This window comes from Vicia villosa, linkage group LG5 (genome assembly GCF_029867415.1).
Source record: "Vicia villosa cultivar HV-30 ecotype Madison, WI linkage group LG5, Vvil1.0, whole genome shotgun sequence".
Taxonomy (NCBI): Eukaryota; Viridiplantae; Streptophyta; class Magnoliopsida; order Fabales; family Fabaceae; genus Vicia; species Vicia villosa.
The window spans coordinates 86,953,185-87,016,935 of NC_081184.1; the positions used below are offsets into that span (position 1 = coordinate 86,953,185).

The 63,751-nt window shown below is 33.6% G+C and overlaps 4 protein-coding genes, 1 long non-coding RNA gene and 1 other non-coding gene across 6 annotated transcripts in view; 4 read left to right on the forward strand and 2 right to left on the reverse strand.

The window, feature by feature from the left end:
- LOC131601809 (serine/threonine-protein phosphatase BSL3) overlaps window positions 1-5,856 on the forward strand; it is an 18,248-nt gene extending 12,392 nt beyond the window's left edge. The window contains exons 12-21 of the mRNA XM_058873701.1: window positions 128-365; window positions 456-626; window positions 1,193-1,431; window positions 2,828-2,912; window positions 2,997-3,095; window positions 3,172-3,371; window positions 3,466-3,541; window positions 4,680-4,815; window positions 4,893-5,032; window positions 5,183-5,856. Of these exons, the coding sequence (XP_058729684.1) occupies window positions 128-365; window positions 456-626; window positions 1,193-1,431; window positions 2,828-2,912; window positions 2,997-3,095; window positions 3,172-3,371; window positions 3,466-3,541; window positions 4,680-4,815; window positions 4,893-5,032; window positions 5,183-5,266 (1,468 nt within the window). The 3' untranslated portion in view covers window positions 5,267-5,856. The remainder of the gene's footprint in view (window positions 1-127; window positions 366-455; window positions 627-1,192; window positions 1,432-2,827; window positions 2,913-2,996; window positions 3,096-3,171; window positions 3,372-3,465; window positions 3,542-4,679; window positions 4,816-4,892; window positions 5,033-5,182) is intronic.
- Window positions 5,857-26,308: 20,452 nt separating this feature from the next.
- LOC131606819 (outer envelope pore protein 16-2, chloroplastic-like) lies at window positions 26,309-27,061 on the forward strand. Its single transcript, XM_058878934.1, has 3 exons — window positions 26,309-26,582; window positions 26,695-26,775; window positions 26,873-27,061. The coding sequence occupies exons 1-3, from the start codon at window positions 26,393-26,395 to the stop codon at window positions 26,929-26,931; spliced, it is 330 nt and encodes a 109-aa protein (XP_058734917.1). The 5' UTR covers window positions 26,309-26,392; the 3' UTR covers window positions 26,932-27,061.
- Window positions 27,062-27,398: 337 nt separating this feature from the next.
- Window positions 27,399-28,207, forward strand: LOC131606820 (uncharacterized). The gene is made up of 3 exons (XR_009285061.1): window positions 27,399-27,551; window positions 27,737-27,916; window positions 28,025-28,207. It is a non-coding gene; the product is annotated as an uncharacterized LOC131606820 (long non-coding RNA).
- Window positions 28,208-33,072: 4,865 nt separating this feature from the next.
- Window positions 33,073-35,593, reverse strand: LOC131606821 (protein FAF-like, chloroplastic). Its single transcript, XM_058878935.1, has 2 exons — window positions 35,471-35,593; window positions 33,073-35,085 (listed from the first exon to the last, which is right to left on the reverse strand). The coding sequence occupies exon 2, from the start codon at window positions 35,057-35,059 to the stop codon at window positions 33,452-33,454; it is 1,608 nt and encodes a 535-aa protein (XP_058734918.1). The 5' UTR covers window positions 35,060-35,085; window positions 35,471-35,593; the 3' UTR covers window positions 33,073-33,451.
- Window positions 35,594-45,069: 9,476 nt separating this feature from the next.
- LOC131604956 (uncharacterized) lies at window positions 45,070-48,941 on the reverse strand. The gene is made up of 2 exons (XM_058877365.1): window positions 48,099-48,941; window positions 45,070-45,084 (listed from the first exon to the last, which is right to left on the reverse strand). Exons 1-2 carry the CDS (start codon window positions 48,939-48,941, stop codon window positions 45,070-45,072), a joined length of 858 nt encoding a protein of 285 aa, XP_058733348.1.
- A 1,120-nt stretch (window positions 48,942-50,061) lies between these two features.
- Window positions 50,062-50,168, forward strand: LOC131608322 (small nucleolar RNA R71). Its single transcript, XR_009285589.1, has one exon. It is a non-coding gene; the product is annotated as a small nucleolar RNA R71 (small nucleolar RNA).
- Window positions 50,169-63,751: the final 13,583 nt, after the last annotated feature.

Genomic DNA, 63,751 nt, shown 5'->3' on the forward strand with positions numbered 1-63,751 from the left:
GATTTTAAAAATGGAGTAGTGTAATTTAAGTATGTCTCAGCTGAAGGAAATATAATTTACCCTAGTTTTATTTTCTCATTAGGGGAATATTAAATTTTCACCTATTCATATGAAAAAAATTTAACAGGAGAACTAGCAAAGGAGTTGAATATCTGGTTGAAGCATCTGCTGCAGAAGCTGAAGCTATCAGTGCCACACTGGCTGCTGCCAAGGCGCGGCAAGAGAATGGAGAAGTTGAATCACCAGATCGGGATCGTGGGGCTGAGGCTACTCCTAGTGGGAAACAAATATCTTCCATGATTAAGCTTGAATCTGCAGGCCCAAATAGTATTGCTTCTGGTGGAGTTAGGCTGCATCACAGAGCTGTGAGTAGTGCATTTTGATTACTAAGGAAAAGATATACTGTCAAGTTTCACGATATATTCAAGTGCAATTTTTTCTGAAATTTTGCCCAGGTGGTTATTGCCGCAGAGACTGGTGGTGCATTAGGTGGCATGGTTAGGCAACTTTCGATTGATCAGTTTGAAAATGAAGGTAGACGGGTCAGTTATGGGACTCCAGAAAGTGCAACTGCTGCTAGAAAGTTATTAGATCGGCAGATGTCTATCAATAGTGTCCCAAAGAAGGTATATTGTCTCTATAACTAGTTATTATTGAGTGCAAAGTTTGCATGTAACTGATGGTGGGAAATGTTTTCAATTAGCTGTACCATTTTTGACACTGATTTCTATATTGTCACTTTGTTAAGTATTTCAGCCTCTCTAATAATGTGTATCAAGGTCAAATTCAACTAAATGATGTGAAAACACATGATTGGATGATCAAAATTAAACTCTTTTAGGAAAGTTATATACATTTCATTTAATAGTTCAGCAATGGATCAGATGCATTATTCTGATTGCTTTAAAACAACACAAATTATTTAATATCGACATTTTTTGCAATGGGTCAGGTGCAGAACATCTGATAAGTTATGTTCGTTAACTTTGTGTTGTCATTGTACTCCATCACATCCTTTCTGTTGATGATGGGTATAACCTGAGTGTCTTCTATTGAATCTTTTCCCATCCCATGTTGGGTTTTTCATGCCTATTTTGTTGAATCACTCATAATTATTTTATTGAACTCATCAAGCTTGGCTTCATTTTATGTTTAGCTTGTTTCTAATTAAGTTTCTTGACCTTCTATGTAGGTCATAGCACACCTCTTAAAGCCTCGTGGCTGGAAACCACCAGTTCGACGGCAGTTTTTCTTGGATTGCAATGAAATTGCAGATCTCTGTGATAGTGCAGAGAGGATATTTTCTAGCGAACCTACTGTCATACAGCTTAAGGCACCAATTAAAATATTTGGTGATTTACATGGGCAATTTGGGGATCTCATGCGCCTTTTTGATGAGTATGGTTCACCATCAACTGCCGGTGACATAGCGTAAGTTCCTTAGTTCCCATGGATGGATTTATAATTTTACGTGAGTAATGGATAGTTTTATATTTGAGAAATGGGTAGTTACTCATGGATGGATTGTTACCACTTTCTGTTTGAACATCTGTGAAGTCCCACTCTAGATTGAGATTACTGCATTAGTCTTAGAATTTCGGTTAATAACCCACCCTCAAAAGCTAGCTAATGAAGTGGGGACTGTCCAAGCCTTTGTAAGAACTACCAGTACTAAGCACATATCTCTACTAGATGTGGGATCTCAACACACCTCGTCATGACCCAGACCGAATATCTAGTGTGTTAGTATTTGTGTAATGGGCCAAGCCAAGTCAGCCCAGTGCTGTGCATGCTTGCTGTGTAAATCAGCAACGAATTCCTGTCCTTCAGTTAGCTGCTTAGTCAGCATTAGTTTGTTAGTGCTGTTGAAAATGCTAATAAATTCTAAAATCAACTGGAAGATCTTGCCTATATAAATACTTTCTACTGTGTAATAGTTCAGTAATGGAATTATCAAACTCACTATCGAAGTTTCTCTATTTCTTCCGTTTGATTCTACTTTCTCTTTCTCTCATTTTGAATCTGTTTCTGATATGGAGCATGAACAAATATGAGTGGCCCAATAACAGTTCAAGGATAGGCTTCAATATCATCTTACAATTTGGCCTAGGTGTAACTCAAAAAGATCTTAGAATTTGGGACAGGCCTAACTCCATCCCAAAGCATCTTAGAGTTAGGGCCTGGAAAGCTAGCTCAAAAGGAAAAGGATTGCCCAAACCTCTCTACAGACTACGTTTACCAAATTACCATATCACTAGTAAATGTGGGATCTCCCCAATTAGATTTTGTACACTTGGTGCATTGTTATAAGCTTATCTTTTAGCATCAGTTCTCGTGGTTTGTTATCCAGCATACATTTTGTAGATGTCTTTCAAGATCTATATTTAAGGCACCTTTTCTCGGATTGATTGACTTTTATACCTGATCTAAATGATTCTTGTCTTTGCATTGCAATCTACGAGGTATCACTTGCTATCAACAATATGCATAATACATTTATTCCATCATGGAATAGTAATATGATATAAATCCAATAATCCATTGCTTTTATAGATTTGTTTATTTTCCGATTTACATTGTGCTTTGATTTGGAATTTTAGTGACTGCATTGGATTGGGTAGCTTACTAGGTACTAGACTATATAGTTTGTTAGATTTAGTGCATACAACAGAAAGACCTTTCACATGTTGATCTGATAGTCAATAGATATAAATATATAATACAATAAGGATGACACATTTTTCTTCCCTCATAGCTAGCATGTGCATAATGGTAACAGTTTAGGCATCCAATTTTCTCATGCTAATTTTATGTTAATGACAACCAGATATATCGATTATCTATTCCTCGGAGATTATGTTGATAGGGGCCAACACAGCCTGGAAACTATAAGCCTTCTGCTTGCTTTGAAGGTACTACGAGTTTATAGGTTGTTTCTTTATCTTGCTTATCAAGTTTGATGGTCAGTTTGATGTATGATAATGTGGAATTTGCAGGTTGAGTATCCAAACAATGTTCACTTAATACGTGGAAATCATGAAGCTGCAGATATTAATGCCCTTTTTGGTTTTCGAATTGAGTGCATTGAGAGGATGGTAAGAAATTTCATACATGGGAAAACATTTTATATTACTTTTAGGTACTGAAGCAACATTGTAATTTTCTGTTCAGGGTGAGAGAGATGGAATTTGGACATGGCACCGGATAAACCGTCTGTTTAACTGGCTCCCTCTTGCCGCTCTAATTGAGAAAAAAATCATTTGCATGCACGGGGGTATTGGCCGTTCAATAAATCACTTGGAACAAATTGAGAATATTCAGCGTCCTATTACAATGGAAGCAGGATCGATTGTGCTGATGGATCTTTTGTGGTTAGTGCATTGCTATGTTTTTATGTTCTTATATGTTGATGACAATTTACTTTCTCGACCTTTTGAATAATGACACCATGAAATGGTTCTATAGGTCTGATCCTACAGAGAATGACAGCGTGGAAGGTCTGCGACCAAATGCTAGAGGTCCAGGGTTAGTTACTTTTGGGGTGAGTAATTTTTTACAAGCTTATTTTGTGAAATGGTTAATATTTTGTGTAGTAGTTGCTTTTGCCTGGATAATGATATAAATAGATACTACATATTTGATGATAGGTATATTGATGCTGATTAATACAATTTATTCGATTGAATTTAATGAACTAAGTATGCTTATGTATTAATTGTTTTATCATTCTAGAAATCCTATTGATTAATATACATACTGAGTTTTGAAGCTTCGTTTGCCACTTAAAATCAGCTGTACACTGATTTTTAGTCTTAACAAACTCTATAGAATTTTAGGGGGTCGGTGCTACGCAATGCTATTCGAGATTAACAACCTAGATATGGATGCATGTAAGAAAACAAAGCTGATTATTTCCATATATTAGTACTCCCTCCGTCACTATTATAAACAAATATTCCTTTTTTCAGGATCATTGAATAACTGATTTATCTAGTCTATATTTAAGACCAAATACATCAGTTATTCAATGAATCTGAGAATGAAGTATTTGCTTATAATACTAGTGACCATAGAGTAGATGTTAAGAGTCCCACATTGGAAACTTAAGGTCTGAAAAAGGGTTTATAAGTGGGAGGCATCCCTCACTTTACAAGCTGATTTTGTAGAAGCTAAGTTAGGTCCAAATTCGTAGAAGCTAAGTTAGGTCCAAATTCTAAGATGGTATTAGTATCAGAGCCTATCAAACATTTGGACCACCTGCAATTGGGTCTCTTTCTATCTTGGGGGCACTCTTGTGTTAAGAGTCCCACATTGGATGAGATAAAACATGAAAATAAGTTTATAAGTGGCAGACATTTCCCACTCTCAAGTCTGTTTTATTGGAGCTGAGTTCGGCCAAATCCAAATTTTAAGAATATTATATCTTCATGGAGCTATACTGCATTTGTGACTCATGTATTCCCCTTTCATTTACTGCCTGCTATAGTCAATGCCATTACTTGATATCCTCTAATTTGAAGTTTCCCTTTTATGATGCATGTAAATTTGGCTGTTAGTTACAGGCGTGCCTTGCTAGATATTGTTTTTACTTTCTTTAATATTTAAATTAGTGCTATATCAAAAGTATAATGTAATGGTATTGTGCCCTTTTAATTTGTAAATGGTGTTCTCTGTTGCAGCCTGACCGTGTAATGGAATTTTGCAATAACAATGATCTTCAGCTGATTGTTCGTGCACATGAATGTGTGATGGATGGTTTTGAGCGTTTTGCACAGGGACATTTAATCACCCTTTTCTCAGCTACAAATTACTGTGGTATTTGTTCATGGCTTGTATGTTGTACGCTTGCACTTCTCATTTTCCCTATTAAATTTTGGTTCTTATGGTTATAGGTACCGCAAATAATGCTGGAGCAATATTAGTTTTGGGGAGGGATCTTGTGGTGGTTCCTAAACTGATTCATCCATTACCACCTGCACTTTCTTCACCAGAAACATCACCAGAACGTCAGAATGAAGATACTTGGATGCAGGTACTCCAAATATTCTGCAGCTGGCACCCTCTTTGCCCTGCTTAAATTTGCTCCTATCAAATATACGTAGGCACATTTAAGTAAATTTTGAACTTTCTTTTAGCCCTTTATTTAATATAAATATATTTCTTTTGGGGTTAACATGTACAGGAGTTGAATGCAAACAGACCACCAACTCCAACTAGAGGTCGTCCTCCAGGAGCAAATGACCGTGGCTCGCTGGCTTGGATATAATGATAATTAAGAAAACCTCTAATTTTTATGCTGTAAGAGGTTGTGCTACCGCCTGAATTTCGGTGTTATGTACATAGCATGATGCCATTTATGAGTATGCGAGTTTCTGATCTTTAATACTGTGGAAAGCTAGAAGATATTCACAGTCCTGGTTCTCACCAGTCTACTCAGCATCCCTTTAGAAGATATACACACACGTTTGAGAAGCAAGGTCGGTGCCTCAAGGTCATACAAAACTAGAAGCTGCAGTCGGGGTTCCACTCACCCATTGTATATTGAGCCATAGGTGTAAAATCAAGGTCACGGTTGTGTCATGGATTGTCAGTGTTGGCTATTTTTACCATTGATTTTTAAATATTTTTTATCATCACCCCATGTTATCATTCTTTTTCAAAATCGCAAGGACAATGGGGTTATAATATTTTTTTCTTTCTTTTTGTGTTGGTGAGATATATATGAGAAATCTTCTTGGGGGTCCGTGTATCATAGGTGTTGCTTTGTGTTATTCTCAACTATGCATGCACAATTAATGGTGTGAATCAACATACTTCGATACAGAAATGTGAATTTTGATAAAAGTATTATGTATTTTTCCCTTGTGCAGCAAAGAGTTTCCGAGACTACGTTTTTTTTTTTTTTTTCTTTTTCCATATATTGTATTAGGGGTGACAAAACGGGCCATGGTCCGCCGCCCACCAAAATCTGCAGCTCGTCAAAATCAGTCTCGCCTATTCGTTCAGCTCGTTTCGTCTTAAGTCTGTTATTTTTTAGTTAATTTTAATAATTTTAATTCTTGATGATTTTATTTTATAAATTTATGTGTAAATGTGTAATTTTTTTAAGTAAAGTTTATTAAAAAATTGTTTTAAAAAATAAATGAAAAATTTAATTAAAAGGTAAAAGAAACTTATTAATCTATTAAAATAAAAAATATTAAAAAATAGGCGGGCAAGTCCGCTGTTTGCCAACCCGCCATTTTGGTGAGGCGGACATGATTTTTATGCTCATTTCATTTGGGGCGGGCTTGTTCGTCCCGTCCATTTTTTGGCGGACTTAAGGTCGGGTGGAGCGGACGACCTGTTTTGCCACTCTTAATTATATTCATATAGTCAAATAGAGTTGTAGATTAGATTTTATATTAAAAGTCTATCTTTCTTCCTTGTTGGTTTACCTATATATAGGATCTCTGATGCTTTAAATTCATTAGACTAGACTGATTGAGGGCCATTAAGATAATGTTTTTTTTGTTTGTATGAAGCCTATTGGGGATCAAGTCCCTCCTTCCCTTTTTGAGATCGACTAATTATGGTTATTAAAATATCTTGAATGCTGTCTGTATGAATGATTACTCCATATTAGATATGGGTCAATTTGCTCGACTTGGCCCATTAACTTGAACTAGTTTGATCTTGCTCTATCAAATGTCTTAAAAATAGAATAGACTTTGTTGAGTCTGAGTTTGGATCCAGTCTAATTTGTTGGAGTGTACATAATTTTATAAGCACGAGGCTAGTAAGGGCGAAGTGCTTTAGATGAGAGACCAGATTATATACAGTCCCTTAAGTACAAGCCTTATAAGGGCGATATGCTTTAGATGAGAGATCGAATTGTACATAGTCTTTCAAGCATGAAGTTCATAAGGACAAAATGTTTTAGATGAGTTATTGAATTGTACAATCCCTTAAGCATGAGGCTGTAAGGGTAATATGCATGTGATGACCTTTCGGGGTGGAGAATGAGTATTTATACTTTTATGAGTTTTTTTAAGGTTTTTTATTATTGTGCTCGATAAGATTTCAAAATCCTGTGCCAACGTATTCTTAGGTGCAATGAAAAAATCAGAGTCTCGTAGTTCGTGGTAGTAAATGTTTGCGGGTTGGTTGATTTTAGCAAAAGATTCTCAGATCGCATTCGAGTGGAAAAACATTGCTTACCACTCAGTCATGGAAGTAAGGAACGTTGAGTCTATTGCGTTAGAATGGATAAAACATGATCTGGATTCTTACAGATCGTGTTTTAATCACACTTAAGCAGACAATGTTGTTGGCTACTTGCACATGAGAAGAATTAAGCATTAATTTGAGCTTCACATCGAAATTAATAAAGTATCATTCATTTATGAAAAGTTTTCAGAGTCGCACTAATGTGAAAAAAGAGGTTTGATTGGTTAAGATTGATTTTTTGCGAGAGAGGAGTATTCGAAATGCAAGCTATACAACAAGTATCCAAATACTCGGGGAAAATGTAGGACATACATCCATCTCGTCCTTTTTTATCCCTTTTATTGCAAAAAGTGTTTGAATATAATCAAATTAAAGTCCATGGATGAAGGTGAACACTTGAACAACAAGCTATACAAAGGGCATCCTAGTACTTGGAACAAAGGGACATACATTCAATTATTCATTCTTCACCACTTAGGGCTCGTGGCATTCGATTGCATTTATTCCAGTTTTTGAGCGGAGACAAGTATCCAAGAGACAAGCTATACAACAAACACCCAAATACTAGAGGAAAAGGTAGAACATACGTCCATCTCATCCTTTTTCATTCGGTTTATTGTGAATTTTTTTTTGAGTGTTTTTTTTAATTGAGAAAGGAACATCAAGTTTAATTGAATAGACAAATGTTTTTTTAGTATTGATTCAATTAAATCAACTAATTAGAAACTAGGGGGATACCCGTGCGTTCGCACGGGCACTGATGTGTCTCGCACATATGTTTCCAAAATGTAAAATAAATACAAAAATAAGAAAAACAAAATTTAATAACTAAAAGAGTTTATTATTTAAAAAAAACATTTTTATTTATATTTGCATCATAAATATAAATTTTCAAAGTATAAGAATTTGTTTTCCCATATTTATTATATACATATTATTTTTATTTTGACATTGTTTAAAAATATTAGTAAGATAAATAATTGTAAAATAAAAATATTAGTAAGATAAATAATTGAAAAAGAACATATTTTTTCCGTGTTTGAATTTATACACTTTTTTATAAAAAATAGTTCAATTTTGACTTTATTTATAAAAGAATTTGAATCAATAATAATTTTTTTTATATATATTTTAATTTAAAAATCATTTCTTGAGTTCTAGTCAAATCTCAAATCTATTTTAAAAAATAATCAATTAAACCAAAAATGATTCGAAAAGTATAAGTATATAAAAACATTATAAATTTAGAATAATATATAAAAGGAAAAAAACTTGAAATTTGAGTTAAATATAATTTGAATACCATATAAACAGAGAACAGGAAGTTACCAAATAAATAAATAATATTGATTTAGTTATAGAGAGTCTTGTAGACAGCGGCGGAGCCCCCACCATGAATCAGGAGGTGCAAACTTTAAACGTAAGGAAGATGATTTGATATGATTCTAACATATTCATCCTGATACCAAACTTCATTCTATTAAATAATTTATTTTTTATATAAGTGTTTATATTTTATTGTATCTCTTATAATTTTAGAGGTCAAAATCTTTATTTTTAATGAAAACAAAAATTTAATTTAAAAATTGTAAAAATAGTTTGGATTTTAGTCTCATTTTAAATAGAATAGGAAATATGACATGCATTTAAGTAAAATATATACAATCAAATAAAATATTTCATAATTTTATAAGAAGGTATTTAATACGTTCATTTGTTGTTAAATATATTGCAATTACCGTTTTTAAACTTTTTAAGTTAAATAAATATTAGAGTGAAGACGCATTTTGGTCTCTCACAAATAATACACGAGTCAAATTAGTCCTTCACAATAAAATAGACCCAATTTAATCCCTTATAAAATTTAACCGGATCATATAAGTCCTGTTAATATTTTTTTCAAACCATTTTTTTTCTAGTTTTAAACCTTGACTGAATTGCCACGTTGGATTTTATTTTATTTTCATTTTTAAAATTTTTATTTTTAATTTCATTTTTAAACAATTATAAATTAATAATATAAAAAAGCCAAAATTGTTTCTTATAAGAAATTGAACTCATGCCCATGTGGTTAATCTTAAACAATTCTAAATTTAAAATCAAAAAAAAAATTTGTATCAATATGGTCTCGAACCTAAGTCTCTTCAGATTAAATGACAGTCAATTTAATAAAATAGAAATTGATTTGTCTATTTGTAAATGATAATCACCTTACTAACAATAGAAATTGATTTGTCTAGTTGTTATTGATAGTCACTTTACTAACCGTAGAAATTGATTTGTCTAGTTGTAAATGATAATCACTTTATTAACAATAGAAATTGATTTATCTAGTTGTAAATGATAGTCACTTTACTAACAATAGAAATTGATTTGTCTTGTTGTAAATAATAGTCACTTTACTAACAATAGAAATTGATTTTTTTAATTGTAAATGATAGTCACTTTATTAACGATATAAATTAATTTGTCTAGTTGTAAAGTGAAAATCATTTAACTTGATGGGACTTAGATTTGAGACCTCAAAGGTAAAAAAAAATTTGTATAAAATTTGTTAATATTAGTTGAAATCATGAAAATTATTTATTTAAAAATTACTTTATAAGAAATAATTTTGTTTTTTTTGATATTATTCATTAATAACTGTTTAAAAATGAAATTAAAAATAAAAATTAATTTAGTATTTAAAAAATAAAAAATAAAAAATTCAACGTGTCAGCTCAGTCATGGTTTAAAAGTATGAAAAGAACCGGTTTAAAAGTAGAAAAAAACCAATTTGAGAAAAATATTAGCAAAAGGACTAATATGATCCGATTAAATTTTGTAAGGGATTAAGTTGGATCAATTTTTTTGTGAGGACTAATTTGACTCGTGTAATATTTGTGAGGTACCAAAATGGGTCTTCACTCTAAATATTAATAATAAGACTTAAATGCAGTTTTGGCCCTCCAAATTTCTCAATTGCTTGATTTTGGTCCTCCATGTTTCAATTGCTTGATTTTGGTCCCCTAAGTTTTATAATTGCTTAATTTTAGCCCCCTAAGTTTCAATTGCTAGAGTTTGGTCCTTCAAGTTTGCCCCCTTTTGCATTTGATAGTCTCCTAATTAGGGGTGGAAAAACGGGCCGGGGCCCGCCGGGCCGCTCGCGCACCCGCCAAAAAATGGCGGGTTGGGTTGGGATTTTAGGCTCGCTGCTCGCCAAAGCCCGTCCCACCAAAACCCGCCGCCCGCCATACCAGCCCTGCCAAAGCCCGCCGCTCGCCAAAGCCCGCTCCTCTTCCAAAACTCACTCTTTTTTTAGTTAATTCTAGTAATTGCAATTCTTGATGGTTTATTTTATACATTTATTTATAAATATATGTAATATTTTTTAAGTAAATTTGTTAAAAAATTACTTTTATAAAAAATTGTTTTAAAAAATAAGTGAAAAGTTTAATTAAAAGGTAAAAAAAGCCTATTAATCTATTAAAAAAAATATAAATAAAAATAGGCGGGTAAGCCCGCCGCCCGCCAACCCGCCATCTTGGCGGGGCGGGCATGACTTTTATGCCCATTTTACTTGGCGAGCATGCTCGCCCCGCTCGTTTTTTGGCGGGCATAAGGCGGGGCGGGCGACCCGTTTTGCCACCCCTACTCCTAATGACATGTAGACTAAATTTTTTTATTTTTTAAAATTTTTTTCTTTACAATTCTATTTTTCTTCTCTTTTTAATAGTTAAGCTTTGAATGTAATATTTTGAAAATGTTAAATATTTCATTCAACTTAGAATATACGGACAAGCATGTAATGTCTCTTATAAAAAATTAAAATTTTATATGACTAATAAGATTGTTAGACTTTGGGACGTTATGCTTAACTATGAGGGAGTTATTGGCCAAAGAATTTGTTATTTTAATTAGGCAGTGGTCTATTTTATTGTCAAAATAATTTATCATTGCGCATAAGTTGAATGAAATATTTAAGATTTTTTAAATATTGCATTCAAAGTTTAACTATTTAAAAGAGAACAAAAATAAAATTGTAACTTATGAGACTATCAAATGCAAAATGAGACGAACTTGAGGGGTCAAAATCAAGCAATTGAAACTTAGGGGCTAAAATCAAGCAATTACAAAACTTGAGGGACCAAAATCAAGCAATTGAAACATGGAGAATCAAAATCAAACAGTTGAGAAATTTGGGGGGCCAAAACTGCTTTTAAGTCTAATAATAATAGTAACATTAATAATCAGTATTACAAAATCAGAGAAATTAGAAGATTGAATCTAAGTTAGACATATTTTTGCTTGTGCTGTTGTAATATATTTTGTTTGTAGAAAGACACAAAAGAGAATGGTTTTTCTCCTTCATTGGTTCCTCTCTCTCTCTCTCTCTCTCTCTCTCAAAAAAAGAAAATCTTCTTCCTATCTTAAACAAAAAACACAAAAAACACAACTTAAATCCTTGACTCTCATTTAAACAAATCAATCAAAAGGAATGATAGAAGAAAAAAGAATGAAAGATCAAAGGAAAGCTACTAGTAAAAGATTTGGAGAGGTAGGGAGGCGAGATTTTTGACGACTTGCAGCTGTCATGATGTGACAGTCGGCGACTGTTGCAGCGGGGGTGGCGGAATCGGTGGCGGAGAAAACATAAGGAATGGTCAGAAATCCTGGTTTTTCCAGAAAAACGTGAGAGATGGTAGTTAGAAAAGCTTTCTCTTTTCTCTTTTGTACTCTCTTCTTCTTTCTTTTTCTTTTTTTAATTTTGTGTTCTTGATGTTGGTGATTATGGTGTTTGATAAAATGGTGAAATAAGTGATGAAATGATGTTGATGAAGAAGAGGTTGTTGTGTATGATGTTGTTTGGTTGTTAAAAGTAGAAGATTTGTGATATTAATTTTGAATTGAAAGCACATACAAGTTTATTTCTTTTTCTTCATATTGAGAGATGAAAGAGAAGAGACTTGGTGGTTTGTGGATGAGAGAAATGAGGCTTATAGAGATTTGTGTTGGTATGACAGAAAGGATACATTGAAAATGAAAAAGTGCAGAGCAAAAGTTGTAAGAAAAGTGATATAAAGTTGACAGAAAAGTAATATTAATTGTAGAAAAGTTGTTTTGAAAAGAGCAATTTGGTTTCAATTGAAGTATGTAGTACTAAGCTTACTAAAAAAAATAATGTAGTATTAAGAAGCAAACAAAATACAACAAAATGAACAAGAAAGAGTTAGATTTTGACCAAGTCTGATTTTGGTTAGAAAAAGTAATTTTTAGACACTTTTTTAACCCCAAAAAGAGGATGTGGAGGATTTTTATCAAAGGGCAAATTTGGTATTTTAAGTACATTTGTGTTATTATATTATAGATTGATAAAAAAAATGGGACCCACTGATGCTATTCATCATCTTACCTAACAAGATGTTCATCATATAATCACCTTCTCAAGAACAAAGATTTAACAATCACCAATTCAAAGAATTAAGTTACAAATTATATACCGCTGGACTAGGATTTTCCCCACAAATCCAAATATGAAATCAAAATTAGCAAACAAGCCACGATTCATGAGAATCAAAGCAAAAAGTGGACATACAACCGTGCAAAAGCGGCGTCGATTCGGCCAACACAAGTATAGAAATGAAAAACTAATTATATATTAGTGATCAGCGCGAAAAACTGGTTCAAATGGTATATAGTTTGCACAAAATGATTGAGATTCATAATTTTGCCATTTTTGTATTCTTGAGTTCATGATAACTCTTGAGCAATTTTTTTATAATTCAAATTAAACGCGTTTTCATGCAACTAATGATTGAAATAAGTTCCTTAAGCATGCATAAACATCATAACACACAGAAAAAACGAGGATTAAGCTTACTTGGACGAAAAACTCAAGAACTTGCCGAAAATAATGGTGAACGCGGTGGCTCTCCGGTCAAGCTCTGAAAAAGGTCTAAAACAAGCTTCCCCTACAATGAAAGTGGTAGCACAATTACTCAAAAAATCAAAAGAATTAGTAAAAATTCAAAGTTTCTTCAAAATGAATAAACTTGAATTTTGAGGATTCAAATTAGTAGAGTTTTGGCAATACTCAGGGTGAGTTGTAGATCATTTTCTGATGTGAAAATGTACTATTATATAGAGTTAGATTTGGTTTAAAGGTTAAACTTGAAATTAAGCAAAGATGAGAAAAATGTGAGTGCATTTCACTTGAATTTGATGAAATTTGTGGGAAATTTGAATTTGATACAAAATATCTGATGTAATGCATTATAAATTGCTGATACACTATGAATTTAATGTGAATTTTGAGGTGTGCAAGATGCATGAATGGTTTGGCAAAACATGTGTAATCTTTTTTAGTGTCAAAATCTTAACTTTTTCCTTGACTTTTCATTTATGATGCATGAAAATGATTAATGAAATTCAAATGAAATAAAATGATGATGAATTTAATGATCATGAATTTATTTCTCCAAAATGAATAATGAAACATGCAAATTTAGTCAACTTTTTTAATATGTGCAATGTTGATTTTCCTTTGACTTTTTATTATGATGTGTGATAATGATCAATGAAATTCCAAATGGAATAATGTGATGATGATTTAAATGATTATTGTAAAAATGAACCATGATGCATGAAATTTTAGTCAAATTTTCTAAAATGTTAATTTTAAGTTGACTTTTGACTTATGAATGCTTATGGAACTCCATGACCAAGTGAAATGTTACACAGATGAATTTAAATGCAATAAAAAATGAAAGTTGATGGACAAAATTTGAGGTATGACTGAAACAATGTTTGGGAGTTTGTTCTCAAAGCTTCTGCTAATCCAATGATTGAAATCTAAGTGGGTCTTTTGCAACAAGGTTGATGCTTTTGGAAATATTTTGAGAAATAAAATAAGACTCGTAGTAAGTGAGAAAAGTGAAAGCTTTTGATAGTAAGAACAAAAATAAAGTGTTGAATAATTATGGGAATGTGAGAAATATAAATTGGGGTAGGTATAATCTCTATTACTCTTTAGTACTGAAAATAATATCTGTGTCAGAATATGAGTGAGTCTCGCGGAAAACACTATATTGTATCTCTTATGTGTAAGAGCATGTGAAGAGAATATTGTAATATTCCTTAATGTATTGAAATAATTTTCAGAGTTTGTCTCGTGGTTTTTTACTCAACATTAAAGGGTTTTCCATGTTAAATATTGGTGTTCAATTTTATTGTTTCTGTTGTGCTGCAAAAATCCAACATCCCTTAAATTTGTAGAATATTTAATTTACAGTCATTTTACCCTGAACGACTTATCGAGCCCAATAAAAATAAGGTGTTATTTTATTTTCAAATTGGTGTTGTAATACTTGTATTGTTTTCTACTTTTTAACGGGTCGTTTTAAAGTTATTACCCTCAATCTCTATGTAAAGAGTTCAATATATCTAATTATACTCCTTCTTTCAAAAATTCTAAATAGAAAATAATATATCATTTCAGTAATTGAAATTACAAAGTTTAGTTAATTCAATTTCCCAATATCTACCTAAGCATGGAAGATGCTAATGACCTACCTAATATACCCTTCATAAAAAAAAAATTAATTACACTAAAGTATGCCCTTTCTTGTAATTGACTAATTCAATTAAACCTGACCAATAAAATTTCTCCTTTCAAACAGGTGGCGGTTGTTTTCGTTTCTCAATTCAAAATACACTAATACCTAAAGAACCCTCCATTTATCCGGGTAAACACACACACACACACACACACACACACACACACACACACACACACACACACACACACACACACACACACACACTCAATTTTCCATACATTTCCATCAAAACCATAGCACCCTGTCTCTCTCATCTCTCATGGTGTTTAACTATCACCTTCTCTCTCTCTCTCTCTCTCTCTCTCTCTCTCTCTCTCTCTCTCTCTCTCTCTCTCTCTCTCTCTCTCTCTCTCTCTCTCTCTCTCTCTCTCTCTCTCTCTCTCTCTCTCTCTCTCTCTCTCTCTCTCTCAGGTTCTTCCATCTTCAACACCTATCCACAATCTTGAACACATATCCACTTTGTTTGATTTAACCACCTTTAATCAATGTCCTTTCTCAAGATATGCGAGCTACATTTACATTCTTGTTTCTTCATTTTGAATCTTCTGAATAAGCTTTTGTGTTCTGAATAAGCTGTTATGGAGAATGAATCTTTTGTGTTCTTCAAACCTCTCCATCTCTCTTAAATGGCTTTTACATTTTTTTTATGTGCTTCAAATATTTTTCCAACTATTGTGCTTTAGCTTATGTGCTACAAACAAATGTTTTGGTTCTTATGTTTTGCTACAAATGAATGGTTCTTATGTAACTAACGGATTCTTGTGCATATTCATGTGTATTTTGCATATTTATATGCCCTAATGCTTTATGTTATCTTCTATTTTTGGTGTGAATCTTTTGATTACTTGGTTTGTTCTTCACTCAATACTGTTTGTATGAGTTTGTTGTTATTTGGAATGTTCGGACAAAATAAGTTGCGATTCGCTGATTTTTTCCGTTTTCATCAGTTAAAGATTCGTTTTCATGTTCATTTTTTAAGTTTTCTTCATCTTTTTAGTGTGAAGATGTTGCTTACTCGGTTGTATTTTTTCAGATCCAATTTTTTGGTTTGAAGATGGTGTGAAGATGTTCATGTTCATGTTCATGTTCATGTTCATGTTCACTTCCTTCTTCCAAATTCAACGTTAAGCGTGGCTTTAAATATCTATTGTTTTAGTAACTTTGAAAAATGATACAATATTTAAAGAATATATATTGAATTCTTGATTATGAAGTTTCTCAACATAGCTTGATGTAAAGGGTATTTTCCATATCACAACCATGCATTTTTAATATTGTTTTTCATTTCACTTAGGGAACCGTGTACAAATTAGTATACTGATGCTTCTGTTGGTCGTTGGATTGTCGCAAGTAAGTTACACAATGAAATCATAGTTTTTTTTATCATTAATAATTATTTTCTCCAGAAGACTAATTTGGTATAAATCTCAGTATCTCAAGCATGTGAGACCATTTAGAGACATTCCTCCTATCTTTGAATGTTTCCCAATTTTGGTTTGTGTCACAATTGTTTGGATCTATTCTGTCAACTTGACCGCAAGTGGGGCCCTCGAAATGACAAGACATAATTTTGCACTCCTCTTAAAGAACGATTATATTTAAATGCTACCTGCTAACTTGATACATTTTTCATGCAGATTGTTGATCAACAGAGTTTAGAGAAAGGTGCTTTTATCAAAAGTACTGTTATGTTACGTGTTGCTTCAACATTTCTATTGTGCTACAAATAACGACCTGCTTCACAACCACACCTCTCATATATCTGGTTGGCCTTTCTCAAAAGAAAGATTTTTCTATATTTTTTTGTAGTTCATGGTTTGTGCATTGCTTTAGTACCACCATAGAATAAATTGATAACTTTTAGTTTGTTGATGTAACTTGTGATTATTTTTGGTCCCAACTTCACAGGGCCGAGGGATACAAATTGCAAGAAAACACTCTTAAAGTTTTAAAAGTAAAGGTGGCATGTATTTGGGCTATATTGTGATGTTTGATAAGATTATTTTGCTAATATTTAACACGCCATTTATTTGATACTGTTGTCTTGTATGAAATTTGCTGCCTGTAAATTTTAAATTTTTTTGTTTACTTTTTGCATACAGGTATATGATGATACAACTAAAGGAAAAAAGTCTCTACTTATTATAGACTGGATTCAATTCATGCTGTGCTTATTATTTGATCCCATCTCTAGCCAAAATATGCGCTTGTGGGGCGAAATGGTTCAACCTGAAAGCTTTTTAGAAGTATGTGTTATACTTCAAAGTTGATGAGATAACAATGTAAAATATGTATGTGATTTGTTATATTGATAGTAGATTTTATATTTTAGGGGTTCTTCTCCAACAAAACCCTTGTTTCTTTCTTTCTTTCAATTTATTACTGATATGTTTAAGTTTCACATATGCCCACCACGTGTTTGATTAAATGTTGCAATGGGTTCTCATCAATTTCTTTTCTATTATTCCATTTATTTCACCTACAAGAATAATATAAATAGTAAGGAATAAAGTCATTTAACTTGAATAAAGAGAAATAACGAATACATAAATTTATTTCATTCATTTTTTGTATTTGCTAAGTATTTTGATATATGAGGAGGGATCAAATTACACTCGAAGAGTTAACCACAAGTTACACTCGCTCAATAACTTTATTTCAAATAAATATTTTTTAAAATCAACCATTGAAGTGAAACATACTATCATATAGATCATATCTATAAAGTTTCAAATTAATCCATAATGATTGACTATGTCATTGAATTACATCAAAATTAACGTTATATGAAAGTTCATTTTGACGTTAATCTTTGCATATCTTGATGGTATAGTAAATCATTATTGATTAATCTCAAACTTTATAGGTATGATCTATATGATAATATGTTTCAATCCAACGGTTGATTTTAAGAAATATTTATTCAAAATAAAATTATTGAGCGAGTGTAACTCTTCTGGTGTAATTTGATCTCTCCTCTTGATATATTTATAATAAATAAATAGGTCTAGAAATAACATAAACAAAATGTAAAATATAGTTTATATTTTGAAACTATGTATGAAAGGTCTTTAATTTGAAATTCTAATAAGCTTATATATGGAGTGACTCTAACTTAAAGTTGTAATAAAATGAAAAAAAAATTAAATGACTTATTTTATTTGCCCTATTTTATGTCTGTTAATACTACTTGTTTTTTATAGTCATTAGTTAATTATATATATACTCTTGTGTATTTTTTTATGGTATTTTTTTATTGTAAAACCAAATTTGTTGGGACTTTTCTTATATTTTTTAAAGAATGACTACAAATGTTAATGATTTACACCGTTGCAGCTTGTGTGGAGCAACATTAATAAGTGATTTACGGCGTCACAGGTTGATGAAGAAGTCTTATCTGCAAAAGCATTTCACCAGCATCATGTCTCTAAGAAAATTAAAGTGATTAAATGCAACTGAGAGTCTGCTGTAGTCTTAATGATTCCATCATGAAACAAAAAATGGTAGTGTTAATTGAATGGTTCAATATATTTTCAATGTTTTTGTTGATTTAATGCTCTGAATAGTATTGATGTTGGTTTTGAATGGTTTGCCATTGTAGCTTGTGCGAAGCAACAATAAGCAGTCTACGCTGTCGCTGGTTGATGAGGAAGCACATCACTTGTTTTATCTGCAAAAATATTTCGCTAATCGAATAAGACTCTGAGAACTTGTAGGTTTCATTGATCCTAAGTTGAAACTTGGAAGACAACCAGAGCATAAAAGTGTCAAAGTTATAAATAAGGGAGTTGATATGCTATTTTACCATTGAACCTCATTTATGGACTGTATCTTTTACTATTGTCAAATCCACTATCTAGAATAACATAATATACTGATGTAGTGATATCTGGCCACATGTTGTTGCCTTGGATGTTGATCTGCCAGTGAAGCAAACATTTCACATACTACACGAGTAGGTATCTGAATTTGCTTTGCTCACATTAGGGGTGGCAATTGGATCCATTAAGCTAAAATCCATCCAATCCATCCACTAAAAAATCCATCCAATCCATACACCAAATAAAAAAATAAGTTAATGGATGGATTAAATCCATCCAACACATTTTGATAATCCAATGGATTATTTTAATTTTATACTTTAAATGGTTTAAATTATTTTTTTTTTAAAATAATAAAATATGAAAATACAAAAAATCAAGTTTCTTCATAAAATTGAAAAATTGAGTTTTTTTTTTTAAAAAACGAAAAAATCGTGTTTTTATGAAAAACGAAAAAAATTCAGTTTTTTCGGGAAAACAAAAAAATCTAGTTTTTTCGGAAAAACGAAAATAAATCGAGTTTTTCTCGAAAAACAAAAAAAAATCGAGTTTTTCCCGAAAAACGAAAAAATCGTGTTTCTCCGAAAAACGAAAAAAATCAGGTTTTTCTGGAAAAACAATAAAGTCGAGTTTTTTTTGTTCAGAAAAACAAAAAAATCGAGTTTTTTTCTAAAAAAAGTCGAGATGTTTTTCGAAAAACGAAAAATCGAGTTTTTTCGAAAAAAGTTGAGTTATTTTCCGGAAAAACGAAAAATCGAGTTTTTTTTCGAAAAAGTCGAGTTATTTTAAAAAAAATGAAAAATCGAGTTTTTTCGAAAAAAGTGAGTTTTTTTCAAAAAAACGAAAAATCGAGTTTTTTCCGAAAAGGTCGAGTTATTTTCCGGAAAAATGAAAAATCGAGTTTTTTTCGGAAAAACGAAAAAAGCCGAGTTTTTTTGTCAAAAAAACGAAAAAAGTCGAGTTTTTTTTCGAAAAACGAAAAAATCGAGTTTTTTTTTTCAGGAAAAACGAAAAAAGTCGAGTTTTTTTCGGAAAACGAAAAATCGAGTTTTTTCCGAAAAAAGTCGAGTTATTTTCCGGTAAAACGAAAAAATCGAGTTTTTTTCGGAAAAACGAAAAAAGACGAGTTTTTTCGAAAAACGAAAAATCAAGTTTTTTCCGAAAAAAGTCGAGTAATTTTTCGGAAAAAACGAAAAATCGAGTTTTTTCCAAAAAAATCGAGTTATTTTTCGGAAAAACGAAAAATCGAGTTTTTTCCAAAAAAATCGAGTTATTTTCCAGAAAAACGAAAAAAGTCGAGTTTTTTTTTCGAAAAACGAAAAATCGAGTTTTTTTTTCAGAAATACGAAAAAAATAGAGTTTTTTTCGGAAAACCAAAAAAATCGAGTTTTTTTTTCGGAAAAACGAAAAATCGAGTTTTTCCCGAAAAAAGTCGAGTTATTTTCTGGAAAAACGAAAAATCGAGTTTTTTCCAAAAAAAACGAGTTATTTTCCGGAAAAACGAAAAAAGTCGAGTTCTTTTTCGAAAAAACGAAAAAAATCTTGTTTTTTTCGGAGAAACGAAAAAAATCGAGTTTTTTTTTTCGAAAAAACGAAAAAATCGAGTTTTTTTCAGAAAAACGAAAATGAATTTTTTTAAAAAATAAAATTTATTTAATTGTCTTTTGGATGGATGATATCCATCCATTAGATTTTGTTAATGGATGGATTGGATGGATTTTATTCCTTAATGGATGGATTGAATTGGATTTTTATTTAGAGAGTTTAATGGATTGTAATGGATTAATGGATTGGTTTGATCCATCCATTAAGGATCCAATCCATATCCATCCAATCCATCCATTTTGCCACCCCTAGCTCACATAGAGGACTTTTTTAATCTATATTGAATAACTCTTCTAAAAAAATGTTTGATTACTGCATGTAACTTCCTTGCCTTTTAACCTTTGTAAATAAAGGATATATGATTTCTACATTTTCTATGTCTTTGATATTTCAGAATTGTGATTCGCATTGATTCAGTTTGCTAATTGGCTGCTTATTTGTTGCTTGATATTCCATGCATTATATGAGTTGGGTTTCAGGAATTAGCTGTTGAGAATTGATATCAAGATTTTTCTGATAATGATAAATTGCAGATTCAAATTGTATAATTCATTCGTGATCTACGTTTAGTTTTTGCAAGGTTTTCTAAAATTTGTTATTGTCCTTTTCTCAGCTTGGGAATCACGTGTCCAATCTAACAGAAGAAGAGCTTGGAAGCTGTATTAGCTTGGAAGGAATAACGAGGCTGCTCATATTTTGACAACTTTGATTTTTGGATAAATCACCTAGATATAGAATTGACTCAGTGGTAAAAATATAAAGTGCAGAAACATTGTGTATTTGACATAAAGAAATCTACTTATGAAAATCATCTTGATGCTTGAACGAAATTGCATCATTGAGATAGATCTTGCATGTGTCTTCCACTAAAAATTGGGAATGCACATGAATGCAATAAATGGAAAAAGCCAAAATAAGAATAAATATAGAAGAAATGGAAATGGATTGAAATAAAGAGAAACGATGATTGGAAAAACATTATATATATATATATATATATATATATATATATATATATATATATATATATATATATATATATATATATATAGGGGTGTAATCGGATCGGTTTGGACCGGTTTTTGGTCAAACAAAGGTCCGAACCAATAATATCTTCATCGGTTTGGTTTGGTTTAGTTTTTAATATTTTTCAAAAATGGAACCGAACCAAACTAATCGGTTTGGTTCGGTTTGGGTTGGTTTGGTTGGTCGGTTTTTAATATTTTTTCAAACATTATATTCATCAATGTATTTTCCAATATTGTATTTTTCGGTATATTTTATGCTATTATTTTTAAAATAATACATTTCATGTCATTTATTTGATGCTCTAATTTTTCAAACAACTTACAAGTTGCACTTAATCCATATATGAAACAATGACATAGTTTCATTGCATAATGAAATAGATTCACTATAAAAGTTGAATCTTGACATCGGAATGTTGGAAATAGATTTGAAAGTTTAGTAATAGAACATAGAAAAACACACATCAATTAACATGTTTCCGCCTTAAATACACATAAAAACTATTTTGTAACAAGACTAAAAGGAGTTTTGTTGAAGAAGAAATCAGAAAAGTAAAAACAAATATGAAAATTAATGAAGAGAATTTGAACCCGAAGAAGGATACCATAACATATCATAGTGGCGATAGTGAGAGAAACATTTGAGGTAGACAACTAGAGAAGTAGTTTAGTGAAAGCAAGTTTTTGTGTCTTATAATTTTTACTTTATATGTTTTGGAGTTTAGTTCTAAATGTGTGTTTTGCTTAAAGGAAGAAAGTGAAAACAAAGATGGAGAATGGTTGGAAAAGTACAAAGTTTGAGCTTAACGAAGGGTGGAATAAAGGATTTGGAGCATAATTATTTCTATTGGTTCGGTTCATCGGTTTGGCGGTTCCTAAAAACTAAAACCGAGAACCGAACCAAACCACGTCGGTTTTTATTGGTTCAGTTCGGTTTTAGAACCGAACCATAAACAATCGGTTTTATTTCGGTTTGGTTTGGTTTGGATTGTCGGTTTAATTGGTTTTTATGAACCACTTACACCCCAATATATATATATATATATATATATATATATATATATATATATATATATATATATATATATATATATATATATATATATATATATATATATATACTCAAGTGAGAACATTTAGGTTATTATGAGAAATGAGAACAATCGGTTATAGTTCTTAGATTGTATTAAATAAAATTGGTGGTATAGATTTTATGTTACTTAAATAAACATGCCACCAACAATTATATTTGATTTTTTACTCTCAAATCTTAATATTAATTGAAGAATATTTTTTTAGTAAAATTAAATAATATTTTCAATATGACATGTATAGTATTTATTTATTATATATATGCATTCTTTTTTGAAATATTTTAATATAATAAATACATAATTTTTCAAAAAAAATTTCCAATAAGAATTTTATGAAAATCTATTCAATATAACATCTAGTTTTAATAATTGTTTTAAAACTTTAAAAGGAGGCGTTACACAAAGATACAAATATTCAACTAAATTTTAATAAGAACCTATTAAGTTATTTTTGAAAAAATTCTTTACCAAATATATTGGGAAAAGAAAAATATATTGTTCAAATACATACATCGTTGAATTATTTTATAACAACATGTAATATAACTATCTATACATTAATATTTTATATTTAGAATATTTAAATACAGATATTATTAAAAAATAAATAAAATTACCAAATCAATCATATATTGAATATGCGTTATTTATAACTTTTTTAAAATATAATCTTCATAGCATTACATATATTTGGTAAAAAAAAACATAAAAAAGATACATTTTAAAAAGGCAAAATTATACCCAGGGTCCTTTAAGTTATTTTATTGTAACAAGTTGGTCCTTGATGTTTTTTTCGCTACAAGTTGGTCCTTTATGTTAACTAACGTCTGTACAGTTAACCTTTTTCATAAACTTCGTTCCAAAAAAATCGAAGTGACACTAATGGTATTGATGTATCACTTAACATACGTTAGAGACCATCATTGAATCCTATAATAAAATTTTCAGAATTTTTTAGAGCATAAAAATATTTTTAAAATAATTAAAATGCACACAAAAGAAATAAATTAAATAAAAATAATAAAACAGAAAATAAAATTCTCAGAAAATTACACAAAATGTAAAATGAGACGAAATATTTTTAGGAATTTTTTCATAATTTTTGGACCAACAATGAGTTTAATATGAATTTTAAAATTTAAAAACGAAATAAAATAAAATTAATAAAACAGAAAAAAGGTCAACGATGCATACATTAGTTAACATAAAGGACTAACTTATAGAAAAAAATATAAAAGACCAACTTGTTACAATAAAATAACTTAAAGGACCCTGAATATAATTTTGCCTTTTAAAAAATAGCTTTAAATGAAGTAAAACTTTATAATTTTTTTAATAAGTTTTTTATTTAAATTCCTTATCTTTTTGCTAAACCTTATATATATAAATTTTATAAATAACAACTAAGAATATAAATTTCAAATGCAATACAGTCATTGATAGAGTTTAAATAATAATAATTTTTGTATAATAATTCTTGCAAAATATTGAGAAATAATTTGTTATAACCTTTTTTTAATATGACTTTTAAAACATTCGATATATTTTATAAATAAATATATTTTTTAAATATTGCTGTTATAAAATTATATATATCTGGAATAGATTTTTATTACAAAAATTCATATAAAAATATGGTTTATTAAAATTTAGTTTAAATAACTTATCTTTTTAAATAATATAATCTTACTATATTAAAATATTTTAGAAAAAGTTATAAATAAACACTACAAGAAAAATGCCCTTTGGTGACGGTCATTTTTGAATGTTTTACCTACAGACAACAAAAACCGTCACTAATTCTTATTTTAATAGTTTTATTTATTCAACTTTATTTATCTTTATTATTATTATTATTATTTTAAACTCAGATCTCTCTCTTTTGACAAAATTCGAAAAACCTTCTCCAAATGCGCCACTCGTCTCTCTCTTTCTCGTGCCGACAAAACGCGAAGAACTTTCACATAAGCGCTTTTCCAAACACGCTTTTTTCTCAAATCGATTCTCACTGAAGTTCTCCAACGTTGCTTTTTCCCCAAATCGTTCAATCGCTCGAACCCTAAAATCGTTCAATCGCTCGAACCCTAAAATTGTTCAATCTCTAAACCTCAAAATCCTTCAAATCGCGTAAACCTCAAAATTGCTCGTCCTTATTTCAATCTCAACTCTTTTAGCTTCAACCTAAATCACTTGAATCGTATCAATTGCTCAAACCTTAACAATCAGATCTGAATCGTTTCAACATCAAAATCAATCATTTGAATTGCTCAATCATCAAATCTTTTGTGTGAGCTCTGTTTATCATATCATGCTATAGGAGTTGTAGTTCAAATAATTCAATTTGATGTTTTTCATGCCTTTAAGGTCGAAGACATCGCCATTATTGCGCCTCGCCGTCACCGACACAAATCAGGTACTATAAACTTTTAAAACTAGTTTAAATGTATTTTTGAATGTTTATCTGACTATTGATTTCATCTAAAATTTGTTGTTTTTGTCACTAATTTATACTTGTTATTGAATTTGAGTTCATGGTTATGCGTTAGTTTTGTCATGCCGAGGAAGACCGTTGTTATTTTTCTAGTTGTGTATTCATTTATTGTTGGTAATTACTTGCATTCACCAATTTCGGTTTCCAATTGCATGTGTATTTACTTGCATTCACCACCTTCTTGTGGCAACTATCTGAAGCTGAGATGCTGTATGAGATGAGAGGGTCTTACTACGCACAATGCTTCCAGCTCTACGATCTCATTTGCAATTACATTGTTAATTCTATATATTGGTTGTGCACCATATAGTTTATTTCACCATAATATTTATTCATGTAATCTAATGCCGTATGTATCAGACAACAAGCTTATTATATTCCAAATTTTACAGGAATTGATGGCGTGGGATTGGGACTTGTTTCGCATCATCACCAACTCGGAAGGTTTCTCTTCATTTCACCTTTTTTTAGACCTACTAGCATTTCACGTTAACTCATATATGTAATAATGAAATATTAATTTTGTTATTTTTTGTTCATTCAAGGATATTTGATTTGTGGTGCTTGCATATTCCATTTGCCGATCGAACACCATTTACAGGTTATTTTTGCTTCTACTACTCATCTTCAACTCTCTTACCATATACATTATGTTTCTTTTTCAGTACTTTATTCCATCATTATTTATTTTCATGTTGCAGACCTTGTGAAATTAGTTGAGACAACAGTTAGGTTAGAGTATCAGCGTTCACCAAATAGGCCCATATATCTCGTAGGAGAATCTCTAGGAGGCTGCCTTGTACTGGTTGTTGCCGCTCGTAACCCTCATATTGATCTTGTACTAATTTTGGCAAATCCAGGTAACTTTTTAGCTTTTACTGATATAGATAAGATTTATTAGCTTTCCTTTTACGGATTTTATACTAATTTTGGAAAATTCAAGTAAGATGTCTGTTATTGCCTAAGAATAAGCTGGAGATTAGTGTTTTATGAGTGATGCCATTTATTGGAAATGGTTCAGTGAAAATGCATTTCATAGCTAGAGCTTTGAGTGAGAGTTCCTTAACAATATCCAAGTTATTTTTGCTATAGTAAATCACTTAAAGAATCACAAAGTACCTGATCTGACCATGACCTTCCTATTTGGCAGCTACTTCTTTCGGCAGGTCCCAGGTGCAACTTCTAACACCATTGTTGGACGCTTTGCCTGCCACACACTTTCCTGCTCTACCTAACATTCTCAGTTTGAGTGCAGGCATGTGAGTGATGACTTGTTTGACTGCATCTTGCAGATTATTTAGTCTTGAAGTTTCAGCCATCTTCAACCCTTCATTCCCGAACCTTGCCTTTGTTCTATACTACCTTGCGTAGCTAAACTCGAGCTCTCAATCACTACTGCATGATGACTGTCATGTAAGATGCTGCACGGGTTACTCTACTCAAACTAGAATTTATGTACCATTACTATATTTGCACTATCTTAAGAAGTTCTTTAAAAACACAAATCGAATCGCATTTCTCCCAGAGAATCAAATCAAAGAAGAAAATGAACTTGAACACAAGCAGTGAGGTTGAAACTCATACCAAGCTTGACGAACTCTGTAACTTCGACAAAAAATGCCTCTTTGATCTCGGCCATCCTCTCGTTAACCGCATCGCCGAAAGCTTCGTCAAAGCTGCCGGAATCGGAGTCGTTCAAGCCGTTTCTCGCGATGCTTATTTCTCAGCCATTGACGGTTTCTTAACACTTCCTCATCTTAATTCATTTCATAATTTTTATTATATTTATCATACATAACTTGCATGCAAGCTTGCTTCATTGTTATTATTGTAATGTGTTGTTTTTAGGTACCAGAACCGATAACAATGGCGTTAAAGCTTCTTCGGATGGATCAGCCGCTGGAAAACGCCGTTTGCTGGGACTTAGAGGTATACATCCATCATCCATGCCACACTCATTTGTTAGGGTTTATGTAAGTTAGGAAAATATTAACATAACTTTTTGGTTTTGGTTTTGTGTATTTAGGAGAGACCAGTAACAAATCTCTTGAGGCTATGGTGAGTTGGTTACACTTCTCCCTCTAAATTAAGCATGTTGGCTTTATATAGTGGTGAACAAACAACTGAACTTGACACGTTTGATATAATGCCACAATTAAGATGAGTCTTATATCATATTAATTGAGTGGTGTTTTCTGTTAATTGTGTTGTTTTTTTTTTCTTTCATTATCAGGTGATTAATGCTAGGAAAGAGTCCTTATAATGGGGTAATGAAATATTCCTTTTACTTACATTATACATATATGCTTCATTTTGTCAATTTTTCAATGATTAATAGTAACTTTTAGTTATTTTATTGTCTATCATTTTTGTTAAGAGTCTTGTATCAATAAAATATGGTCTGGAAATATGTTTACATGTGGAGATAATTTTTACGGTTTTGAAAAGTTATGTTAAGCAGAACCTCATTTCTAAGAATTTTCCTTTTCTAATTGCTCTTGTTTGTGTTAATTCTAAATTCTAAATCGCATATTATTTGATGATTATGAAATTGGAAATAGTAAACATTTTTGGAGACAAAATAATTACCTTTTGTGAACATGAAGTTTAACCCTTAGATATTATTTTGAATTGCAGGAGTGGCTGCAGGATTATATTCAGGTCTAACATATGGGTTGAAGGAGGCTCGCGGAGCTCATGACTGGGTAACGCCATTGTTTTTCTGTGTTTATTAAATGGTTTCCATTTGACATGTTATCATAAGGTTTTAAAAAATGGTTGCAGCTTTGTAAAAGCTTTTGCTGAGTGCGAATTGCAGTCGGTCTTAACTACAATTTTTTCTTTAACATAAAAGCAGTGAATGACACCTATCAACACTGTTTTGTTGCAGTCCTTTTTGTGGATCCTTATAAATGAACACTTCATGCATCAATGCATGATTTTAATGGATGTGGCAGAACAATTTCGCTCGGGTATATGTTACTTCTGTCCATTTTAATGTGCTGCTGTTTCGATCTTGTCAATTACATGGTCCCTTCTTGTGCAGCTGTTTCGAATTAGGATTGCTCGGGTATATGTTACTTCTGTCCGAAATAATTTATGCATATTAGCAATTTCTGTTTCGAATTAATTTAGTGTGTACCAGTTCTTTATGTTCTTGCATATGCCTCTGTTTCAGGAAAATCTTGGTCGCATTCGTAAGACTCTCGCTGACTTCACCAGCTTGAATCACTGAGTAGTTAACATACTACTTCTGTCGGGTGGACTCCATCAATGCTTTCGAGCCTGATGGTTACAAATCCTCTTGATTATGTTGAACCTTTGGGAAAAGCTTGTGCTTCTGGGTTTACACTAAATAAAGCTGGTGCTTCTGGTGGACCGTTTCCCGTGGGTTTACACTAAATTAAGCTGGTGCTTCTGGTGCTTATGTTGAATCCTCTTGAATATTTTACTTGGTCATTGATTAGATTCATACAAAATAGTGGTCTTTCTAGTTATACTTATTCGAACAGAAAATAAGAAAATGTAGTTGAAATTCTTTGTTACTATATTGAAATATTTGAATTTAATTGAAATTGATATAATAGTTTAATTTTATTATTAAGTTAATTTGTCATATTTAAATTGAAATAATAGAAAATGTATTGTAAAAATTTTTACCAAGTAATTGAATTTTAATATTATATTCTTCAATTATAAAAAAAATTAATTTATAATTTTATTATATTTTGGTAAACTAAAAAATATTATTTAACAGAGTTCTAGTGACACCTATTAAAACAAAGGCTGTAGGTAAAAATAGAAATATTTATAACACTAACCTATGATATAGTGACATTCAGGTAAATATTTGCCCGTAGCTAAAAGCTATCGTGACACTTGTTATACCGTAGCACTACACCCCCTTATAATTGACGCTAAGGGTGGGCGTCACTCAATGTCTGCAAGACTTTTACCTACGGATTATTGACTTTTAGTGACACTTTTTGAGTATCACAAGAAGTCAATTTTCTTGTAGTGAAATAGTATGCATGTTATATTGAAAGAATTATTTAATTTTATTATATAGAGGTTCTCCGATTAATATTAAGAATTTGAGAATAAGAATCAAATGTAATCGTTGTTTGCATGTTTATTTTAAGTAACATTAAATTTATACCATCAATTTCCTTTAATACAATCTAAGGGCTATATCTAATTGTTCTCATTTCTCATAATAACCAACTGTTTTTACTTGAGTCGTATCATATATATATATATATATATATATATATATATATATATATATATATATATATATATATATATATATATAATTTTATAGGAATGATCTATATGATATTATGTTTCAATCCAACGGTTGAATTTAAAAAATATTATTTCGAGATGTAGTTATTGAACGAGTGTAACTCGTGGTGTAACTCTTCGGGTGTAATTTGATCCCTCCTCTATATATATATATATATATATATATATATATATATATATATATATATATATATATATATATATATATATATATATATATATATATATATATATATATATATATATATTACACTCGAAGAGTTACACCATGAGTTATACTCGCTCGTAACTTCATTTCTAATAAATATTTTTTAAAATCAACCGTTGCATTGAAACATCCTATCATATAGATCATACTTATAGAATTTGAAATTAATCTATAATTATTTACTATGTCATTGAATTACATAAAAATAACGTTATATATGAAAGTTTATTTTAGCGTTAATCTTTAAATATCTTGATGGTATAGTAAATCATTATAGATTAATCTCAAACTTTATATGTATGATCTATATGATATTATGTTTCAATCTAACAGTTGATTTTAAAAATATTTATTGGAAATGAAGTTACGAGATAGTGTAATTCGTGGTGTAACTCTTCGGGTGTAATTTGATCCCTTCTTATTAAAAGTTCTTAGTTCTCATTATAGTCAAAGTTCTCATTTGATATGTCCCCTTATATATATATATATATATATATATATATATATATATATATATATATATATATATATATATATATATATATATATATATATATATATATATATATATATATATATATATATATATATCTTAACAATTTATTTTATAATTTACTTAGAACAAATATTTGAATTAAATAATGCCCATTTGAATATGTTGAAACTTGAAGCCAAAATAGAAGATAAACTGAATCCCTATTTTGTTATTAATATTTGAGTTTAAGCACAATTAGGGGTGGCCAAACGGGCGGTTGTCCGCCGGACCGGTCCCCACACCCGTTAAAAAAATGACAGGTTGGGTAGGAATTTTAGGCCTGCCGCCAACAAAACACGTCCCGCTAAAACCGGCCGCCCGCCTAAGTTCGTCCCACCAAAATTCGCCGCCCGCTAAAGCCCGCCTCACCTATTCATTAAGCTCGTCCCGTCTTAAATCCACCTTTTTTTATAGTTAATTCTAGTAATTCAAATTCTTGATAGTATTATTTTATACACTTATTTGTAAATATATGTAATATTTTTTAGGTAAAATTTATTTAAAAGATGCTTTATAAAAAATTATTCAAAAAAATAAGTGAAAAATTAAATTGAAAGGTAAAAAAAGACTACTAATCTATTAAAAAAATAAAATAAAAGTTAATAAAAAATAGGCGGGGCGGAGCAGACATGATTTTTATGTCTATTTCACTTGACGGGCTTGCTCGTTCTGCTCGCTTTTTGGCAGGCTTAAGACGGAACGGACGCGACGCGGAATGGACCGTCTGTTTTACCACTTCTAAGCACAATGGTGATACGTTGGTTTGGCAAAAATTATTGTCTATTTTAAATTCGATGAATTTTGTCTAACTTGGTGCGTACATGCACAATATAAATGTTTATCATTGTATCTATTTCAATTGGGTGAATTTTGTCAAACTTATAAAAGTTCTTTGGGTAATTTTTTTGCTAAGATGTTAGGAAATACAGACATATGTAAATGCAAGTAGCATTGTTACTTAAAATTTTTTATTGGAAGACTTCATGAAATATCACAGGACAACCGATTAGTTTTAGGAAAAAAAAATCATAAATATTGAATTGGTTAGTTTCACACAAGAAAACAATCATAAATATTGTTATCAATATGCATTTGAGTACAATTATATCGTACAAAATAATTTAAGCTAGAACCATCTTTGAGGGCGTGCAAGGCGGACTACTGCACATGATCTCAAAATTTCCCAGCTAACTTATAACTAAATAAGACCTCATAAAATATTTATAATGATTAAACTATTGTCAAATAGGATCTATATTTATTTTTTCATGATTAACTACGACTAATCTACATATGGCCTTCGAAAAAATTGAGACGGTTTTGATATTTTTTTTTGAATAAAAAGATATCATATATCAAAGAAACAGAACAAAAGGAGAGGGGGGGCCAAACCAAAACCCTCTCAAGGAGATATGAACCTAAAGAAAGGCAAACCTAGCCTATTCTTTACAAAATCTGCCCTCAAAAAATTAGGAATACTACTATAGTTAGTGTAAGCAGTAACCGTTAGCCCTATGTTTGCCAGAGAATCCGCACAAGAGTTACCTTCTCTGAAAATGTGAGAGGCAACAAAAGACAACCTACCAATGATATTAACACAATTAACCCATCTAGTGCGAATTTGCCAAGGAACCAAATGAGGTTTGGAGATAGCCCGAATAACCGCTAACGAATCTGATTCAAGCCAAACCTTCCTCCAACCCTTCTCATGGGCGAACTCTATAGCTAACATAGCACCCGAGAGTTCGGCCATGAGAGACGGTTTTGATTTAAACCCTTGCAATACGTGTATTTAACTAATTACAAAAAGCGACTAACTCCAAAGAATAATTAAGAACTAACTCCATTTTGAGAACAAGAGCCCAAATTTTTTACTTGATTGCTATAATTTGTATCTGGACTATAATTGATCTAAGATTCTAATTGATTTTTTTCTCAATAATGACATGTGATACATGCAATACCATTAGCAACATGGAAGCAAAATCACACTCCATGTTAATTATTTAATCCTAATCATGTGTTTTCCATTCTCAAGTTGTCACCCCCACCATAAAAAAAGTTGCAGCTAATTAAATAAATATAATTTCAGTTGAAAGTTGATGATGCTAGCATCCTATTATTATGTTATAATTAATCATATCATTATAAAATGTCCCCATGACGTTGTGAAAATGCATGGCTAGCATATCTTGTCTCTTTGCAGAGTCGGTTCTTCTAATTTAATAAATTTAAAAAGAAGATCTTTATCATTAATAATAATTGGAAAAAATATCTAAGAAAAAAAACTATGATATAATCAATAAATTAATATTCTTTCTTATCAAAATAGTTTCACATTACTCATTACTGGACAATCAATTGAGACTAAAACTATAGTATCACTATTCAAATCAATAAGATACATTTTTAAAGAATAAACCTGCAAGAATTTTACCACATATTTTATCTCCGATTCAATTTATAAGAGAAAATTTATTTTTTTATTTATTGAATAATGAATGTATTTAAATTGTATTATGTATCAGATATATTGATCATTCAATGAATATAAAAAGTTAATTTTTCTTTTTTTATAAATAAGATCAGACATACGAAAATACAATAGCCTAGATTTGATGTTATCTAATCCCATGCTTGCGCCCTCTCCAAAATTCTGAAAGTACTTGCACTCTATACAATTTCCAGTTAACTTCTTTTATCATACTATGTGAGTATGAATTAGTCACCATCCATAAGGGGCACAACAAATCAAGGAATGATCATAGTGTTCCCAAAAAATAAGACCAATAATTAGACACGACACAACTCATGCTAAAACCTCGTTGGCTTGTGGATTACAAAAGTATAAAAAGTTGAAAAGCTAAAGAAACATGATGATAGAAAGATCATAATTTTAGAACATAACAAGACATTCCACCAAGTCAAAGATGAGCTAAGATTTTGTTGTACGATATTAACCAACATAAAAGTTAGTTAGTATTTTTTGAACAACTAAACTTAAACAACTTTTGAAATGACTTTTTAATTGCTAGCGCAGATTAAATATTAGGTCGATTATATTTTTCGGATGTTTAACATCTATATCGAGTTTGAAATTCGCCGATCAAAAATATCAGTACCAATTAACTACTAATAATTTATCATTATATAAATTTAATCGAAACAAACTTGTTGAAATTAATCGATCAAATAATATAACTATAATCGTAGTAAATATTATATATATTATATGATATAACAATGTTCAAGTCATTTCTCAGATCTTACAATTACAAATTACAAATAAAGTACTAATTCTTACTACCCCTTTCCTCTTAATTCCCTTTTCTTTTATTTGACTACACTACATTACACCTTCTTGAAGGATTTGAACTTAGTAGACATAATAAAAAGAAAATATAGAGGAATAAATATTACATCCGTCTCTGATTATAATACTCGTCTGCAGAATACAAATGAGTAATTATAAAAAGGGACGGAGATTTAAGCAATGGATGTTGTTGTTGTGGATTAATTAATTAGAAATAGTAGTAGGTGTTGAGGTTTGTGATTCATGAGGTAGCAATGCAATAAGGCTCCCAAAAGAGAAAAGACCTTCTTGAATCCTTGCAATTCTTCAAATTATGAACCAAATAATCACCATTCTTTCCTTTAAGAACCAAAAGTTGTTGCTTCTCATTCGAAACACGGTTCATGTTCATGTTCTTCATCTCGCCTTTTGCAGACACAACAATCTTGTTACTCTTGCTGTCGTTGTTGTTGTAGTTGTCGTCGTTGTTGTTTTTCTCTTGATATCGGTCGAGTGGATAATTACCAAGTTTGGTTGATGTTGGTTTTGTGGTCCTCCAATAATGTTGATAAGAATTTAGATTGAATGAACCAGTTGCTGCATTTGGTGGTGAAGGAATCAATCTTGCAACTCTTGGCCTTGGTGGAAGTGATTTTACAATTTGACTAGCTTCCACTACTTGAACATCTTTGTTGTTATCCACTTCATGATTGAACTTCTTTGACCACTTTGGATTCTTATTCAATAGCCCAATTGTCTTATTCACCTTGTTGTTTTGGTTTGAGCCAATCCAATGAACACTACTTTTTATAGTAGTTTTCTCAAAGGACATCAAGGATCCTTTCCCTATCACACTCTCATATTCCTCATCAACTTCATCGCCGTCTTCTTTTTCTTCTTCGAATCCTTCAAATTCTTCCTCCAACTCACCTACCTCGTCATTTTCAGCAATTTCCTCGTCTTGATTTGCGAAGGTGAGGACGAGTCGGCCACCTTGGCGTTGAACACAGAAGTTGTTCAATGAAGGAAGAGATACAGCTTCTAAAACCAACCTTCCGTTGTCGCGGTGCGGCCTCATCTGAAGAGGAGGACCGTCTTGGCGAGAGAGTGAAGGAAGTGGTGGAGGGAAGGATCGAGGTGGTGACTTTTTATGAGTTGTAGTAACACCACTATAATCGAGCCTTTCCACTTCCACCACTTCCTCTTCTTTTTCGTCCTCCATTTCTTTCTTGTCCTCTTCATGATCTTTCCGAGTCTGTTGTTGTTGATCCACAATACCTTCCGTCAGAATTGACGGAGGATAAGAGGAAATCAATCCATCAGATCTAGTCTCGGATCCGGGACTCTCTGATGATTGTGGATAAGAGAACACCAAACCATCAGAGCCAGTCTCGGACCCGAGACTCTCAGTGCAAATTTCAAGGCTCTTCCTAGACAAAGAGCTTTTCGTCCTCTTAGCGAGAGGATGAATGTAAGGTGGAAGCGACTTAGAGATTTCATCATTAGTCTTCAAAGACATGAGTGAACCCCAAGTATCAAACGAACCATCTTTCTGTTGCTCTTCCTTCTTGTTCTTCTGGATTGAACTCCATATCTGAAGCCTCTCTCTCTCAGCTTCATCTTCATCATCACCCAACTTAGCTTCATCATCTTGTCCAAACAGATTCTTAGATGATGAAATCTTCTTGATGGTGTTAGAAGAACCATTCTGAGAAAGCCATTTCTTGGAAGACATGTCTGCTGAGAGAGTTCTTCTGAGAGAAGGTGGTGTGAAATTAGTGTCAGTGTTACAGTTCAAAATAGTGACTATCCCTTGCTTCTGATTGAGCACAGTGTCTTGTTCTATCTTCATGCTCATACAAATTGACATCTTCAATACAAATTGCACTTAGCTAGCTGCATAAACACATTACAAAAACATCTTCAATATTTTGAACACAAAACAACAACAAAAAAATCAACTAATTTTCTTATTTTAATCTAACGGTCTATAATTGACTTAAGCATAGAGGTGGTTGTAGAGGATAAGTTTTGAAAAGAAAAAGAATTTCAAGTTACAAGAAAGAGTTGGATATAACATGCATGTGTATGTGCTTTGGAAAACACAAAATAAGTGAAATGAAATACTAAAATGTATTCTACACATCTTAACTTAACTAGCAGAAGTCGAATTTATATGTTATCGGCAGAGTTAGAACTCTGATATTCACAGTTGTGTACGTGAGTTTCTAGTGATCGTTATTACTTCGTCTTAAAAAAAATACTAAAATGCAATGATTACCTTGAAGTTGCAAAGCACAGTAACAGACAGAGGTCTCAAGATAGAGACCACTGAGTTGTGAGAATGAGATAATGAAGAATGTAATGAGAGGAATGGTTTGTAGTGAATTGATGATGGGAAGGCAGGATGGGGGAGAATGAGGGTATTTGTAGGGTGCAAAAAGTAATAAAGAACCATGTTCACTGGACCCCACCATGATAATAACCATCTTTATTATTGCTCTACAGTTTTTTGTTTTTTTTTTTGTTTTTAATTTTATTTTTTCTAAGTAAAAGAATTTGTTGTTATTACAAGTATTGTTTATAGACACATGTTTTTGATGGATACGAATTTATTTTGGTAAAGATGTTATCCATACCAAGGATTTATTGATGGTGGATTTTAATTTGGTAATATAGATTTTTTTTCTTCAATAAATTGTATTGTTTGCATTGGAAAATTGGATAATTTTTAAAATAAATTTTTCAATAATTTTATTAAATAACATTCATGGTCATGTTGCAGTTGCGTTGCGATCTTATAAAGACTTACAAGAATTCTGTCAATACAAGTGTTGCGATATTGACTGCAGTCATCACGGTGGTGAATACGATATGTGTATAATACCGTTTGTCGTGGCCGTTTCTACAATAACAATAAAACACCGTTTCTTTGGTGTAATTGATCTTGTATTTATAAGAGAGGTGTTTTGTAATTTTCCCTTATTTCTTGAGGGGTTTCCACGTAACAATTATGTGTTTAGTTTTTACTTTTTCATCTCTTGTTTTAGCTGTGTGATACTATTTTGTTACTACGGTACCTGACAGTGGTATCGGATCCATATATGTTAATGGTCATTGTTCTGCTGCAGCATACTGGTAACGTACTGATATGGCAAAGAGATTCTTATTATGTTCTAACGTTGCAACATAGGCAGATTTTCCATATCAGTAAAGAGTTATTCTTGTTATTGGAAAGAGTGGTAGGGTAAAAGTGCATGTTTAGGAAAATTTTGGCTAGGAAAGACAGTGTATCTATTAATGACCCACCACTATTTTATTTGAACTTGCCTATTATATCTTTTACATATTACAACCACTGTTATAAATTATAATACACAATACTATTCATTGAAAAATTGTGTAAGCCGGTTAAGTTGGCAGATTATTTGGTGGAAAACCATGACAATGAAATTTGAGATAATGGGAGAAATATTTCTCCAAGAAAATTGAAGATAAGAAAAATTTTGTGAAAATATATTTGCACGGACACCATAGAAGGAAAACCTATAGGTATTTTTTTGATTATTGGAAAACCTATAAATATCATTAATGAAAGGTGGAAGTAAATGGATGACACTCTTGTTGCTATTTAGTAATGGATGATTTAGTTTTGTCTAGTGTGTTGAAAATCTTAATTTAGATTTAGAAGAGGAAGATTAAAGATTTTGATCTATGAGTTGTAACACCCGGAATTTAATTATTTATTTAATTAAATTGTGTAATGAATTAATTGTTGGAATTAGTTGAAGTTAGAATTTTTGGCATTTTTATAAGAGCCGTAATTGGAATTATATGTTGTTTTGAGCGGTTAAATTGATGGTCGAGAAATTAGTCGGTTTAATTGGAGAATAATATTAGAAATAATATTACTATAGAGGACTATGATTTATTTAAGTTGGTTTAGTGGTGGGTGGTATGAAGAAATGTGGAGGTGTAATATTAAGCCCAAGAGTATTATTGGAATAATAGTAATTATTATTATTTGATTTATTGAATTAAAAGAATAAATAATGGAATTAAGGGTTTGTAAGTTGGTTGGAATTTAGATCGTGAAAACAATTTCAGAAAAAGAGGAACAAGGGTTTTTGAAGTTTTGGGAAAACAGATCGTGGAACAAAAGTTGCAGACCAAGAGGAATGAGAGTTTGACGGGAAGAAGATTGAACGGTGGCAAAGGCTTGCACTCCATCGGATTTTTAGAGGCAATCTCCAAAACCATAGGGTAAGGGTGGGGTTCGAATCTTATAACCGGGATTATGATGGTTAGTATGTAGGATTGGGATTATATAATTTTCTACTGTGTTAAACTTGTGGCTTGATTTTGATAAAATTGTAGCTGCTGTTTGTTGAAATCGTAATTGATGAAAATTATGCATATTGCTGTTGTTGATTTTGTGTTGAGTTGGAATATAATAGTAGTATAAGGTATGAATGTGTTGGATTATTTATGGAATGCCTAAACCGAAACTCTGGAAAAATATCGGAAACCTGAATATTACACGGGGTGAAAAAGATGAAGAAGAAAACTGGGACGGGGGCCCTTAGATAAGGTACGGCCGCCCAGGATAAGAAGAAAACAAAAAAAAAAATAATATACTTATGGGACGAGTGTCCCTTGCTTGGGGACGGGTGTCCCTAACCCCATATATACTTATATATATACTTATGGGACGGGTGTCCCTTGCTTGGGGACGGGTGTCCCTAACCCCATATGCTTATATTTTCTTTTCCTTGACACAGATAACTAAGAGCTACGTAATATCAGGTGCATGTAAATTAATTTAGGATAGTAATAACTAAACTAATTTTGAGTTAGAAACCAGTATACCATCAAGTGCTAATAGTAGTATAATATGAAACTGATGTAGAATAACATTTGATAGCAGCAAGATTATTTAGAAGAAGAATTTTGTTAATAACATTTCATAGCAGTAAGATTATTCAGCAGTGGAATTTTGGTGAACAGTTGTAGATTAAAATAATTAACAGTAGCAGAACCAAAAATTATGTGGCAGTAGCAGACTAATTTTATTAGTAGCAGAGTGGGAACATTAGACAGAAACAGTGCTGGAAATAACTGAATTAGTAAAATAGGCGGTAATATTAGTTGTTCGGAATTGATCGAAAACTGTCGAAGTAGTTAGTGTATATTAGCAGGTAATCGTGTTTGAATTGTTTTGTGAAAACGATGATGTATAAGTTGAACTGCAGGTACAACTGAATATGTTGAATTGTTCCGAATTTTGGAACCGTGGTGTTGTTTATTGCTGTGATTAGTTGCTATTAATACGTTGATGATGTGTAGGCCTATGGCCAATGTTTGATCGCGACTTTGCGTGTCTATTAGTCGGGATAACTGCAAGTGCACAGTCGTGTCGTGTAGTTTTAAAAGATATCGAATCCACAGGGACTATGAATCGATCTACCGTTATCTAAGGTTACTATGTAAAGCTAGGGCTACTAATATTTCGATTGTTCTTAAGGGAAAGTGATTGTGAGAAATGAATAATATAATAGAAGACAGACATCAGTATGTATTTCGTTTAACTTAAGGTGATCCGAAGGTCCATTGGCTTTTGCATAATTTAATTAAAAATCTTTACTAATTCAATTGATTAAAAATCCTCGTCTCAAACTTTCGCTCTGTTGATTTAGATTACTGTCCTAATCCTAATGTACGCTTTCGCCATCCCATTAGATTTTAGAAAATCTTTTTGGAAACAACGTAATTAATAAAATGCCCGTTTTATGAAGTTGTTATCTATTTAAATCTCCTAATCTCAAACTTTCGCTCTGTTGACTCGGAACATGCTAATATCCCTAACGTACGCTTTCGCCATCCCGCTCGGGTGTAAAAACAATTTTTGAAAATAAATAAGTTCTAATTAGTTTTAATACGCTTTCGCCATCCTTAAAACTAATGTCATATGTCTACTATCCAGTTAAAGATCTCAAACTTTCGCTCTATTGATTTTAACCTTTGACCGTCTTAACCCCTCAAACTTTCGCTCTATTGGTTTTAAGACTTACTAATCAAATTAGACATACAGACCAAAAACAAGTGATAGTTAATAAAACATAATTAAGCCAATTTATTTCGGATCCCTACGGTTAACTTACTTTACATACCGATATCTTAATAATTTAGCCAGACATATTAATATGGTTAAACATGCATAAATCGGTTCGGTTCATAATAATAGGCATTGTAAATGGCATACAATATATCATGCAAATAAATATAAATAAATGCGGTAAATAAAAAACCTGAATTAAATAAATGGTAATTGGATCTTCGAGTACTGAACTTCCACCACAGGTTGGCTGGATCGTTCTTCGGAATTTAAACGGACAGAAAAAATAAACAAGGAAATAAAAGCGATAAATCTAACGTAAGGCTAGATCTATAAAAAGTTCACAACAGTTTCCAGTGTAGAAACCGTTGTGAGAAAATAAGTGTTTGAATGAAAGCAGAAAGAAATACGGTTCGCGGTACAATTTCGGCAGCACTTCGTTGGCAGGAAATCGGACTCTTGGAAGTAAGGTAGCAGGTTCTATTTATAGGAGATGTTTTGCTGTGACGTTGCGTGAAAAGAGGAAGCTTTGCAGACTGGGTGTGGAGACGTGCGTCTCCACCTTTTGGGGAGACCTCTTTGAACGACTTGAGACGTGCGTCTCAAGTGGAGAAAATCCAGGAGTAGTTGGAGACGGGCGTCTCCTCTTGGTGACGTGGCAGAAGAACGTTGGAGACGTGCGTCTCCACTTGCTGGGAAGGTTTGGGCCACGCGCCTTTGGTTCCATAGTGGGCTGAACTGTCTCTTTTGGGCCTTTTGGGTCCTAATTGCACCCCTCTTTCACTTCAACACTCCTTTTTCATCTTTTAGGCATAAATATTGGTCATTTAAGCTCCATTTTCTTTCCTTTTCGCAAATAGTCGTAATTAGAGTGTAAAACCTGAAACAAAGCAAATACTCGCGTAATATCATAATAAATTAACATAGTAAACGGAAAATGCTATAAATATCTATGGATTTTAAGCTAAATATACGATATAAAATCGTGTTATCAAATTCCCCCAGACTTGAACTTTTGCTTGTCCTCAAGCAAAATAATAAGATAAAAATAAATGAAACACACTTCCACCACGTCGTTCGGTTATACTCAGCTACATAGTGTTCTTATTTGAAAATAATGATAATGATCCTAGCAATAAACTTATAGTAGCAACACTAAACAACTCCCAGCTTGCATACCAATCCGAATCATGCCATTATAGCTTATCTTTGACTCGTCATCATGTTTTACCCTTTTCATTCGTGCGCAATCACATTAAGCCCATTATCTCGACACGCACATAGCAGAGTAGTCGGTTAGTGACTATGATCCTTCTCATGGAGTTCTGGCACAATATGTGGTATACTCCTTAGCACTCACTTGTAGATTGTGGGGAATCGGACAATAGTCCTTCCTACCAAGTTCAGTACCAGATGGCTTCTGAACCAATCAACAATGAGTTTTTAAATTCTTTGTATTTGAGATTTGCGACCGTTAGGTTAAATGATCTTGTGAGGATCACCTTACTTAGTAGGCACATTTCTTATTATGGTTAAGCACATAATTATTATTATGAGGATCATACACTTATATTCATCGACTCTCTGCGTAGTTTGTATCTAAGATGGTGCCGACTGCTAGAATAAACTACTAAGGGTTACTTCAAAACTTAAAGTCGATAGTTTCGGTATAAAGGTTATTCAAATCGGTTATGCATACTCGGGGGTTTTAGAGTGTTGGGACAATAAGGATATTGACTATATTCAGTTTCAATGCGTTGAGTGTTTGAGTAGCTTCGTATTTCTCGAACGTGTGGGGTTTGCGTTTATCGTTTAGGAGCAAAAAATTTGTTATGGCTCAAGAAAATGGAAGAAAGTGTAATAACTACGGAATTATACATATAAGACTTAAATTCCATAAATATTCTTTTATTGAATTAGAAAAAACATTACAAGGAAGGGAAATAACTGAAGGGAAAAATAAAACTAAAGGAAATAATAATACGACTCCCCTAGACTTAAATGATGCAGTGTCCTCAATGCATGAGAACTACTCCTCAGTGTTGCGGTTGCGAGAACTGCTTGCGCCTCTTGTACGAACACGACGACGTCTATCAGGAGGAGAGTCATTCACATGAATGTCAAGATCATGCAAATATGTAGCAATTTCAGTGTATTGACTTTCGTTCCTAATAGCATAGTCACGGTGCTCCTGTTGCATCTCTCGGATGAGCCTAATTGTTTCAGTTTGGTTTGTCTGCACAACTTGAACGAGTTAATCTTGGCGTAGAATAGCAGCATACATGGCCTCAAGAGTGATAGGCGGAGGGTTGTTTGGAGGAGGTTGGTTGACATCAGCTTGCCCTTGGTTGAGTTCTTCTTCATTTGCATCCATAGGTTCATTAGGATGTTCTTGTTGGTTATCTTGAGGGTTGTCTTCAATAAGCCTCCAACGCTGAACATAACGGATGTTGATTCTTTCAGGGCATGGAAGGATGACATAAGGAATAAGAACTTTGTTGACGACCAAAGTGTATCGGCCATCATGGCGGGGTGAAACCAAGTGGGAGTCACGGCAGTAGGTGAGATCGAGTGACTGAGCAGGCTTCATGAGATGTGAGAGTGAGAGGAGCTCGTCACCAAGACCTAAAGCACAAGCCAAGGAAGTAATAATTCCGCCAAGCAAGAATGGGTTTGTAGCGGGGGCGTTGACTAAGCCTTGGATGTGTTGGAACATAAACGGTGCGGCATTGAAACGGATATTGTTGAGCGCACAGTAAAGGAAAAATAGTTCATTTTGGTTTACCTTGTGGTTGTTAGATCTCGCAAAAATAGTATGCCCCAAAACACGTTGAAAATAACGTATAGCGGGGTTTTGAATGTGAGAAGCATGTAGAGCTCTCCAACCGGTAGGAATTTCGCCAGTGAGATTGAACCAAAATTCAAAAGCGAGTTCCTCCCAAGATCGACCATTGAGTTCTTGAAAGATTGAGCGGTGAGCATTTGGTGCATGATTAAAATGCAAATATGAAGCTACGACATCTTGATCTAGAGTATATTCACGGTTGAACATCCGAAATTGGATGCTACCGGTTAAGAGTGGTTGATTAGAGGGAGTGTCGTAGTTGAAAGAACTCAAAAATTCTAAGACGAGCGGCTCATAAGTAGGGACGGGTTCGGTACAAAGATGGTGTAGGCTAGATTTAGTGAGTAAACGGGTCACACCATCAATGAGACCCAGAGTTTCTAGACACTCGGTGTTCACAAATTTTGTGGGAACAACCGAACGTTCGTAGAAGGCGACATATTTTGTTCGTTGAGCATCATTGTCGTCATCTCGGAAGGTAATATTTGAAAGGTCGGGAGGTGGTCTCTCGGGACGCTCACTACGGATGAATGAACGTGGAGGCATGGTGAGTATGAAAATGAAAAAAAGGAAATGGAGTGTGGAAGAATAGAGGATGGTATGAGGGTTGTGAAGAAGAAGAGTGGTGGTGTTGTGGTTTTATAGTGAGGTTTGAAAATGGTGTGGTTAATGGAGAATTAAAATGGATTAATGGTGGTGTTTGAAGTTTGAATGGACTAGAGAAATGGGAAATGAATAGAGTTAAAGAGGTGAATGATGGAGGATGAATGAGGTTTATGGTGTTTAAATGAAATAAATAAGGGGAAGAATGAGGAAGATTGAAAGATGAATTTTGAAATTCAAATTCAAAATTCAAAATGGGAGTTATGGTGGTGTTTCTGCGTGGTCAACAATGCAGACTGCTGCCCTTGGGAGACGCGCGTCTCAGGCAGTCAGTCTGCTAGGGGACAGAGAATGGAGACGGGCGTCTCCTGTCCCTTGAATGATGCCTTCTGGTCCCACATAGATGGAGACGTGCGTCTCCTGCTGTAGGCAAGGGGTTTCACGCACGCAAAGGACCAGACAGTGCTGACAGATACCATTAAGTGTCCATCAGTTCAGAGCAGTGTCGAATTTTAATACTATTAACAGCAAAAAGTGATAAACAGGCAAATATATAGCAGTCAATAGCAGTGTAAAATAACACAGTAGCAGTAATCAAAAGAATATTGCATTTAAAATTAAACCGGTATTGAGTGTTGACATAAGCAGAATGTAAAATGCAGAAAAATGAAAATCTAAACTTATGAATAAAAATTGCTAAAACTAGAAATCAAATCTAATAATCTAAACGGTAACATCTAGCCACGTCTATTGGTGTGCTCATTAGACTGAATGTGTTTGAAAACTTCGTCGAACTGAGCATTTACGGTGTCGATAAAATCGAAGAACTGCATTTGCAAAGTGTGTAGCTTGTTGCGCACATGTTGGACATCTTGTTGTAGTGCAGTGATGGCTTGCTCGTGTGTGTTCAGGTTAGGCGTTCTTTGATTCACCGATGCGGTGGATGTAGCGGGTTGTTGTGCCTCGAGCTCGACATCAGTCATATCAACAGTGTAGTCATTAGTAGAGTCTTCAGAAGGAGTCTCAGGCTCGTACTCGGGTATAGGTTCATCTTCAGAAAGAGGTTCATAAACCGGAATGGGTTCATCTTCAGGATTAGGTTCATAGTAACCAGGAGGAGTGTCAGGCTCAGATTCTGATACATGCATTTCCTCATCAAAGAAAAGCCAGTTGGCAGGGTTGTGCACACTCGTCCTAGGACTCGGTAAGGTGAACTGATCCAATACTTTGTTATCAATGAGTAAATCAAACTGATCAGGTCCAAGGTTACCGATGATACCTCGGTTAAAGCAGAAGTGAATGTCCATAGAATTGTGGGAGCCAAGAGGTGTCATTCTAAGCAAAGGTACTCTCATTCCTATAGCATTAGCAATCATAGTGACGAATCCGCCGATCCTAATAGGTGAAACTTCGTCTTGCATGATGCGCTCGAAGTTTGTTAGCATGAATGCGATGGCATTGACCGGGCGATTCTGAGAGGTACAAAACATGATGAACAACTCTTCTCTAGAGACTTCAGTGACATTATCGGGTTTACCAAAAATGTAGTGAGCAAGGATCTTATGGAAGTATCTGAAGGCGGGGTTATGGATGTTCTCAGATTGAAATTCATTCTCTTCAAGGTTATCGTTTCCAGTGATCTTGCCCCAATACCGTTCCAACTCCCAGTAAGCAAGATTGTCTTCAGTTACTTTGGTGTATGCATCTGATCCATGAGGTAGTTCTAGCATTTCAGCAAAATCTCGGATGCAGAAATTAAATTCCATACCAAAGAGTCTAAAGAGAATAACTCCTTTTCTCAGTCCTTGTCCACAGTTTGGAAGATAGGTCAGGGAGCTCAAGAATTCCAGAGTGAGCTTCCGGTAAGTACTAAATTTGCGGAACAGGTGAGAACCAGTCCAACCAATTTGGTTTAGCAGGTGTAGGATGCTCTCTTCGATACCAAGTTTCACCATAGTTGGTTGGTGAGGATAGCAAGTCAAATCCATGTGTCTTTCAGCCAGCTTATTAAATCTTGCTTCTTGTCCTCTACCACGGAACACAACTTCCATATTATCAACTTCTTGCATCGTAGTTAGTAGTTAAATGAAAAACCTAGAAGTTGAAAATATTAAGATTAAGTTAGAACTAGGCTAGTGTTTATTTTAAAAATAAAATTAAATAAAATAAAGTAAATGAAATAAAATTAAGTAACAAGTTATAATAATAATTATAATTATAAAAAGGAAATATTTTCACGATTTAGGATAACAGTTATAATTATAGTAATTATTATAAAATGTAGGAAAAATGGAAAAAATGATTAAAATGAAAATAATTAAAAACGGAATATCTAAATGAAAATAAAAAGTTAAAAATAAAAATAAAAAATAAAATAAAAGAATAAAATAAAAGAGTAAATAAATGTGGGTTGTCTCCCACCAAGCGCTTTGTTTTATGTCGTAAGCTCGACGATTTTAAAATAGAAAACTATTTTTTCGAATGAGCGGGCAGCTCGTCAAGTTTAAAATGTTCGATGTTTTCAACGTGTTTGAGATTATGGTAATACTTAAGACGTTGCCCATTTACGACAAAAGGTTTGACGGTTTCTCCTTTGATTTCTATTGCTCCACTCGGAAATATGTTAGTTATTTCGAAAGGGCCAGACCATCTGGACCGTAACTTACCAGGAAATAATTTTAGTCTAGAATTAAATAAAAGTACGTTATCGCCTATGCTAAAATTTTTCCTAGATATACGCTTGTCGTGCCATTTTTTCGTTCTCTCTTTATAGATTTTGGCGTTTTCGTAGGCGTCTTGTCTAAGTTCTTCTAATTCGTTTATGTCTAGAAGTCGTTTCTCACCAGCGGCAGTGTAGTTTAGGTTTAAGTTCTTAATGGCCCAATAGGCTTTATGTTCTAACTCTACCGGGAGGTGGCATGATTTTCCATAAACGAGTTTGAATGGGGTAGTTCCTATTGGAGTTTTGAAAGCTGTTCTATAAGCCCATAAAGCTTCATTCAGCTTGGTTGACCAATCTTTTCTAGATATAGCGACAGTTTTCTCCAATATTTGTTTTATTTCGCGGTTAGATACTTCTACTTGTCCGCTTGTTTGTGGATGGTATGGTGTGGCTATTCGATGATTCACTCCATATTTTCGAAGGAGTTTCTCAAGTATTCTTGAAATGAAATGGGAACCACCATCGCTAATTACCAATCTAGGCACACCGAACCTAGGAAAGATGACGTTTTTGAAAAGTTTGATAACTACTCGTGTATCGTTTGTAGGAGAAGCAATAGCTTCTATCCATTTTGAAACGTAATCGACGGCTACGAGTATATATTGATTTCCAAACGATGACGGAAACGGACCCATAAAGTCTATTCCCTAGACGTCAAATATTTCTACTTCCAGAATGCCTTTTTGAGGCATTTCATCACGTCTTGAAATGTTTCCGGTTCGTTGGCATCTATCACAGCTTAGTACAACAAAATAAACATCTTTCCACAAGTTGGGCCAGAAGAGTCCAGATTGAAGGATTTTGGCGCAGGTTCTAGATGTGCTATGGTGTCCTCCACACGGTGCAGAATGACAGTGTGTTATTATGCTTCTTATCTCTTCCTCGGGTACACAACGTCTAAAGATTCCATCGGGGCCTCTTTTGAACAGGAGCGGGTCGTCCCAATAGTAATGTTTTAGGTCATGGAAGAATTTCTTCTTCTGTTGGTAACTTAGATCAGGAGGAAGCACACCAGCAGCTAGGTAGTTTACGAAATCTGCATACCAAGGTGTGTCAGATCGGGCTAAAGCTATTTTTGCTAATTTGTTGGTTTCAGAGTTTGGACGGTATGGTTCGAATTCATTGGCTTCTAACTGAGCGATGAGTCTTTCATAAGGGAAATCATCGTCGATAGGTACTTCTTCGGGTTTCAGATTTTCCAATCGAGAGAGGTGATCTGCTACGACATTTTCAGTGCCCTTTTTATCTTTAATTTCCAGGTCGAACTCTTGTAGTAACAAGATCCATCTCAAAAGTCTTGGTTTGGCGTCCTTTTTGGTTAGGAGGTACCTAATGGCGGCGTGGTCAGTGTATATGATTATTTTGGCTCCTACCAGGTAAGAACGGAACTTGTCTAATGCAAATACGACAGCTAATAATTCTTTTTCTGTCGTGGCATAATTCATCTGAGCTTCGTCTAGGGTTCTACTCGCATAGTATATGACATGTAGTTTCTTATCCTTTCTTTGCCCTAGAACGGCTCCTACATCATAATCACTTGCGTCACACATTATTTCAAAAGGTTCATTCCAGTCGGGAGGTTGCACAATTGGCGCAGAGATTAATGCTCGTTTAAGCGTTTGAAATGCTTCAGTGCATTTATCGGTGAAAATAAATTCGGCGTCTTTCATAAGTAATTCGGTTAACGGTTTGGTTATTTTAGAGAAATCCTTAATGAAGCGTCGGTAAAAACCAGCGTGTCCTAGAAAACTTCTTATTTCTCTAACGGTTTTGGGAGGTTAAAGGTTTTCGATAATTTCAATTTTTGCTTTATCAACTTCGATTCCTCTATCAGATACGATGTGTCCCAGTACAATTCCTTGTCGAACCATGAAATGGCATTTTTCCCAATTAAGGACTAGGTTTACGCTTACGCATCGTTTAAGTACCATTTCTAGGTTTTCTAAACATGTTTCAAAACTTCCCCCACAGACAGAGAAGTCGTCCATAAAGACCTCCATTATTCCATCTAGGAAGTCGGCAAATATTGCCATCATACATCTTTGGAAGGTCGCGGGTGCATTGCAGAGCCCAAAAGGCATTCGTCTATAGGCGAATGTACCATAAGGACAGGTAAATGTGGTCTTCTCTTGGTCGTCAGGGTGAATAGGAATTTGGAAAAATCCGGAGTATCCATCCAGATAACAGAAATGTGAGTGTTTAGCTAGGCGTTCGAGCATTTGATCTATGAAAGGTAAAGGGAAATGGTCTTTTCGGGTAGCTTTGTTTAGCTTCCTATAGTCAATGCACATTCTCCATCCAGTTTGGGTACGTTGTGCTACAGATTCTCCTTTTGCATTAGTGATTACCGTGACTCCTCCTTTCTTTGGTACGACATGAACAGGACTAACCCATTTACTATCAGATATAGGGTATATTATTCCAGCTTCTAGCAGTTTTTGGATTTCCTTTTTAACCACATCGCTCATAATAGGATTTATTCGCCTTTGATGTTCTCTAGAGGTTTTACAATCGTCTTCGAGCATAATGCGGTGCATACAGAGGGAAGGACTTATTCCTTTCAAATCTGATATGTTATATCCTAAAGCGGTTGGGTATTTTCTCAGGACAGTAAGTAATTTTACAGTCTCGGTTTGTCCTAAGTTGGCATTTACTATAACTGGTTTGTTTAGTTCTTCGTCTAGGAATTCGTATCTAAGATCGGTAGGTAATGTTTTCAGTTCTATAGCAGGCTTCTTCGGTCCAGGTATAGGATCAGGAGTTAAGGCTAGACATTCACTCAGATGGTTATCTTGATATTCCCCACGCCAGTTGTCATCTTCAAAGATTGGCGGTATAGGAATTTTTAGGATTTCGGTTTCCTTACTTGGTTCGGATTTTATTTCCTTAACACACTCGTCGATTATGTCGGCGGAGCAGCATGTGTCAACTATAGAGGGTGCTTTTAGGAATTGGGAAAGTATAAATTCTATTTTCTCTTCTCCTACTTCGAAAGTAAGCTTTCCTCGCTTGACATCTATAATTGCACCAGCGGTTGCCAAAAATGGTCTTCCTAGTATGATCGGGATGTTAGAATCTTCTTGGATATCCATAATGATGAAGTCAGTTGGGATGTAGAATTGACCTACACGAACAGGGATATTTTCTAACATTCCTACAGGGTATTTGACTGAACGGTCAGCTAGTTGAAGAGACATTCTCGTTGCTTTAAGCTCACCTAGATTGAGTTTCTTGCAGGTCGAAAGAGGCATCAAACTAACACTGGCTCCTAAATCGCACAAGGCTTTCTCTATGATGGTTTTTCTTATTACGCAGGGTATAGAGAAACTACCAGGGTCTTTCAGTTTTGGAGGCATGTTATTTTGGATGATAGCGCTGCATTCAGCGGTAAGCGTTATAGTTTCATTATCCTCGAGTTTCTTTTTGTTTGATAGGATTTCTTTTAGGAACTTAGCGTACGAAGGCATCTCAGTTATGGCTTCTGTGAATGGTATGGTTATGTTTAATTGCTTCAGAAGTTCTACAAATCTTTTAAATTGCGCTTCGGTTTTTGATTTAGCTAATCTCTGAGGGTAAGGAATTGGTGGCTTATAAGGTGGTGGTGGAACGTAAGGTTTCTCTTTTTCAGGTTCCACTTTGTTATTGTTCTCATCAGTCTTAGCAGTTTGTTCGTCAGTTGTTTTCTTTTGGGTTTCCTTTGGCTCTTGTTGTGACATGGGCGCGTTTTGAGTTCTAGGATCTATGGGTCCATCGTAATTCGTTCCATTTCGTAGTGTTATCGCGTTCGCATGTCCTTTAGGATTGGGTTGAGGTTGAGCAGGAAACGTGCCAGCAGGGGCAGCAGTAGGTGCTTGTTGTTGAGCTACTTGTGAGATTTGAGTTTCTAACATTTTTTTATGCGTAGCTAAGGCATCTACTTTGTTCGATAGTTGTTTTAGTTGCTCGCTATTGTGGATGTTTTGATTTAGGAAGTCCTTATTGGTTTGTTGTTGGGAAGCTATAAAGTTCTCCATCATGATTTCTAGATTTGACTTCCTAGGTGTGTTTTGAGCAGCTACAGGCGCTTTTTGGTAGCCAGGTGGTACAGCAGGTGCTTGTCCAGGCGCGTACAACGCGTTGTTGTTTTTATAAGAAAAGTTCGGATGGTTTTTCCATCCAGGGTTGTACGTGTTAGAATAAGGGTTTCCTTGAGCATAGTTTACTTGATCAGATGGAATTCCAGTCAAGAGTTGGCATTCAGCAACTGCATGTCCAGTCAATCCACAAATCTCGCAGTTAGGTGTTACAGCGGCAGCGGTGGCTGAAGGAGTGATGGTTAAGTTCTCGATCTTCTGAGTTAAAGCGTCTACTTTAGCGTTAACGCGGTCTATACCACTTATTTCGTACATTCCTCCTTTGGTTTGGGCTTTCTCTAGAGCGGCTCGTTCTCCACCCCATTGGTAATGATTTTGTGCCATGTTCTCTATGAGTTTGTATGCTTCATCATGGGGTTTGTCCATTAATGCTCCGCCAGCAGCGACATCTATAGTCATTTTGGTGTTATATAAGAGACCACCATAGAAAGTATGGATGATCAGCCATGGTTCGAGTCCATGATGAGGGCATATTCTAAGCATGTCCTTGTAACGTTCCCAAGCTTCGAAGAGTGATTCGTTATCTTTCTGGGTAAATTCGTTGATTTGACCTCTGAGCATAACAGTTTTGCTAGGCGGAAAGTATCTCGCTAAGAATACTCTTTTCAATTCGTCCCACGTAGTTATGGAATTAGAAGGCAGGGATTGAAGCCACGCTCTCGCTCTATCTCTCAAGGAGAAAGGGAAAAGGCGTAATCGAATAGCTTCGGAACTAACGTTGTTGGCTTTGACAGTGTCGGCGTATTGCACGAACACGGATAAATGGAGATTGGGGTCGTCTGCAGGGCTTCCAGAGAATTGATTCTGTTGAACAGCTTGGACCAACGAAGGTTTGAGTTCGAAATTGTTTGCCTCTATCGCAGGTGGTGCGATACTTGAATGCGGTTCAGCGCGCGAAGGAGCGGCATAGTCTCTAAGAGGACGAATAGCAGCCATCTCTAACTTCGGGGTGATTTGATTAATTTGATCAGTAAAAATCAATTCCTGATTAATCGGAATTGGTGCTATTTCGGGAAGATTGCGAGCTCGACGTTTGACGTTAATGAAACGTTCGATCTCGTTAATTCGTTGTATTAAATCTCCTCCTTGTGAACGAGTATTTTGGCATACAATCGTTCAGAAAGAAAAGGAAGAATTGTCCTCGTCTCTACGGTGTAACAGTGAGTTACGATATCGACTTAAATAGTCCCCGGCAACGGCGCCAAAAACTTGATCGCGACTTTGCGTGTCTATTAGTCGGGATAACTGCAAGTGCACAGTTGTGTCGTGTAGTTTTAAAAGATATCGAATCCACAGGGACTATGAATCGATCTACCGTTATCTAAGGTTACTATGTAAAGCTAGGGCTACTAATATTTCGATTGTTCTTAAGGGAAAGTGATTGTGAGAAATGAATAATATAATAGAAGACAGACATCAGTATGTATTTCGTTTAACTTAAGGTGATCCGAAGGTCCATTGGCTTTTGCATAATTTAATTAAAAATCTTTACTAATTCAATTGATTAAAAATCCTCGTCTCAAACTTTCGCTCTGTTGATTTAGATTACTGTCCTAATCCTAATGTACGCTTTCGCCATCCCATTAGATTTTAGAAAATCTTTTTGGAAACAACGTAATTAATAAAATGCCCGTTTTATGAAGTTGTTATCTATTTAAATCTCCTAATCTCAAACTTTCGCTCTGTTGACTCGGAACATGCTAATATCCCTAACGTACGCTTTCGCCATCCCGCTCGGGTGTAAAAACAATTTTTGAAAATAAATAAGTTCTAATTAGTTTTAATACGCTTTCGCCATTCTTAAAACTAATGTCCTATGTCTACTATCCAGTTAAAGATCTCAAACTTTCGCTCTATTGATTTTAACCTTTGACCGTCTTAACCCCTCAAACTTTCGCTCTATTGGTTTTAAGACTTACTAATCAAATTAGACATACAGACCAAAAACAAGTGATAGTTAATAAAACATAATTAAGCCAATTTATTTCGGATCCCTACGGTTAACTTACTTTACATACCGATATCTTAATAATTTAGCCAGACATATTAATATGATTAAACATGCATAAATCGGTTCGGTTCATAATAATAGGCATAGTAAATAGCATACAATATATCATGCAAATAAATATAAATAAAGGCGGTAAATAAAAAACCTGAATTAAATAAATGGTAATTGGATCTTCGAGTACTGAACTTCCACCATAGGTTGGCTGGATCGTTCTTCGGAATTTAAACGGACAGAAAAAATAAACAAGGAAATAAAAGCGATAAATCTAACGTAAGGCTAGATCTATAAAAAGTTCACAACAGTTTCCAGTGTAGAAACCGTTGTGAGAAAATAAGTGTTTGAATGAAAGCAGAAAGAAATACGGTTCGCGGTACAATTTCGGCAGCACTTCGTTGGCAGGAAATCGGACTCTTGGAAGTAAGGTAGCAGGTTCTATTTATAGGAGATGTTTTGCTGTGACGTTGCGTGAAAAGAGGAAGCTTTGCAGACTGGGTGTGGAGACGTGCGTCTCCACTTTTTGGGGAGACCTCTTTGAACTACTTGAGACGTGCGTCTCAAGTGGAGAAAATCCAGGAGTAGTTGGAGACGGGCGTCTCCTCTTGGTGACGTGGCAGAAGAACGTTGGAGACGTGCATCTCCACTTGCTGGGAAGGTTTGGGCCACGCGCCTTTGGTTCCATAGTGGGCTGAACTGTCTCTTTTGGGCCTTTTGGGTCCTAATTGCACCCCTCTTTCACTTCAGCACTCCTTTTTCATCTTTTAGGCATAAATATTGGTCATTTAAGCTCCATTTTCTTTCCTTTTCGCAAATAGTGGTAATTAGAGTGTAAAACCTGAAACAAAGCAAATACTCGCGTAATATCATAATAAATTAACATAGTAAACGGAAAATGCTATAAATATCTATGGATTTTAAGCTAAATATACGATATAAAATCGTGTTATCAATGTTAAATAAGATGAATTGTTTTGATTGTTGGACATGTTTAAGTGGTAGGTCGTATGACCAGTGTTGACCTAAGTTGATGCAATCGATGCATGTTTAAGTTGTTGTTTTCGTTGTTGTTATTCTGGTTGTCATTGTTGATATTGTTGATTGTATTTCATTCATAATGTCGCATACATAACATTGTTTAAGTTGTCCTGGATTGGCATTGTTTAAGTTGGCCTTGATGGCACCACGTTGAAGGCTTATGCCTTGTTGAAAATGCCTCGATAACCTGGCATATGTTTAAGTTGAGAGTTCTGCTCCAATGGTACCACATGCATGTGCATAATTGAGTCGCATTTGAATTGCATGCTGAAGTGTTAATATTGTTACGTTGATTGGTGATCGTCGTTGTTGCTGTTGCTATAAGTTGCTAATGTGTGGTTATAGGTTGTAGTTATGTTATAAGTGGTTGTTATTGTATTGTGTTGAAGTAAGTTGTTGTCCTCAGTTGTTGAATAATTGTTGTTATGAAGTTGAAATTGTATGATTCTTATCTAGTATATTAATTATGATACTTTTGTTTATAATTTTCGATATCTCACCCCTTCTGAATGATGTTTCCCTACCATGGGAAATGGACATGTACTCAGGATAGCGGTGGAAGTTGAAGTGACTTTATGAAGTCTTTAGTTACTGTTAATCGAGTTGGTGTCTTGCTCTAATACATAGCACACGGGATGGGATTATGATTGTATTTGTTGTTGTATTATTATTATAACTGTTTAAATCCAAAGTTGAATAATAAGAAGTAATTACTGTTTTTTAAGTCGTTTTAGCTGATGAATAATTATAATTTTAAAGTTGTAATTGCCGAATGCTATGTATCAAAGATAAATGAAATACACGTTGTTTGTGGTTTTTAAGTTGAAAATGTAATGCCTCATGTTTGATGTTTAAATTTTTCCGCATTCTGATTTTATTATAATTACTGGGTAGAAAATGGGGTGTTACATTAGTGGTATCAGAACAGGTCGGTCCGTCCGGCCAGAGTTGTCTAATGTTGTTTATTCCTCTGTACGCGACAAGTGTGTGAAACACTGTCGATACTTGTTGCTTTCTGGTTGTTGCAGGTATTAGTTTGAGCGAAGTGGGGGAGAAGCTTTGCTTCTCGAATGTGTTTTAGTTGGAAGTTGCAGAGAGGATTGTTGTCTTGGTGTTTCGAAAACTAAAGTCGCCGAAAGAATTTGCCTCTCGAGTTATAAAAAGTTTGGGAGCGAGGAGTTGTGTTAAGGATTGTTTGGAAAGTGATTAAGTTGAAGAGAATGAGTTTTGGAGCGAAATTTCCGTAAGCAAAACGTAGGAAAATTTCTGAATCGTTATGAAACTTCGAAAATTCATAACTGGAGTTCTGGACGTTCGATTTGAGTCTCGTTTGAAGCGTTGGAAAGCTAACGAGATGAACTTTCTTATTAAAATAGTGGCAGCAGCTATAACAAATTTATTGGTGGCAGGATGATGTTGGAAAGAAATGAAGTTGTCGATTTGAGTAGTTATCGTGTAAACTGTTGACGAAGGAACAATGATTAAGTGTAGGATTATTGTAGACCTTGTTATGGATTATTAGTAAGTGATTATAAGAGTTGTTGCAGCTGTTAGAAGTGCGAAGAGCATAACTTCAAGAATGAGGAGTGCTGACGATGATAGCGTTAAGGAATGTTGTTATGATATTATCACAGGATGTGTCGTAGTATGAAGTTGTAAGACGTCGGTGTTAGCAGGTTCAGATGGTTTTGTAAGATATTGAATTATGATGCTTTTGATGGTGTAAGTAGAGACGTTGTTGTAGTTGGTAATGAATGGTTATACTCCATTATAATTGTCGGCTATCTATTGACAAATTGGGGACTTGATCACCCTTAATCTCTTGTTAATAGTAGACGAAAATTGTATTTGGATGTTATAGACTTATCTTGCTATCTCGATGGTGCATAAAGTGGTGAATGTTGAGGGAAGTATGAAGCTTGGTTGAAGCTTGTGAATCATATAAGTTGATAGAAACTCTAACCCCATATGCTTATATTTTCTTTTCCTTGACACAGATAACTAAGAGCTACGAAATATCAGGTGCAGGTAAATTAATTTAGGATAGTAACTAAACTAATTTTGAGTTAGAAACCAGTAGACCATCAAGTGCTAATAGTATTATATTATGAAACTGATGTAGAATAACATTTGATAGCAGCAAGATTATTTAGAAGAAGAATTTTGTTAATAACATTTCATAGCAGTAAGATTATTCAGCAGAGGAATTTTTGTAAACAGTTGCAGATTAGAATAATTAACAGTAGCAGAACCAAAGAAATTATGTGGCAGTAGCAGACTAATTTTATTAGTAGCAGAGTGGGAACATTAGACGGAAACAGTGCTGGAATTAACCAAATTAGTAAAATAGGCGGTAAGATTAGTTGTTCGGAATTGATCGAAAATTGTCGAAGTAGTTAGTGTATATTAGCAGGTAATTGTGTTTGAATTGTTTTGTGAAAAAGATGATGTATAAGATGAATTGCAGGTACAACTGAATATGTTGAATTGTTCCGAATTTTGGAACCGTGGTGTTGTTTATTGCTGTGATTAGTTGCTGTTAATACGTTGATGATGTGTAGGCCTATGGCCAATGTTAAATAAGGTTAATTGTTCTGATTGTTGGACATGTTTAAATGGTAGGTCGTATGACCAGTGTTGACCTAAGTTGATGCAATCGATGCATGTTTAAGTTGTTGTTTTTGTTGTTGTTATTCTGGTTGTCGTTGTTGATATTGTTGATTGTATTTCATTTATAATGTCGCATACATTACATTGTTTAAGTTGGCCTGGATTGGAATTGTTTAAGTTGGCCTTGATGGCACCACGTTGAAGGCTTATGCCTTGTTGAAAATGCCTCGATAACCTGGCATATGTTTAAGTTGGGAGTTCTGCTCCAATGGTACCACATGCATGTGCATAGTTGAGTCGTATTTGAATTGCATGCTGAAGTGTTAATATTGTTACGTTGATTGTTGATCGTCGTTGTTGCTTTTGCTATAAGTTGCTAATGTGTGGTCATAGGTTGTAGTTGTGTTATAAGTTGTTGTTATTGTATTGTGTTGAAGTAAGTTGTTGTCCTCAGTTGTTGAATAATTGTTGTTATGAAGTAGAAATTGTATGATTCTTATCTAGTATATTAATTATGATACTTTTGTTTATAATTTTCGATATCTCACCCCTTCTGAACACGTCAACCTTTTATAATGGCGAACTCAACCGACATGATTCAAAATTGACCTGAAATCACCCAAGTCACTATGTGTATTCTCCAAGGGCTTAATGTGTTCTAGTTCTAAAGAGGCGGGGTCAATTGGTGTTAGATGGATCCAAGCCATTATAAATATACCGATCCACAGTCACTAAAGCATGATGCCTGTAGGGACGAAATTATTAAGTAAGAAACATAGATATATAAAGAAAGGAAGTGATTTATAGTGTAGGATTCTTGCACTACTCTATCTTATATTGTCTCACTTTTTTATATTTACTATTTATTTATAGACCTTTGTGTATTTTTTTAATGGAAAAATTATATATATATATATATATATATATATATATATATATATATATTCAAAAAAAAAAATTACATTTAAAAAGATACAATGATCAGAAAGGCAAGCGAAAAAGATGTCACTCAAAAAGTAAACCATAATAACTAAAGAACTACCTTGCTAATGACAAGTTAGACCTTGAATCGATCAAATTTAACATCAACAAATCCAATCTTAATAAAGCTGAAATAAAGATCCAACACTACACTCTAAATCAAGATAACCACTCAATTTGCTATAGGTGTAGGTAGATGATAGGGTTATGAAACTAATCCATGAAGGTGCAAGAGTTCTTCCTGGGTCACTCTCAAAAACTAATTCCAAGCCAAAAATATTATTTTCCTCCACTTCACTCGTTGCCTTTGTGACTCCATTAAAAATAATATCGTTTCAGGCTTTCCAAATAGACCAAATCATAGCATGTCAAATCAAAAGGTAACAACCCCTATACTTAACCATATCTGCTAGAGAAAAGAAAAACTCAAAATGCATCATAAGGTCGAAGTGAATAACAACCTGCCACCCTAGCCACCTAAATACAATATACAAAATTGACAAGACTATCTCATAAGTAATAAAAAGGTGAGAAACAATCTCATCTAAGAACCTACATAAGGGACAATAGGTACTAGGGTCAAATAAAACCCATATTATTAACATTTTGACTTTGGAAGGAAATTTATCATGCAATAAATGTCAAGAGAAAATTAGAATCTTAAACGGAGCCTAACTAACCCAATAGTAAGGGGGGATATTTCTTTGGAACGGTAAGGGGACCAAAGGAGAAGTCTAACTTCCCCCCTCTGCAAGATAAGTAGAAGCCACCAAAAATATACCCTCACTAGAGTGCTTATAAACCCATTTATCTCTATTCAAGGCAAAGTTAACATGCAACTCTCAAAATAAAAAGGATCTCCTCCATCTAAGACTCCAAGTTAATATTTTGTTGATGACTAATCCTAACTCACCCACCAACCCTTTCTGGGGGATAGAGTTGAAAAAAACCCAGGATATTTGAGCTTAAGGGGGATGTTTCCTAACCACGAGTCCTCCCAAACTGAAGTAAGCAAATCATACCCCACTTTTCTAACAATGCCTCAGAAAACCAATCAGAGCTATTAACCTCTTTAGACCCAAGAAGTAACATCTCTTTCCACCAGGAAGAAGAGGTGCGCAAATTCCTAACCATGCCTCCCATATGAGAGGAAATAAACATATCTCCATATATAGATATCAGGACCTCCCTCTAGAGCCTGGAGCCCCAAACAAGTAACATTCATCTACACTTTGCCAAAAAAGTAAGATTAACTAACCAAAGATCCTTCACTCCAATTCACCAAAAGAATCTTAGACTTGTTCTTCACCCCCAAGGAACTTTCTTTGTAACTTCACAATCTTCTTCCATACCTTCACAGGCATTTTTAGAAACGATAAAAAGTAGATAGGAATTGGGTTAAACACCGAGTTCAGAAAAACCACTCTATCCCACAGAGTCATGTATATATGCTTCTAGGAGTTAAGTATTTTATCTAAGATGGAAACCAAAGGATTCTAAGTAGACTCAAGGTGAGCTTTTATCCCTACCGACAATCTGAGATACTTAAAAGGAAGATAGGGTATCTCACAATGGAGAAAGTCCCATGCTAAAGACAAAAATTCAGGATCCACGTTAACCCCAATAAAACTACTCTTAAAGAAATTAACACGAAGACCTGAGGCCCTCTCGAAATCTTTCTGTATAGCTTTACTATGCCACAAATTATCCAGAAAAGGATCAACCACCTAAAGTGTCTCATCGGTATAATGAAGGTGAGACACTAGTAAGCCAAAATTATCAACTCTACACCCATAATAAGTATTCTTAAAATATTCATATCAACTAGCATAATTATTAAAATATCTTTGAATTTTAGTTTAGGCCTTGTATCTTTATATTAATTTAAAATAGGGTTAAATATATAAATCTCCCTGTAATGTTAGCGAGTTTTGTTTTTAACCCCTGGTAATTTTTTTTCAATCTCCCCTTTGTAATTTTTAGATTCCCTCAAGGACCCCCCTGACTGCCACATTGCAGCAAAGATTCTCGCTTGCTGCCTATGTGGCAGTTCACGTGGAATTTTTTAATTTTTAATTATTTTTTAAGTCCACGTGGAAATATTTATTTATTTTTTTTAAAAAAATTTAACTTTATTTTTGAATTTTTTAATCATTTAAATACTGTTTTTATTATGAACACCCCCTATAATATTAGCGAATTTTCATTTACCCCTTCATAATAAAAGTAGTAGCAAAATCATTAAAAAAAATTGAAATATTTTTGTTTTAAATTAATAAAAAAATATTTATTCCACGTGGAATTATAAAATAGTTACAAATTAAAAGAAATTGTCGGGGGATTGAAGTGGAAGGGAAGGAACATATCCATTGGCGGGAGGGTGACTCTAATTGGATCCGTGCTTAATGCTATCCCTATTTTTACTCTCTCTTTTTATAAAGCTCCGAGTAAAACTCTTCAAGCGATAAGAAGTCTTCTTAGCAATTTTTTGTGGAGTGGGAATGTGAAATCAAGATGCATCCATTGGGTAAAGTGGGAGAATATTTGCAAGTCCAAAGAAAAAGGAGGGTTAGGCATTAGAGATGTGGGAGAAATGAACAAATCTCTTCTTCTTAAATGGAAGTGGAGAATTCTAAAGGAGGATAAGGCAATATGGAGTAAATTTTTACGTTTGAGATATCATAACCCGAAGATAAAAGTGTTAGCTTCTAGAAAGGATCTTTTAAATCGGGATGATTCTAGATGGTGGAGAGATATTGTCCTTAATGACTTCAAAGAGGATGATTTGGGTGAAGGGTTCACCGATTGGGTTAAATGTGAGTTCAAGAAAGGTAATAACATTCTTTTTTGGCATAGTTGGTTGGCCGATCAACCACTTTGTGTTTCTTTTCCGCACTTGTTTGATCGTACAACCAACAAATTATGTGTGGTGAGTGACATCCTTAATTTGAACAATGGAGACATTTTGTGGAATTTGGAAGCCATCTTTGGTGTGGATGTTTTGAATCCTTCGGTTCCGACTGCCTCTTCCATCATCTTATCCGTAACGGGCACGACTATTGGTGAAGAACTTAGGGATTTAAAAGAGCTTCTTCAAGGAGTTGTGTCGGACATATTGGCAAAGGACGAATTCCATTGGAATCTAACTTCTAATGGAGATTTCTCGGTGTCTAGTGTCTCGAACTTGGTGTCTAACGCAAAAGATCTAGCTTGGCCAACTCCCACCATCAAGTTGTTTGATGTAATTTGGAAGAAAACCATTCCGGCAAAGATCAAGATTTTTTCTTGGAGATTCCTCATCAATAGGCTACCGCTAAAAGATCAACTAGTAATTAGAGGTGTGTCTAATCTAACTACCACGGATTGTCCTTTTTGTTCTAATCATCCGGACTCTTTGGATCATCTTTTCTATCAATGCCATGTAACCAAGGCGGTTTGGAATAGAATTTACATGTGGTTGGGTAATGATGTTAATTTTTCTCACGAGGAGTTCAAGAGCTTCGGGAGTATTCAAGAAAAGGTGAAAAACACCAACATTAAAGCTAATCTAAACACAATATGGATAGCTTTAATTTGGTGTACTTGGAACATGAGAAATACAATCATTTTTGATAGTGGTTTTTTTAGTCATGATGAGGTGATATCAAACATTTTGTATTTTTCTTGGAGATGAGTTAGTAATAGGGAATCTCCGTGTAGGATTAATTGTTATGATTGGTATAAATTACCATTACTTTGTAACAAATCTACCTAGTGTGTTCTCGATGTAAGGGTTGCACCCCTAGTGCGATATCTTATATTCAATTGCTTATTAAAAAAAAAGAAATTGTCGGGGGATTACAAAAAAACTTTACCAGAAACTAAAAACAAAACTCACTAACATTACAGGGTTTTGTATATTTAACCTTTTAAAATATTATAAAACAAATATATGAATAGGAAAATGCTTATTAGTAAGAAAATGGAAAAGCGAAATGCAAGAATAAATCTCAACCATTCATTATCACCACATTTCCACGATCCCTATTTAAAAAAGAAATTAAATTTTGAATTAATTTAAAATTCACCTCTAAATTAGTGTCACATGTACATTCATACATTTCTTCTTCAAATTATTTCGTACTAAATAAGTGGCAATTGCATACGAAAGACAAGAACGAATGTGGCAAATATGCGGGTTGGTTAAATAGTAATTAGTGATTGATAACGTAATATGAGCAGGTGGTTATTGTTGGTGATTTTAGTATCATCAATGTATTTTGGTAATAATGTGATTTACTGTAGGTCGATGCAATTATGCGTTAAGCTTGAAACGAGTTAGGGTAGTGCGGAGTGCACGCTCGTAGAGCCAAACGTGCAATTGAATACGAATAATAGAAACGGGGTTCCAAGGGGCGGAGCCCCTGGCGGGGTGCGGGGCAGCGTCCCGTCGGGGTCCAAGGGGCGGAGCCCCTGGCGGGGTGCGGGGCAGCGCCCTGGCGGGGTCCAAGGGGCAGTGCCCCTGGCTGGGGTCCCGCTGGCTGGGGCCCCGAACGAAATTTTCGTTTGAATAGTTGCACCCTTTCCCAACCGACATAACCGTTTTACTGAACAGGTGCGTCGTTTCCCAACCAACATAACTGTTTTACCGAACAGGTGTGTCATTTCGGTTTCTATTATTGATCTCCTATATAAGGAGTCATTTGGCCTCGGTTTCGAATACGAAAAACATACTTCCTCTACATTCTGATATGTTCTCCATTGTCAGAAACATATTGTTCTTCGAGAATTATCCCCGCAAAGATTTCGTGAACCCAGACAAGAATAGGGTAGAAATACTTTATTCGGAAAGTGAACGAACACGATTCTTGAAGATATCCAGGATTATCATACCTATTTCTAACAGTTATCAAAGTGGTTCATCAAATCACAACTTGCCATTTTTTTTCCACTTTCTTACTCTATGTTCTTCGTAAGCTTTATCATCTTCAATTTGTTATTGCTTTGAATATGTGATTAATCAAAAAACATGTTTTTTCTTTTCATTATTATATATATAAATTTGTGTTACTCTAAATAAATTATAAATTCCTACAAATTAAGTAATTTAGTGGTTAAATTTTACTTTTTAAATATAAATAAATAGGAAGTTGCGGATTCGAAGTGGCGCGCATGCATGTGATATTCTTACATAGGTACAATTTATCTCATATTAAGATAATTGATAGAGAATATATATATATATATATATATATATATATATATATATATATATATATATATATATATATATATATATATATATATATATATATATATATATATATATATATATATATATATATATAATTTATCTATTGTGTTTTATTTAATTTTCGACTAAGTTGTGTCTGTAAATATATTAGTCAAAATATTTTATTTTGCAACCTTTGGTTATGAGAAGAAAGCTCCATCTTATGTAAAAATCATCTTATGTACTTAAAAAGTCGATTATTGTAGGATTGAGAATAATATTAAAATAATCAAGAGGAGCATAAGGTGATATCATTACTAGAAGAAATACTAATAAGACAATGACAAGAAAAAATAAGTCCACTAATTTTCACCATAACCCTACTCAACCATGCACATATAACCAATAATAATATTGGCAACAATAGGTGAGACATAAAAACAGATTTATTGGCTGAAATATGGCTTAAGAAGGAAGCAAAAGAATCAACTTTGTAAGAAGAGGATATATATGATTGGCGGCTAAAAAACACACAACACAATCTCATACCCTTAATCACAAGGAATATAATATATAATGTATGTGGAAACAAATGAAAACGCGTAGTAAAATTGATTTTGAGGACCCCTTTTGGATACAAACCTCACCTTATTTGTCTCTCTCACTGTTCATAGTTTTGCATTTGTGCGTGTGAAATGTCCCACTACTTGGTGCATGCTAAAAAGGTAACGATGTTGATGATCAATACAAAAGCAGATTAAGTATAGTACAGAATAATTAATATACTATACTATACTATATACCTAATGATATTAACATTTTTTGGTTATGATGTTGATCAAATTTTTATGTTTCATTATCAACAAATATTTTTATTTTATCAAATTTTTCTTAATGGTTTTGCCACAAAAATGAGGAATGTAAATATGATTGAGATGCCCTTTGTCTGCCTATATAAATTTTAAAGCAAAACCACTCAAACCTACAAAGCTTATCTACTACGTTCAACGCTATAGGCTATGAAACTTCTTAATTTATTATTACTATTATTTATTAATTTGAACAAAAAATGGTCGACTTGCAGAGTGCCAAGGCAGATGCCACTCCCAAGATATTTACATCATGGCAACTGGCATGCACCACTAGGTATATGTGCATGAGTTACTTTTTGTTACACCCAGCTTCATTTCGTGGCTCATTTTTTTGGTTCAAATTCGATTCCATCATTCTAAATTATCGACTTAACTATCTATCTATATAGCTTTTTTATTTTACGATATTTACTTCCTTTCATTAAGATATTTCATGATATTATTTTCTCTATTTTATGCTCTTGTAGCATATATTATTAGTTGAGACGTAAAGTGAAATTTGTTACTAATTTAACCTTTTTCAAATTAAGGATTTGTTGTAATGAGAAAAAGAAATTGTGTGTTAAATAAATGTGTATAGTTGTGAATTAAAAATATTATTTGAGTTTTATATAATTTTTTATTTATTTTTCAAATGTGTATAAGGCATGGATAATCTTTTTAGAGTTTAATTTTTCCCAAGTTTATGTTTTTAAATCTAAATAATGAAGAAAAAGAAAATATATTTTGAGATTGCAGAAATTAGAAATTAGTTTGAAAGTCAGGTTGACGGTGATGCAATAGTGGGTCTGAGTCTGGCAAACGATTCAATGTGTTGGAGCTCGGGTTCAATTTTCATATTTCGTATGTATTGCACTTTGTTGTTTTTTATTTGTGAATTTGTTCGTTAATAAATTATATTTTGGACTTGCTATGGATCTGTTGGGTTTCAATTGATGTGGTATTATTAACCATCGTTGCATATCCATGGCCATTTTGTTTCAATTATTTATTCTATTAAATATAAAGTTAATGTATATTATGTAATTAGTGGGATCCATTTTAGAATTTTAAATGAGTAATATGAATATTTAAAAATTTTAGCTGTACCACCAAATTGGATGACATGGATGTGAGTTCTCTCAGAGACACAATAGAAAATTTCTTAAGAGTATGTTATTAGGATTTGAGAAACACTTGAAGATATCTAAGGTGATTACATTATATATATATATATATATATATATATATATGTGTGTGTGTGTGTGTGTGTGTGTGTGTGTGTGTGTGTGTGTGTGTGTGTGTGTGTGTGTGTGTGTGTGTGAGAGAGAGAGAGAGAGAGAGAATTGGATCGAAATCTATTGGATCGAAGAGTAGTTTCTGATTCGATAGAATTTATGTATGCCGTCGAAATATGTTCACATGTTGGTGTCAAAGACTACAGTAG

Excerpts from the sequence above, each read along its gene's own strand:
- LOC131606819 (XM_058878934.1), top strand. The coding sequence starts at position 26,393 with ATGAACTTGAACACAAGCAGTGAGGTTGAAACTCATACCAAGCTTGAC. Across the intron at positions 26,583-26,694 it reads TTATTTCTCAGCCATTGACG|GTACCAGAACCGATAACAAT; the intron begins GTTTCTTAACAC and ends TGTTGTTTTTAG. Across the intron at positions 26,776-26,872 it reads CCGTTTGCTGGGACTTAGAG|GAGAGACCAGTAACAAATCT; the intron begins GTATACATCCAT and ends TTGTGTATTTAG.
- LOC131606821 (XM_058878935.1), bottom strand. The coding sequence starts at position 35,059 with ATGTCAATTTGTATGAGCATGAAGATAGAACAAGACACTGTGCTCAAT.
- LOC131604956 (XM_058877365.1), bottom strand. The coding sequence starts at position 48,941 with ATGCCTTCGTACGCTAAGTTCCTAAAAGAAATCCTATCAAACAAAAAG.